This window comes from Eupeodes corollae, chromosome 3 (assembly GCF_945859685.1).
Source record: "Eupeodes corollae chromosome 3, idEupCoro1.1, whole genome shotgun sequence".
In the NCBI taxonomy this organism is placed as follows: domain Eukaryota; kingdom Metazoa; phylum Arthropoda; class Insecta; order Diptera; family Syrphidae; genus Eupeodes; species Eupeodes corollae.
The window spans coordinates 130,894,980-130,951,762 of record NC_079149.1 but is presented as its reverse complement, the minus strand read 5'-3'; the positions used below and the strand labels follow the sequence as shown (position 1 = coordinate 130,951,762).

Here is a 56,783-nt window from a genome sequence, read left to right as displayed (position 1 = left end):
ACTGAGACTGGAATAAAACATTCAACATTCGTGTAGTGCGGTTTAGAAAGAAATCTCTATGCTTAACAGTACGTCCACAATTAAGCAGAAGGTCAAAAGCGGTGAGCGTTCCTGGACCTACGGGTATTACGGTTGAATTGTTAGAGGTAAGGATTGCAACTGGTTATCTCACTAGAGCATTGTTTTAAAACATAGATACAACATTCTGTGTTCAAAAGCTAAAAACGTTTCAGTTTGACTAAGGTAACGTTTCATTTTCATATTACTCTTCTGAATTCTGTCCAAGACAATTAATGAGTTATTGGCAAACCTGGGCAAATATAAGAATTGTGGTACTTCAATTGAATGGGGCGTTCTCTGTGTCAAGTGGAACCGAGCTACAACTATTTCAAAAACTAATACTGAAAGAGAATCATATTGAAGTTTTTCAGCAGAACTTATCCTTGGAACTAGCTCAAGTGCACCTGGAACGCGAAGAACCCGTTCGATTAGATTTCCTTGATGACATGATTACCAAAAGTGCGCCAAAAAATATTCAAAGACGGCATTACTTACTTACTTAAGGTGGCGCTACAGTCCGGGGCGGACTTGGGCCTCAACCAACATGCGTCTCCAGCCAGCTCAGTCCATAGCTAGCTATCTCCAGTTTCGCACGCCAAGTTGGTTGGGGTTCTTCTTTCACCTGGGTGCGACACCCGAGTCTCGGTTTTCCTCTTCTGCGCCGTCCCTCAAGATTGGATTTGAAGACCTTCTGGTCTGAAGCGTTGATGTCCATTCGCTCTACATGACCTAGCCATCTAAGCCGTTGGACCTTAATTCTGTTAACTAGGTCACTTTCGTCTTACAGCCCGTACAGTTCGTCGTTATATCTTCTCCTCCATTCTCCATTCTAAGACGCTTTCATCTTTCTTTGACAGGGTCGAGGCCTGATGAGTGTCCTGTAGATGGTGGATCTTAGAGGACTTTACTTCTTAATTGCCTTCTAAGTCTAAAGAAGCAGCGATTTGCAAGAGTTATTCTTCGTTTGATTTCAGCGCTGGTGTCGTTGTCTGCATTAAAAGCGGTGCTGTTCATGGCGACGTTTTGTCCAAAACGTCGTTGTTCAGTGTCCTTTTTTGATGACAGTATATACTTGGTCTTGCCCTCATTGACCACTAAACCCATCTTCTTCGCTTCCGTCGCAATGCTCAAAAACGCTCCACTGACATCACGCTTTGATCTTCTAATTATATCAATATCATCTGCCTATCCGAGTAATTGGATGGTCCTTTGGAAGATTGTGCCTCTAGTGTTGACGGTTGAGTTTTGCACAATTCTTTCCAGAACGATGTTGAAGAATTCGCATGATAGTGCATCGCCTTGTATAAAACCTTTTATGACATCAACTGTAAGTTGATGTTTGACAGGGATGCCAAAACTAGACATTGCTCGGTAGAGCTCTTCCCTATAGATGCTGTCATACGCGGCTTTAAATCGATAAAGAGATGGTGGGTATCGATTTGAAGCTCCTGGGTTTTTTCCAAGTAGTGTGAATATTTGGTCGATAGTGGACTTTCCTGGTCTGAAGTCACACTGATAAGGACCAATCAGGCTGTTGACGAATGGCTTCAGACGTTCACATAATACTGCAGAGAGGATCTTATACGCAATGTTAAGGAGACTGATGCCTCTGTTGTTGGCACGTTTAGAGGGTCTTCTTTTTTATGTATCGGGCACACTATGCTGAGACTCCACTCATCGGGCATGGTTTTTTCCGACCATATTTTGCAGATGAGTTGGTGCATACTCCGTGCTGTCAGCTCCAGCAGCTTAGTTTGACTTAAGTTTAGATATAGCTATCTTCACTTCATCAAGGTCGGGTAGGCGGAATTGTTGATCTGCGTCGCCGAGGTTGAGTGGTTCTATATTCCTTACAGCAGAATTCGGTTCATCATCACCGTTATATAATTTGGAGAAGTGATCTTTCCATATTCTCAGCATCGACTGCGGTTTTACTACGATGTTCCCCTGATCGTCTTTACAGGCTTCGGTTCGTGGCTGGTACCCTTGGGAGGTTTTTTTTACCTTTTGGTAAAATTTACGAACCTCATTCCTGTTGTGACATCCCTCTATCTCCTCGATCGCGCGCTTCTCATGCTCTCCTTTGTTCCATCAAAGAAGACGGTGTTCCTCTCTCCTCTTCTGCTCGTAGAGCCCGCGAGCAGCTCTAGTCCTTTTGTGCAGCGCCGTTTTGTATGCGTGCGCTTGCCGGCATTCGTCGTCAAACCAGGCGTTTCGCTGTGGTGGCCGTGTGAAACCTAGCACTTCAGAGGCGGCATCTCTGATGGCTGAAAGGCAATGTTGCCAATGGACTGGATAGGACTCCTTAAGAGGTTATTAGAGACTCGATCGGAAAAGGACATGGCAGTCTCTTGCGATTGTAGCCGTTTAACGTAATTGAAAAAGGAGGAAAAGAAATGCAAAGTTAATTCGATTGCAGAACTCCCGCTCTGTCAATCCACGTGAGAAAAATCTTAAAAATATAAACTGGCCAATTATAAATATTAGGTCTGCTCCATTTGACGTTTAAAATGTCATTTAAGTTTCGAAAATAAGACTTAGTCCACATTTCATTCATTTTTGAAGTATCATCATTTCCTTTCACTAATGAGTTTTATTTTTTCAAATATGAAATCGTTTGTAATAGTTTTTGATTTTACAATTTGGAACAAGTGTGGAAACCACTGAATGAGTTTAATATGGAAATAAATGAAAGCTATAATAGTTAAATGTGATTTTTCAATTAACAGTATCTGTTAATTGAGAATAACATATTTATAATACGTTGTTCACATTGAAATCTTTAGGAAGCTTCCCATTTTGACAGTTGGTCGTTTTATTTTATTTTAACTGATATTTAAAAAGAAAAATTAATTCCAGCTTTATTTACATGTCGAATGTAAACTAGATGTATGCCTCTTGTTTCGCTGTGGTGGCCGTGTGAAACCTAGCACTTCAGAGGCGGCATCTCTGGTGGCTGCAAGGCAATGTTGCCACTGGTTTTCAATGCTTAATGCAGGCAGCATATAACTCCTTAAGAGGTTATCAAAGACTCGATCGGAAAAGGACATGGCAGTCTCTTGCGATTGTAGCCGTCGAACGTCGAATCTTCTCACATTACTTCCTTGTTTTGGCTTGGATCGGAATATCCGTAGCCGTACCTTGGCTACAACTAGGTAGTGGTCCGAGTCAATGTTGGCCTCTCGAAATGTTCGGATATCTTGTATACTGGAGAAGTGTCGTGCGTCGATCGCAATGTGGTCAATCTGGTTGACGGTTGATTGATCAGGAGATTTACATGTCCCCTTGTGGATATTGGGATGTGTAACTGCGTACTAGCTACCAGCCTGAATCCGTTGTCGGAGGTGGTGTCGTGCAGGCTGTATCTCCCGATCATGCCACCAAAGATATCTTCTCTTCCCAGCTTGGCATTAAAATCTCCTATGACAATTTTAATGTCATAGCCAGGGCACTGCTCATATGTCTTGTCCAAGAGCTCGAAGAATATGTCTTTTAGTTTGCGTTTGCCCGGTCCATCCCATCGCACTTCTTAAATGGTGGTAATATCTGCTTGCAGCAGTTTAGGGCTTACGCTAATTGTTTGGCTGTACGTGGTCTGTTAAGGGACCTAACATTCCACGTACATATCCGAAGTTCGTTGTCCTTATTTCGTTTGCGTGGGTCGTCAACAGTGAATCCGTCCGCATCCAAGGCTTGTTGGTGCTTCGCAACTAAAAGTATTCCAGGTTCTATACAACAGATCCAACATAAACAGAATAGATAATTTCTTGCTGAAGCTTGGTAGGGGTCACACCATTTTCTTCCAGATTGTTTAAGACCATAGATGGATTACTTCAACTTACAGACCTTGTTTGAATCTTTGTCATCTTTGAAAACTTCTGGTTGTTTCATATAAACCTCTTCATCCAAAACACCATGAACATCCACGTGGTGAAGCAAAAGCTTATACTCAACAGCGAGTGCAAGGATCAAACGAATGCTAAAATGTCTTAAAACAGGTGAATAAGTTTCAAAATAATCTACTTGGTATTTCTCTGAACAACCTTTAGCCACTAGTCTACATTTATACCTTTCGATTGAACCGTCTGATTTCTTCTTAATATTAAAGATCTATCTATTGCCTATGGCCTTACAGTTCTTAGGAAGGTCAACCAAATCCCAGGTACCATTTAAAACTAACGCATCATATTCTTTCTTCATTGCAGATTTCGATTCATCCACGTTTTGACTCTTGAATGCTTCTGTAACGTTGGTACGAATTTCTTCTTGGATTGAGTTTAAATTTCGATCACTTTGTACTTTTTCCTTGGTCGCCCGGGTCTTCCAGTTCTGATTAGTTTTGGTCGGCCTCGACCAATTCTAGGGTTTGATTCGGGGTTTCTTGATTCTTAAGGGACGTCTAGTAGGTTCGGCAGCGAAGGATTCCTCTTCAAAATTGAAAATAATGAAGTCATCTTCGCTTCAACTGAAACGTTAGTGTCTTCTTAAAAACAAATATTACGATCCTTGACCACCTTTGGATCAAACAATCTATAAGCTTTAGGCTCTTCAGCATAATCTACCATGATCATTTCTACGCCCTTTGCTTGAAATTTAGATTTACCTGATATTTTGTTTAAAACAACAGCTTTAGAACCAAAGACTCTCAAATACGAAACGTTGGGTTTTCTTCGGTACCAGCTCTCAAATGGTGTAACATCTTGTAGACTTTTTGAAATGGACCTGTTCCTAAGGTATGCAGCTGTGTTAATTGCTTCTCCCCAAAGATACTCTGGAAGCTTTGAGTTAAGAATTAAACATCTGCGACTCCATTTTGCTGTGGCGAGTATTGAACTGTCAATTGTCGCTGGATACTATTGTCGATGAAAGTGACGAAGTATCTAGCTCCTCCAGATGAAGTAACTGGAGGCACTAATTTTGTCAATTCCTATAACCATTTTATGGCAATACATCTACAATATTTCAAGAGGAGTGAATTAAGGCAAAGTAGTTTTATATAATATTTAATTTAACATGAACTCGTACCTCTTAACTTCATTCCACATAGGAAGGATTTATCAATATTATTCTCAAGTAAGAGAAGATGTATTTCAATTCATGGGTAAATGTCCAATTCTTAAAGACATCAGGAGAAATGTTCTTGGAGCGAGTTTTTTGAACGAAAATAAAATTGTATCATTGTTGAACGAAGTCGACATTAAAAACTCAAAAACTCTTTATGTACTGAAAACAGGCTCTAAATTATAGTGAGAGAATTGTTAATAAGAGTTTCTAACTATTAGAAAAAATACTTTTTAAATCATGTACCAAATTCGTTTATTTCTAAATTATATTTCATAAAAAATAAGTTTACAATTTATGTTTTGTAAACTAGGCAGACGGCAGAATGCCATCTTTTTTTATTTTTGTAAACAATGTAAATTATTTAAGACGAGCAAAAAAATCTATCTAATCTAATCTACTTGAATTAAGGCATTTTGCCCCTACAATTTTTTATTATTTAGGAAGTGTGTAAGATGGCTCTACTGATATGTAAATTTTGTGTTGGCAGCTCTACCAGTTAGATTAGTGGACAAGTGGTGACTATCTCTTCAACTTTATCTACACTTTGATATACAAAAGCTTAAGATTATTGTTATATTTATAAAGTGAATTGAGGATAGATTTTCAGTGAATAAAAGTTAAAAGCTTATTTATATTGAAGACATGAAATCTTGTTTGTATTATTTATTAATTAACATCCTAGTTAAAGTTAGGTATTTGAAAACAAAATAAAATATAGGCCAGGGCCTAACAGTTCAGTTGGACATGACATAAACAATTGTTTTAATATCTTTAAAAAAATCACAAAAAGATTTTCATCACATTTCTTAAAATACTTTTCTAGCAACCAGCAAAATTAACAACAAACTATGCACAAGTCCATATTTTTGTATATTCTTTATGCAATTTCCGGTTTGGTATACCAAAATACTGCATCGATTTCTTGAAAACCTAAGCTTCTGAACATTGCTCGCGATGCACTATTTTCTTCAACAACCGGTGCAATTGTTTCCATTCCTTTTTCAGCTTGCATTTTGGCCATAGCTTTGACCATAAGGCTTCCAAATCCCTTTCGCTTGTATTCATCTCGAACTTGTAATAATCCCAAGGCTCCAATGGGCAGTAGTAAGCACCAAGCAATCAATTTCCCACTCTCATCGAATGCACCAATATTTTGACTCAAATTCACTAATCGACCAACAAATAGCTCCGATCCAGGATGACGATGAGGCCAATGACTGTTGATAGTATCAATATCTTCTTTTCGAAGAGCTGATAGAATTATGCCTTGAGGTGGACTAAAATCAAATATATTTATAAATAGAATACTTAAAAATTGGCGAAATGAGCACAACTTACTCAATATTATATTCCAAAGCTTGTTTAAGTTCGATATGATGCCAAATAGTTTTTGAAAATTGAATGGATTCTTTTGGAACTCCTAAGTCGGCTAAATATTTTTCTACGCTTTTTGTAATTCTTAAGGGACAGCCAGATAATACTAGAGGGTCTTTTTTATCGAGACAGTGTAAAGCTGCAAGAAGACGTTCTTGAGATTCTTCAAGAGTGTTCATCATAACGTACAATTTATGATCCTAGAAATAAAGATTACGGTCTTAAATAAGGTGCACCAAAGTCCAGAGATAAATTTTAGTTTAAAATTATATTTTTAAAAAAAAACGAATAAGTTTATTTTACTTTAATCTAAATTATATCTGATAAGTCTTAAACTGCATAGCTACAAGTTTGAATGATATTCCAACAAAAACATTATTTGAGGGCAATACACCCTCTCAAAAACACACACGTGAACTAAACTTACTTGAAGTATGAAAGTTCCATCACTCCAATCGCCGTTTAGTGAGTAAATTTTCATTGATTTCTCAAGAGATGGATCTTTGTTTAGCCAATTGATGATATTTCGGAGCATACTAAAAGAATTCGATTCCAAATTTCGATTGACATAGAGATCACGAAGTTTTGGCCAATCTTCGAAAGGAATTTCTACAAGAGTATTCTTTTCCATTTTTTAAACAATAATAAAATTAAATATGACAATACAACTGCCACTGAGCACGAGCAAAGCTAATCTTGAACTAAAAAAAGAAAATCTAAACTCTTTGTTTCTCTGAGCAAACCTTATAATATACTTAGCTAATCATAAAAGTTTTTGTTGTCTTGTGGCTCTTGTCTTGATGTCGTCATTTACTTAGTCAGAGAAAGTGTTGCCACAGGTTTTTTTAAACAATTTGGAACACAATGGAGTTGCAATCACCTTTTGAACTGTCAAACAAACTTATGAACAGAGCTGCAGCGCCACAGTGAACAAGCAGAAAACCTGGACAAACTTCAACTATTTCACTAAAAGCCACAGCTTCCATTTGACTTCCTGTGGGTTTGTTTAGCACGTACGTATATGAAAATAAGCTTTTGGGTTCGTTTAATATGCGTTTTAAAATTTTGTATGTACTTTAAGAGTTCATAAAGTTAATCATAAATGCTGCAATATTAAAAATTATTATTATGAGAATTCAAGGATTTTTTAAATGTAAGAAGGGTTAGTGTTCAAAAAAGTTTAATTTACAACTTATAACGTGAAATATTTGTTTATAATTTCAATTTGTGGCAACGCCGGTAGTATTAAGTGAGAGAAACGAGAAATAAACATTGATCAAAAATCGTGGGCACGAATGCATAGCACTTGGAAACGGCTCTCATCGTCTTCGTCATCAGTTCAATCTTAAGGTTTAAATTCACACATCATTCATAAACGATTATGTATATGACGTATAAAAGCGTGACTGCAAGAGCATGAAAGCTTTAAGCTTTTTTGAATTGGATTAAATCAAGAGTTGCCAAGTTATAAATCACTGACAATTTAAAATTAAAAGTTTGCCATCTTTACCTAAACGAATTTATCCCAGTTTCATTTTGAAAAGTCAACTATTCCGATATCTGTTACTTTTACATCTGTCATATTTTGACACTTGACAAGAGGGAACTAAGTCATTACACAAAATGGAACAATACAAAATGCTGTTGTTACAAAATGCTCGTCATGCATTGTAATTTTGCAAGAAATTTGTATGAGTAAGATTTTACGATTTAAGCTCTGAGGAATTATTTCTTAGAAGTCTCGTGAAGCACAAGACCTAAGAGATGAGAATTGTGAACTTATAGAGGATTTACAGGCACACATTTGCAAATTGGTCATGGCAAATTTCACAAAAAAGATTATTAATGTTACCGGAGTCGTGGTGGCAATTGTGCTAATATCGTTGTGCATTGTTAATAGTAAACTTTTCTATTTGCAATTAAAAAAGAGGCTGGGATGCGACCCACACTGATAACTTCCCATCCCTTCTAGCGATTTGTCTTGCTTAAAAGTTTGTCTATATGCACTTGTAATTTGCGTAGAACGGACTGTTGGATTTTTATATAAAAATTACTGAATATCGAAAACAATATTTTCTGTGAAATAAAATAAGTTTTAGTATTGTTTTTTTTTTAAAGTTTTATTTTTTGTAAAAAAAACAATTCGATTTTTTCAAAATTTTACTGAACGTTGACAACAATATTTTTTGAAAGATAAAAGTAGTTTGAAGGCAATATCTACAATTTTTGAAGAGATATTTGAGTCGAAAATCAATTTTTACCAACTTTTATACATTTTTTTAGTTTTTTATTTTTTGTAAAAAAACTGTCAATTCGATTTTTCTCAACATTTTTCAGAATATTGAAAACAATATTTCTTATACGATAAAATAAGTTTGAAGCCTAACTTTCAACTTTTTGAAAAGATATTTGAATCAATATTCAATTTTTACCAACTTTAAGTAATGTTTTTTTAGATTTTTATTTTTTATAAAAAAAACTGTCAATTCGATTTTTCTCAAAATTTTATCTGATTTGAAAAACATTGTTCTTCGTTGCACAAAATTTGCTTTGGAGATGAAAACATGTTTTAGTTGTAAAATGTTGGAAGTGGCAATTTTTTTTTTCAGTTTTTTTGATTTATAAAAAAAAACATTAGATGGATTTTGGTGCAAAAAATATACTTCTTTGATATTACGTTACAATATATCATATAAAATTTAATTCAAGTCTCTAGCATTTTTGGTTCGTAAGATATTTAGGGTTAACCAAAATTTTCACCTTTTTTTTTTTTAAATGCCATGGTAAAAAAAATACCCACGCAATTTTCTTGAGAGTCCTTTCTGCATCTTTCTGCCTTATTATTTGTATGACAAAATTATTTGAAGTCGATATCTCTTCGGGTTCTTGAGCTATAAACGACAAAAAACGTCGCGAACGTACGTGAACACGCACGCACAGACATATTTCTAAAAAAATTTATTTCGACTCTAGGGACCTTGAAACGTCGAGAAATGTCAAAATGACAGCGCATCGATTTGTCAAAGTCCTCTAGTGGTTTCGAAAGTTTCTGTCGAGTCTCTTTCAATTTTGACGCAGCAACGAGCATTTTCCAGGGTCATCCTGATAAGTCATAGGTTTGGTAGGGATACCAAAACTCGACATGGCACGGTATAGTTCGTTCCTGTCTAAACTGTCATAAGCTGTTTTAAAATCGATAAAAAGATGGTGCATTTCGATGTTATGTTCTTGGGTCTTTTTCAGGATTTGGCCAATTAGTTCGTCAGTTAATGGCTTCAGGCGTTCACATAATACTCCGGACAAGATCTTGTATCGGATGTTTAAAAGGCTCTGTAGTTGGCGCAGAGAGGGCGATTACCTTTTTTATGGATCGGGCACATGGTGCTTAAGTTCCACTCGTCGGGCATGGTTTCTTTCGACCAAATTTTAATAACTAGCTGGTGAATGCTCCTTACCAGATCCGCCTCAGCTTACTTAAAAAGCTCCGCCTGCAGACCGTCATCACCGGCTGCTTTGTTCGACTTAAGCCTGGTCGAGTGGGTGGAACTCTAGATCTTCAACCAAATGGATTTGACGTGGCTGCTCATTGCTGGTTGAAATGATCTCTCCAGATTTTTAGAATTGACTGCGTCTCGACTACGGTATTCTCATCCTTATCTTTGAGGGCTTCAGGGCGGCTAGTGAATCCCGTTGTTTTCTTTTTGACTTTTCTATAAAAGCTCCGCACCTGTTTCCTCGACTTCACGCTGCTCATGGGCTTTTATCTTTCTTCTGAGCAAGCGGTTCTCATCCCTTCTCTTGTTGACGTAGAGCTGGCGGGAAGATCGTTTCCTCCTCTGATGCCACAATCTGTATGGCTCCGTTTTGGCTTTGTTTGCCTTAACATATTCAGAGTCAAACCAGGGGTTCCATGGTAGTGGCTGTAAAAAACCTAGAACCTCTTCTACAGTATTCCTGATGGATTGTTTGCAAAGCTGCCAGTGGATCTCTGGGCACATCTCGTCCGTTGCTGGGTTTCTCGCAAGCTCTAAGGATACTCGGTCGGCAAAGGCATTTGCGGTATCCTCCTGCTGCAGTCTTCCAACGTTGAATCTTCTCCTCGGGGTTGTTGTTGGCCTCAGAGATTCCATGGATATTCGTACGTGCAGTTTAGCATCAACTAGGTAGTGGTCGGAATCTATGTTGGCTGATCTGTACGTACGAACGCCAATTATGCTAGAGGAGTGTCTTCCGTCAATAGCAACATGATCGATTTGGTTGCATGTGCCGAAATATATTGACCTTAAAAAGTAGATATTGTTTCTTATTTTGTTTAACTAAATATTTGTTTATAAATAGAATAAATAATTGTGTATAATGATAGGTTTGCAATGTGGTTTTATTGCACTGCAGATAAATAATTACAATATGTTACCAATAAAACAAAATGTGTGATTAATGACGTTTACTCATCCTGTTTGGGACAACCTTAGAAGTCGGAAGCAGTTAGAAGTAAATGTCATAAGCCCATGAAAAGAATCTTTTTGACGAGTTAAACCGAGAAATGGCACATAATTTACTCTTCCTTTTTTTTTGTTTTAGACTACACCAATTTTGAATTAAATTATATTACTTGATTAAAATCAAGAAATCTACCTCATTAAGTCATTTTCGTTTGATAATAAACGTAAATTATCGTACATCCATCGATCCATTGAATTGTGTTAAGGGTTTTATTAGGCTTTTCACTTCAAGCCCAAAACCCGGTTTTCACGAAATTATCGGTTTTCACGAATACATCGAAAACTCAAGTTTTTCCATACAGTTTTGATAAAACACAAGTTTTCGTAAACTACAAGTTTTATATAAAACCATTCGAAAACTAGTAGCAACTCAAAGTTGAACTAAACAAACAAACCTTTCGAAACATGCAGCGCTCAAATTAATGTAAACAAAACAGCTGATGTCTGCTGTCAAAACAAATATTTCATTTTGAAATAAATTTGTTCGTGGTAAGTAAAATTATTTATACAATTTCGTTACAAAATAAGAATTATTTCTTTTTGTTTTTATTTACAAAATATGGAAGAGAAAAAAAAACAAAAAAGGAAACTTTGGGGGAGCTGCGCTGCGTCTCAACACAAAAAATTTCGGGAAAATTTGCAAACGTCGAGAATAAAAGCCCCGCTGACTATTTGCAGCACTGGCGGTTCTTTTATAATCCTTCAAAGTTTCAAACGCTCTTTGTTAAGCGAGGAACCGGAATTCACAATGCCTACTGGTGAGACGACCTCAAGGACGAGGAAGGCTTGCTCATAGTTCGTAATTACGTTACCAAAGGATGCGTCTTCGAACTGGTCGTCACAAATATGTTCGACGCTTTCGCTTACTACCTAGAGAAAGACTTTCCGGTAACTCCGTTCAATCACAAGGATTTGGGAGATATGAGAAAGGCGATAAGTTCATTTGTGGAGGAGAATAAGTATGAAAGAAAATTTCTGGTTGAAGCAAAGTCACAGCGGGCTAGGAAAATTTGCGCCAAAACATTCGACAATGTGGGAATCGTTGTTCCAGTGAATAAAGTTGCTATCGCAACTTTTTGAACATCAAGAAGATCCTCAGTGCTTTGGACAAGCCAGGCGAGTCCTCAAAGGAAGAAGCTAAAAAGATAGTCATGGAGAAATTACAGCCTATCATAACAGCTTCTGTGATCGCTTTGGATGAGTGTCATTTTGGTACGAATGTGGAATTAGGAATTGATCTTTTTTACTCCGGCCCTAAGGACCTACACGAAATCGTTCAGAATCTTCTCAATCCCGCCTATAAGTTACTCGAACTGCCACAATATATGGCGATTCTGAAGGCACATTTGGCCAACAGAAGCAATAGTCATAAGCTCAGTATTTTAGATTGAATTTGTTGTGAAAGAAGAACAATTTTTTAACTTCCCATAGGAAGTTATTGTAATGGGTCCGATTTGTCAAATTGAAAATTTTGACATTTCTCGACGTTTCAAGGTCCCTAGAGTCGAAATAAAAGATTTTTAGAAAGATGTCTGTGCGTGCGTGTGTACGTACGTTCGTACGTCCGTACGTCCGTATGTCCGTATGTCCGTACGTCCGTACGTCCGTACGTCCGTACGTTCGCGACGTTTTTTTCGTCGTCCATAGCTCAAGAACCAAAAGAGATATCAACTTCAAATAAATTTTGTTATACAGATAATAAGACAGAAAGATGCAGAAAGGGCTCTCAAGAAAAATGCGTGAGTGGTTTTTTTACCATAGCAGTTTGAAAAAAAGGTGAAAATTTTGGTTAACCCTAAATATCTTACGAACCAAAAACGCTAGAGACTTGAATTAAATTTTATATAATATATTGTAACGTGATACCAAACATTTATATTTTTTGAAAAAAATCAATATAACGGTTTTTTTTATAAATCAATAAAACTGAAAAAAAAAATTGTCACCTCCAAAATTTTACGACTGAAATATGATTTCATCTCTAAAACAATTTTGTGCAACGAAGAATAATGTTTTTGACATCTGGTAAAATTTTGAGAAAAATCAAATTGAAAGTTTTTTTATAAAAAATAAAAATCTAAAAAAAACATTAATCAAAGTTCGTAAAAATTGAATATCGATTCAAATATCTATTCAAAAACTTAAAATTTAGGCTTCAAACTAATTTTATCTTATAAGAAATATTGTTTTCAACATTTTTAAAAATTTTCAGAAAAACCGAATTGACAGTTTAAAAAAAAAAAAATAAAAACCCAAAAAATAAATGTATAAAAGTTGGTAAAAATTGATTTTCGACTCAAATATCTTTTCAAAACTTTCATATATTGGCTTTAATTTACTTTTATCTTTCAAAAAATCTTGTTGTTAACATTTAGTTAAACTTTGAAAAAAATCGAATTGACAGTTTGTTTACAAAAAATTAAAAACCAAAAAAAAAACTAACAGAAGTTGGTAAAAAATGATTTTTGACTCAAATATCTTTTAAAAACTTTGAGGTAATAGCTTCTTGCTAATTTTTTCTTATAAGAAATATTGTTTTTAACATTAGAACAAATTTTGAGAAAAATCGAATTGACAGTTTTTTTTACAAAAAATAAAAACCTAAAAAAAAATTAATAAAAGTTGGTAAAAATTGGTTTTCGACTCAAATATCTTTTCAAAAATATGAAATATTGGCTTCAATTTAATTTTATCTTATAAGAAATATTGTTCGGTAAAATTTGGAAAAAAATCGAATTGACAGTTTTTTTTACAAAAAATAAAACTCTAAAAAAACAATACTAAAACTTGGTAAAAATTTACTTTCGACTCAAATAGCTTTTCAAAAATTAAAAATATTGGCTTCAAACTCATTTTATTTCACAGAAAATATTGTTTTGGATATTTAGTAATTTTTATATAAAAATCCAACAGTCCGTTTGTTCATAAAAAATAGAATCTACAAAAAATAGACAAATCGACAGACGATATGGGAAGTTATCAGTGTGGGTCGCATCCCAGCCTCTTTTTTTTTAAATGTATTTGAACAGTTTTGTTTGTTGTTGATTCCATGAAATATTTTTTACACAATTGAAGTGAACTAAGCGAAAAGCTGCAACCAAGCGAGCTTTTAGTTCTTGCTGGTTCATGTCGTGTGCCCATTCCACCCGTCCCCAGAACTTCAGTTGAAACTCTTTTTCTAGACGAACTAGTATTACTTTAAAATCAAATTGAATTGGTTACAATTAATTTTATTTTCACAAATAATTTGAGAAGAACAAAACTTTTTACTCACAAACTTTTTCATCAATACAAAATTTGACAGCCGGTGTTAAACAAATTTAAATGTCAAATGAAAACGTGTAAATATTCGTTGTGTATGATTTTAGGGTTTTCGAAAACCAAAAATCAAGAAACCAACCTCATTAAGTCCTTTTCGTGCGATAATAAACGTAAATTAACGTACATTCAGCTATCCATTGAATTGTGTGCTAAATGTTTTAATCGTTCCGATATGCTAAGGAGAGGTTCTCTTTTTACAAATAACTTCGAAATCTGAACTGGTCTAATTTTTGACGTGTAGCGAATTGTTTATTTGGTTTCACTTGCATAGCATCAACATAATGGATGAATGAATGACGTTGCCAGAATAGCATTATTGTATATGATAACTTTGTTTTCTATTGTGCAACTGCCACAATATTTTACGTTCCTATAATCTTTCTCGTAATTTTACCAGAACCTAAATATTGTGCCAATATGAATTGCTTACTAATATAATTTTCTTTACAACTTTCAAAACTACTATCTTTAACATAAATGTCAAAATTTCGTACAAACACTCGTATTGGTAATAAAGGTGATTGAAAAAAAAACCTATCTACCTTAACTTTGGATAAGTTAATGTTTAAAAATAACCCTATTTATGTTGAGTTTTTGACTACTGCGTAGTTTTTTCTAATATTAAAATAATGAAAAGCGAATTAAGAAAAAAGTAAGTATTTTAAGTGCAGAGCATAAGAATCGAAAGAAGTAAATTACTAAAATGCATTTAATGTTTTCATGTTATTTTTGGTTTTAATGTCAAAATATGGACTTCTAGAGGTTATAAATAGCAAAAGTTTGCTTATATTTAAAGTACTTTTTTAAAGTCCTAAGTACTCAGTGATCGGAAAAATATTGATCAAAAACCAATTGTTAAGTTGTGTTTTAAGCAAATAAAATTTATCGATTTCATGATTCATGCACAAAAATTATATAAACTTATAGTTATAATGTTTAATAAGGCATTGCATGTGTCTTAATCAAGCTCGCAATTGCGTAAACACTTTCCTGCAGCCTTTCGATGGTATATTTTTTAAATTATTTCCGGTTTATTGAACCAAATATTTATTCTATCGATTTCTACGAAACCTAAACTTTTGAACATTGCTCGAGATGCATTATTTTCTTCTACCACAGCAGCCATTGTTTCAATTCCTTTTTCGGCATTAATTTTGGCCATAGCTCTGACCAAAAGGCTTCCTAATCCTTTCCTTTTGTAGTCATCCCGAACTTGTAATAATCCTAAGGCTCCTGTTGGCTGCAGCAAACACCAAGCTATTAATTCCCCACACTCATTATATGCACCAATACTGTGATTTAATTTTACCAAGCGGCTAATAAATAACTCCGAACCAAAATGACGATGCGGCCAATGATCATTTATTGTTTCAATATCTTCTAGACGAACTGCTGAAAGAGTTACTCCTTTTGGTGGACTAAAATGAAAACAAATTATTAGTGAAATATTTAGTTAGGGGAATTGTTAAACTTACTCGATATTAAATTCTAAGGCTTTCTTAAGTTCAATATGATGCCAAATAGTTGGCCAAAATTGAAAGTCTTCCTTTTTCATTCCCAAGTCTAACAAATAAGTTTCTATTGCTTTTTTAATTCTTATCGGAAACCCAGATATTATCAGAGGTTGTTTCTTATCGAGACAATGAAGAGCCGCTAAAAGTCGCTTTTGAGACTCTTCAAGTGTATTCATCGTGATGTAGAGCTTGTGATCCTAAAGGAAACAATTTTTTATTTAGTTAAAAAATCCAAGAATCTTGACGATTTAAGTTTCAATAAATGAATGTGTAATGCATTTGAGGTTACTTGAAGTATAAAAGTTCCATCACTCCAATCACCATTTAATGAGTACAGTTTCACTGATTTCTCAAGAGATGGATCTTTATTCAACCAATTTATGATATTTTGAAACAAGTAAAAAGAGTTCGATTCCAAATTTCGTTTAACATAGAGGTCACGAAGTTTTGGCCAATCTTCAAAAGGAATTTCCACAAGATTATTTTTCCTCATTTTATTTAAAAGAACAACGAATTTTAAGGAAAAGATGACACACTTGAAGTGTCAAGAAGCACAGCTAGTCAAGAACTAAAGAAGGACTAAATATTCTTGAAACTTTTTGTTTGTCTTTAACGAAACTAAAATTATAATTTAAAGCGATTTTTTAGACTCGTGTGTATAAAATTTGTATAATAATCAACTTAACTTGATCTAAAGTCTTAAATTTAAAACCATACACCTTAAACTTAAACTTGTTCGAAATGTTAAAAATTCAGTATGATCATAAATTTATAAACCAGTTGAGATTTTGTTTTGATGTAATAATTTACCTAAAGAAATATCAAAAAATATCTAGAAATAACGCAAACGCATTTAAGAACGATAAAAATATAAATCTAGGGCACAATTTATTATAACTTTTATGACAACCGCCACAATAAAGCCAAATATTTGGGACGATGCGCCATTGCTGTGCCGGCCGGCAACTGTCAAAAATACAGCAAAGTTTAAAAAGTCAACCGTGAGAATATTATGAGTCATGGCATAATATGCATTGTCGGCATTGGTTTTATGATGTCATTGAACTTAACAATAAACTTGTGCAAATTTGAAACTGTATATCAAGTTTAAATGCAAACGAGCCCAAACGGCTTTAATCAAACAAAAAATTGTTTACATTTTTGTTATCTTAAAAAAAAAGTATTAAATTTTGACTCATTTCACTTTCGTAATGCCAGGTTTGAAGTATGTGACTTCATTGCACTTTCTTTAAATATGATATCATACAAAGGCAACTAAGAAGATTGCACACAATTAAAAAAAAATAAGGAAATAAGTCCATGGACATTATGACCATGAAAGAGACAACTCATAAAATTGGATACTATGTCTTTTTAAATAAAGAAATAAATAATCAATTGGATTTATTATTTGTAAGTAAAGTACATTTTTATTATTAAGTTTGTGTATAAATCCTCAAGAGAAGTTACTTAGGTTTTGATCTATCCATGATGTTATTACTTTATGGAAGGTCAAATAATTTAATGGACATTTTGTCCCACAAAACATATAGTTCGTTGAGATTTTCCTTAGGTCTGTTTGAGGCTGGGATTTAATTTCCGTTTATTACTTCCCATCACCGACTTTAAAATTGATTCAGTTGTCATTTAAGGAACTTTAAAATATGTTCAATGAAAAATGCTGAACCTTAAGTTGTTTTTCAAGATATTCCAATTTGATTTTTTTTCTTAACAAAATAATTACTGTCAATTGGAATTTCCTAAAAATATTTAACAAAGTTTTTTTTAATAAATATGATTTAAAATCATGAAAAATGAATTTTAAATAAACCAGCATGGTGTTCAAATATGCGTTTCGTCCCGATGCAATGCTTGGATTCATCAGAAGATGACCATTGAATAAATCGAGAATCCATATAATATGAGCTACATAGAGCTACTGGGAATTATATGGTTTTTTTTTATAAATTATACATTTTTTTTATATGTTTAAAAAATGGTATATGTTTTATTTTTTCCCAAGATATTTGAGTTAAAATTCAATTCTTACCAATTTTTATGGCATTTTTGTTGACAATTGGATTTAGGAATTTAAATCATTGTTACAAGAGCAGTAAATGGAATAGTTCAGCCTTCTGTTGGAAATTCCAAGTAATAGGTTTGTTTGCTTTGTTTATTTTCACGAAATAAACACGCGAACTGTTAAACAACAGCGGCGAATAGGCGACGAGCAAACAAATTGCAACAAGCAGCAATTAAGTTCTGCCACTACGAACTTTTTTTTTTTAACTAACAACTCACTTTTGTAAATTATTCTCAATTTTTTTTTGTCTTTGTTTAAAAATCACCACTTTCCGTCTAGTCACTTTCAAAATCTTTTAAGAATTGACGGCCAGATCCCAAGATCTGTCATATCTCTTCTTTTTCATCTCCCACCATTTTAGCTTTCAGCCAATATGGAGTAGCGGATTTCAATCAATTCACTAACAGCCAATCGGAGTTCAGCTTGTTGATCTCAAATTGTGATGAAACTCTCGCCGTCCTGCTTAATCGCCTTTTCCTCACACATCTAAATGCAAGTCACTTTGGAATTCGCCGCCCGCTGGATTCACTTCAAGGTCACGATGATTCCAGGAGCTGCATTCAGCCACCCCCACTTCCTACTTCGATATCGAACAAATACCAAGAAATTTAAAATTGAGAAGAGCCTTTAACTTTACTTTAACTAAACTTTAACTTTAACTTAATAACCGCTCGAAAGGAAAGAAATCAAAATAGTTGGGGTCTGTACTTTACGTTTCGTTACCTTAATATCGAACTAAGTTGTCCGAAACTTAACCGCCCATACGTTCATGCAATCTGATTAAAGTATTACAATCTTTTCAAAATTCATCCAAACAACGTTAAATAAAAGCTAACAATGTAAACAAAGAAGTAAAATTATGTACAATATGAATTTACAATTATTTAAGGATTCTCCATTTGTAGTAACTTCACAGTTCACCTTCTCCAGACAGTCCATCTGGTTTGATTTCACTTACATGGAAACTCTCCATCTATTGAAACCTGAAACCAAACTTAGTATTTTTTTCCTCACGAAAATGACAGAGAGAACCATTGTCAGAAGGACTATGGCCGTCCCGCTCTCTCATTCTCGTGTAGAAGGGTGTGACATTTGTCAAATCGAATAAAGTAAATAGAACATCAGTGACAAATGAATGCAAAAAGCATAGTTTCTTAAAAGTTAAAATTTATTGTGAAAAGAACTTGTTGCGTTCATTTATAACGCAACAATTAACACTTAATTCAAATTATGTTTTTATTACTGACTTACTTAAGGTGGCGCAACAGTCTTGTATGAACTTCTCCATCTAATTCAGTCCCTAGCTAGATGTCTCCAGTTTCGGGCTCCAAGTTGGGTGATCCGCGGTCTTCCTCTACTGCGTTGTCCTGTGTTCGTGGATTCGAAGCCTTTCCAAGCCAGAGCATTGGTTTCCATGCGCTCTACGTGACCCAGCCATTTTAGTCGTTGGACTTTTGCATTTCTGGCTAAGTCTACGTCGCTGAACAGCCCGTACAGCTCTTCATTTCATCTCCTCCTCCACTCCCCTTCGATGCGTACGGGACCGTAGATCACACGAAGAACTTTTCTCTCGAACCGACCCAAGGTGCTTTCATCCGCTTTTGTCATAGTCCACTTTGGCCCCTTGAGAGAAGACTTTACCACTCAACTGCTAAGCAAGATTTATTCTGCGTTTGATCTCAGCACTGGTGTTGTTTTCTGCGTGTACAGCGGAGCATAGGTAGACGAAGTCCTTGACTACCTCAAAGTTACGTCTGTCGATGGTGACGTTTTGACCAAGACGTCATCGGTGTTGTATGTCCTTTCTTGACGACAGCATGTACTTTGTTTTGCCTTCATTAAATGCTAAACCCATTTTTGCCGCCTCTAACTCAATACTCACAAAAGTCCCATTGACATCGCGCTGAGTTCTTCCGATTATGTCAATGTTATCAGCATATGCTAGTAATTCGAAAGACTTTTTAAAGATAGTGCCTCTAGTGTTGACGTGTGAGCTCTGCACTATTCTTTCAAGCACGATGTTAAAAAAATCACATGACAGCGCATCGCCTTGTCTAAAACCTTTTTTGACATCGAACGGTTCTGTTAAGTTGTTTCCAACCTTTATGGAGCAGCGTGAATTCTCCATGGTATGACCAAACGGACGAGTTTGGCATGGATCCCAAAACTAGACATGGGTCTATACAGCTCGTCCCTGTATATGCTGTCATATGCGGCCTCGAAATCGATGAAAAGATGGTGGGTGTCGATTTGGTGTTCTTGGGTTTTTTCCAGGATCTGCCGTAATGTGAATATTTGATCAACTGTGGACTTTCCTGGTCTAAAACCACACTGATAAGGACCTATCAGGTTGTTGTCGATGGGCTTTAGACGTTCACATATTACGGCAGATATATGTTGGTGCAGTTTAGAGGGTCTCCTTTTTCCAGTATCGGTTCCATTAATCGGGCATGCTTTCTTCTCACCATATCTTACAGATAATTTGATGCACGTTCCTAACCAACTTATTTAAAGCTGCTTTAAAGAGCTCGGCATTCAAGCCATCCGTTCCAGCGCCTTCAGCTTAGATATGGCAATCTTTACTTCGTCTAAGTTGTTGGCTTTCGTCGCCTATGTTGAATGGATCATCCTGCCTGACAGCGGAATTCAGTTCGTCGTCGCCGTTATACAGTCTGCAGAAGTTGACCTTCCATATCCTCTGCATTGACTGCGGTTCCACTATGATGTTTCCACTTTCGTCTTTGCAGCCTTCGGTTCACCTGTTCATAAAACTTTCGAACTTTATTCCTGCTTTTAAACCTCTCAACATCTTCGACCGCACGCTTCTCATGTCCTATCGTTATCCTTCTGAGAAGTCAACGTTCCTCTCGTTTCTTGTGCTCATAGAGCTCATGAGTAGCCTTAGTCCTATTATACAGCGCCGCTTTGCGTGCCTGTTGTTTGGCTGCATTTTCCTGCCGACATTCCTTATCAAATCAGGCTTTCTTTATTGGTGGCTTTGAAACCCAGCACATCAGAGGTGGCTTCTCTGTTTTGCCTTGGGTCTGGGAATCTGAAAGGCTACCTTGGCTACTACGAGGTAGTGGTCCGAGTCGATGTAAGCTCCTCGGAAAGTTCGTACATCCATAATGCTGGAAGCGTGTCTATCGTCGATCGCAATATGGTCAGTCTGGTTGACGGTAGATTGATCGGGAGAACTCCAAGTTCCTTTGTGGATGTTGAGGTTGTGGAAAACGCGTACTGGCTACCATGACGTTTCACCCTGCAGCAAAATCTATGAGCCTGAATCCATTGTCGGAAGTATTATCGTGCAGGCCGTCCATCCCGATTATACCACCAAAGATGTCTTCCCTTCCTAGCTTGGCAATAAAATCGCCCAGGACTATTTTAATATCGTAGCTAGGACACTGCTCATATGTTTTGTTTAAGAGTTCGAAAAACATATCTTTGGTGTTGTCATCTTTTTCTTCTGTGGAGCGCTCATTGATGCACCTATAGCTCAAGACTTCTTGCCTAAGTCTGGTTCCAATGACAAAACCACATCCAAATAAGCGCTGTTGGTTTTCTTGGTAGCAGTCACCATTGTAAATATCGCAGTTTTTCATCCTCTTTTTGCCCGATCTATCCCATCGTATTTCCTGGATGACGGTGATGCCTGCTTTATAGCAATCTAGGGCCTTCGCTAATTCTTCGGCCGCACGGGGTCTGTTAAGGGACCTAAGATTCCACGTACAGATCCAAAGTTCGTTGTCCTTATTTCGTTTGCTTGGGTTGTCAACAGTGAATCCGTTCGTATCCGAGGCTTGTTGGTGCTTCGCAACAAAAGGTATTGTTTACGTGGCCAGGAAGTCACCCCGAGGGCACAACCCCCAACCTGCAGGGCCAGATCCTTAGTATAACTTCAAGGACGGAGAGCCGGATAAAACCGCTTCTTATAGGCCTGGGCTTCAAATAAGTCTAAGAAGCCCTATAGGGTGTTAACTAAGTACTTCAACCTTACTGGAGCTGTAGACGCCACTATTGATTCCATCTCGGGAATTCCTCCTCTGTCTGTATAAGGAGAGGTTCCTTAGTGGAAACACCTCTCCCTACCTCCCTCGTTTGCTGCCCCCAACAACTTTCCACTGGGGTTGGAACCCAATCTCCAGTTTAGGTACTAGACACCCGATGTTCACCACGGGGAGATGAAAGTAGGAGTTGATAGACAGAGGTGGGTTTTGAGAAAAAACCTGTGACGCTTGCGTCCTCCTGAATGCATATGTCTACCATTTGAACATCAATGTTTCTATTAGCTTCTTCTAAGAAAGAAGAATACATTTTTTGAATACTTCAATTTTTACCGCAGTTAAATTATTTGATTCACTCGAAGTAAGTTTAATATCTTTATAACATATAAAAAGATTATCTGTTCATTCAGTTTTTAAAGTTCGAAGTGTATCAGTTTGATCTAACAATGTTTGATTTGTTTCCAAAATATGTCTTCTATTTTTTCCTAATGACCAAAAGTATTGCGTCAATAGATGATCATTCAGTTTTGACATTTCAAAATAATTTCGAAGAAATTTCGAAATCGAAATGTAGAACATATTGCAGAATAATTTTACGTGAAATAAAAAAGTCATTCGAATTCTTTTCAATCGAACTTCACAACATGTCAGTAAGTATACAATTTTAAACACTTCGTTGATATTATATTACTACTATCTCTTTCTTTTTAAACTTTAACTAGAACTGTCATTTTGTGTACCATTTTCAATTTTATGTTGCATCTATATGTACATAAAATATTAAAGGTAATTGAATTTATTTCATTGACATTTTCCCGTCTTAAATTTACGTTCACATAAGTACAACGAAGATCTATAAGCACATATACTCGTAGAGTAATCTTCTTGTTCCTTCGTTACAGTTAGTTATATAGTTCAATGGAAATTCTATTAAAAAAATATGAAATGAAATGAAATAAAAAAAAAACTGAAAGAAAGGAAACGAAATGAAAGGAAAGGAAATTTCAAAGACATCTGTTATGGGAAATTGGCAACCAACTGGCAACTTGCTTCTCCCCCTACAACAATCATACATTTATAGATTTGACGATGCACCATCATCATAACCAACCATCAAACCATGTATTCAAGGATTATTGCAAAAAAGTTCCGTTCCATAGGAACCTACCTACCTAACCTATCCTGTGCGCTTTACTATGTAAAATCTCCCTCATTGCTATGACTACTTTTTGTGAATACTTCCCCGCAGTGAATGGCATATAATTCAGACTTTCCATCTAACCTAAACCTCTATTCGACTTCGAAGAACTCAGATTCCCAATGACACATAAAAAAAGGGTCCACAAAAACCCTTTCAACGTAGTTTCCAATATAAAATACAACACTCGAGACGGATATTTTCCCAACAGAAACCGACCCCCCACTCAGACTCAGTCAGAGCTTATAGCAGAGCAGGGCAGGGCAGAGCACAGAAACAGCATCAGCACACTTATCTCAACAAGGACACGATGGCAATGATTATGATGACTTCAACCGCCACTTCTTGCGTGCCTCTTCGTCGTTCGTCTATACGCCTGAGTAATGTACTTTAAATACATCGCGTGGATTCGATTCTGTCAAAGGACATCATCATGCCTGACCTACTATACACGCCCCACCTTCATCATCATCATTGAACATTGAAAGTTCCTTAGATATTAAGGATTAAAAGAGGCTGGAAAAAAAATCAACTCCCTCTCTCTTCTATTGAGTTAAAGATTTCCCATTCCGTTCTAGTGCCAGGTTATAAGATGATGGATGTTGCTAAAGGAAGCATTTACCATTCGGTTCGGTCTTTGACAATTGCAAAATGGAAGTGCAAGAATCAGCGCCAACCTCCACCATCGTACTCGACGTTGCCTACCCCACGGAATCGAAGCGGACATCACACAAAAGCTTGCATCAAGCAATATTACATCTTTCCAGCCTTCTGCATTGGGTTGCATTTAAAAGTGAAAATTCATTTTTCTCACCCAATTGGAGATTGCAATCCCACTTCAACTCTTATGTCTTATAAAGGGTGCTTGTTTTAGAGGTATAGAACTTTTGGTTGGCGATACTATTTTAACTGGCAGCCATTTTGTTAGCTGTCATTTATATGCGAGACTCGAGCAAACGTCAAAATTCTAACTACAGTTGGTTCCTACTTCAACTTTTATCTACAGTAAAGAGTTTATAAATGTAAATTGTAAAATGTAAAATCATTCTTCAATGCGGATATTTTGGGCGAAAAACACACGAAGGGAATACTCTTACCCTTGATTAAACACAGTGTGAGCAATAATTAGGAAGGGAGGATGGGATTCGAAAAAAGATACCAATTCACATTGATTTTGAATGTCTGCACATTGTAATGAGTGGGAAACATTGAGTCTTTTAAGCATTCCACATTCGTGTAGTGCGACTTTAGAAAGAATTCCTGTACTTACCAGTACGTCCGAAATTGGCTTCAAGAATAAACTGATAAGAATTTCTAGAAGCAGGGCCGGATTTAGAGGTCCAGAGGCCTCAGGGCAATATAGTAGCGGTGGCGCCCTCGCCCCAAATTATTTTAAAAATAAAGCAAACCTTTTTATCCACTCGAGTTTTTCAATAAATATAAAATATCTAAACTGAACCTTTCGAGCTTTTTTCTCCGAAAAATCGTTGATAATTCCGTTGAAATCCAGTTCTCGGAGTAAATCGCTTTCAATGATCAGGAGAGAGAGCTTCGATCGATAGTTTTGTCCCATCATGGTTCGAAGCCTTTTTTTGTAATTTTCATTTAGGAAAATGTGCGGTCTCCAGTGAAATTTGTTACCATCAAAACCAAACACATTCTTAATGCAATTTCGTAGTTTGGGAATTTTGATTTTCGAGAATTTGGTAGTAAAAATAAAAGCGTGACAATTTTCAGCATCCATGTTCTCGATGTGATTGAAGAATCCAAATCTCGAACGTACAGCTTCATAGGGATGCAATTTTTCAGAAAGAAAACGGATAGCTGGTTAATCGCTGGGGTGACAGTGAGTGGGTGGCAGACAGCCCCGTCGGGAGGGGCCCGCGATTTTCTAGGGGCCCCTAAAATTGAAGGCAATAAGGAGAGTGTTTATTTATTTCAATATACTCTATATTCACCATCAACATTATATTTCCACTTATTTTTAGGGCCCGTAAATTTTTGGTAATATCCAATTAAAAATTGGGCAACTCCAAACTGAAAGTTGTAATAAATTGTGCCGCTTTTCTTATTTAATTTAACGTAAATGTCAAATTTATTTCATTTTGAAAATTTGTAATGTCAAAATAAGGGACCCGGAAACTTAAAACAAAACACAAATATTTATTTCGGTTTCTGTTTTTATAGTTTCTTTTCTTCTAATTTTGTTCGTTCTGGGATCGAAATTTTTTATTCGGTTTCGGGGGACCGGAAAATCCCACGCAAACGTTTTTGAATTATGGTTTCCGTAATATTAATTAATTTATATTTTGAATCAGTTGTTTACTAAAGTTTTCAAGGATATCAAATCAGTTCAAAGTGTGTATATTAAACCAGACATATGCAAAATTCAGCGGAATCACATTTTTTGGTGTTGTTCAAAAGTGTTTCAACTTGTTTAGCAGCAGTGCCCAACGTTGGGAAATTCTTAAGAAAAATTTGCCCGGATACCTTCACAAACTTTCCGATACAAGATGGACAGCTAGAATTGAGGCAGTGAAACCATTTGCAAATCATCTAAAAAACTTTGGAACATCATAAGAAGTCTTAAGTGATATTTATTTAAATGCCCGAGTTTAAATGCCTCCAGATGTCTTTGATTTGGTGCAGGGTTCTTAGCGCTATAAATGAAAGAAGTATTATCCGTCAAGCCAAAAACATGACTTTTGACGTTAAAATTGGAAATTCGAAATCTCGACAACTTGATCTCCGATTTGAGCATTATTCAAAACGGATGGCATCACATTTTTTTTGAATGCAAAGCAGTTCCTACTGGATTGGGGGATGTTCCAGAATCGTTCCCATCGAACCGAAAAAGGAAATTAAAGGGACAGTTTGGAAAAAATCTAGGACCCGGACAGCAAATTAAAACAGACGAAGAAATACATTTCTAGAGAAACACCTTTCACGTCATAGATTTTTCTGTTATATCTAGAATTTCTCGTCGGTTTGATACGATGAAAAATTTTAATGGTACATTTTCACTTTTATGACAGTTTTCAACTATGAACGAAATTATAATTAAAAACTCCCCTACAAGGTTACCAAAAGTATAACTCGCATGTGTCTCAAGAGTTGAAAGAAGAAATAACTCATCTGAAACACATTTATGGAGATAATTTTGAAGCAGAACTTCCGCCATTGAGTTTGCTCAATGATATTTATTCCCAGAACTGGGTCACGATTTTCCCCAACATTTTTGTTGTACTCCGCGTGTTTTCCACCATACCTGTAACCGAAGCTAGTGTCAAATTCATTTAGCGTCCTTACCAGAAAAAAAGAATTTTGATCGTTCGTGCTCATCAGAAGATCGCGTTTCCGGACTTGCTACACTATGCATCGAAGCACCTTTGGCAAGGAAATTGAATTTCAATGCAATTATAAGTTGTTCAGCTGCTCAGAAAGCTGGGATAGCTCGTTTCATGATATTTGTAATTGAAATTAGAACGTACCATATCAGTTAGCATGAACTTTGAAAAAAATGCTAAATATGAGGGGGCCCGAGATTTGTTCGTTCCGGGCCCGGAATTTCTCTCGACGGCCCCGGTGGCAGATTTGCGCCTTGAGGTTTCCCGTAATCAAGCGGATTCAACCTCACATTTCTCTTTCTGGTTTTTTTGGCTGCTTCCTCGTATTTATCAAAATCATTTCGTTTGGATTCCACGAATGATTTCAATTATTCTGGTTTTTTTGGCTGCTTCCTCGTATTTATCAAAATCATTTCGTTTGGATTCCACGAATGATTTCAATTATTCAAGCATTGCCGATTCAAGAATCATTGTCGGGTCTTTGAACATTTTGTTCATAGCGTTGAATCGCTCCAAGATATCGTTCCAAAAGCGATTTCGAGACCACTCATCTCCTGTAAAAGGAGCATTGCTTTATTCCTCACGATGTTTTGTTTTTGCTCTTTATTGGAAGATATGCTGGTTAGAGCTTCTTCGTTTTCCAAATAGCCATTGATTTAGTAGCTTCAGCTTGACAAGACCAACGAGTGTCGCTGAGCTTTTTCAAGACTAAAAACTGGCAGCTTTTCTTCTCCAATAATTTCTCAATCAGAATTCGGTGCCGCTCTGCACGAAATCAAAGAATTGAACAGCCGATGGAAAGGAGTTAGCAGCTAATTTCCCCACTAAATTCAGAGAATGGCCACAACAAGGCTGTAGGTAAAGCTAAAAGAGCGGGAAAAATACATATCAAAGGAAAAGATATTTACTAGTGTTTACTAGTTGGAATTTGAAATAAAAATGTTCCTAAGTCTCTATTGTGGGCCCTCCCCCAGTTTGTGGAGGCCCCGAGGCTTCCGTCCCGGTTGCCCTCTCCTCATTCCGGACCTGCCTAGAAGAACGGCCATTATGGCTGAAACACAAACACACTTCAGCTTCGGCTTCGCCTGACGTTTACGAGTTCAGCCATAGGAATTCAATGCATGCTATCACAATGGAGCTTCGACCTCACGTTTTGTTTGACAATCGTAAGGAAAAGAACGTAATGTAACGTAATGTGACTCCAAACGGAAGCTCTAGTTCAATTTTCTGAACATTTGCTTTGTCTGACAGCTCATCAGCTGTAAAAAAATTTCAACAAACAAAATATTTGCTCTTTGGAGGGATGAAATAATAGAAATGTCATTCAAAGCAACCTCGAAGCAGGCCTAACGTAACGCAAACGAAGCCGAAGCTGAAGCGTTAATGTGTTTCAGCCATAAGGTGGTTGATATTTTCGAGGGGAAAAATGCAAGTGGCTATCACTAGAGCATTGCTTATGAAAGTAACGATAAAATAATGCTCAAGAGATACATAAGCTTCAGTTAGACAACGGTCACATTTAATTTTTGGGTGATTACGCTAATATGATTAAGATCGTCTAGAAGAAGCCTCCTAGGTAATTATTGTGTTTTTGAGCAGAGAAGGTGAAGAATTGTTTCCTCTTCTTGCTAATCCATACAGTTTCTGCAAAAGCATTTGAGAATACGACTAGCCCCGTGGCGTGCTTTCCTTTTAGACAGTGTTCGGTTATGGCACCTATCATCGAGCGATTTGCTCAGAGATAGCTAGCACCTTGATCGCTTTAAATCTAGTGCTGGCCAGATATTTGTTATGACCTGACCCGTGGTGATGTTGTTCCGCCTGGTGTTTGCCTCCTTCATAGCGATTTTTATGCCAGCATTTGCCAAACGTGGTAGGATGGGCTGTACTGTGCCGTTCCTGGCGAGTTCATCTGCCTTAAATTAACCTGCAATGTCTCTATGGCCCGGCAGCACCCAACAAAGGTGAATATCAAACTGTTGTGCCATCTCCATTAGAGATAATCGACAGTTATGGACTGTTATAGAGTTTGTAGAGGCAGAGCCCAGAGATTTTATAGCAGCCTGACTATCTGAAAAAATACGAATATCAGATGTTGATATCACGTTTTCTTTAAGCCAGGACTTCTTTTATCGCCAAAAGTTCCGCCTGGAAAAATCTTCAATAATTGGGAAGGCGGTATGAGAGACTTAATTTCAGTCGTTCAGAGTACACACCTCCACCAACCACTTCTTTTGTTTCTGAACCATCTGTATAGAAATTGATTGACTCGCCTTCCAGGAATGCCCTAGAATTGCGATAGTAGACAGCGTTGACTTTTCGAAGCATTCAATTCTACACGATTTTTTTCCATTGGACAAGGCTGTCAAGATCAGAAATTAATGAGCTTATCAATTGTTACCGTTGGTTGGTAGTCTACATCCGAAGAACAAGGATGATAATCTTAGAACGAATATGAAAAGCTGAGCGTTGCAGACAAAAGATCATTTATAAAAATAAGAAACAGTATCGGAGACAGAACGGAGCCTTGGGGCACATCAGCGTTTATTTTGTGGATATCAGATATGAATCCGTCAAATACTACTTGAATGCAACGGTTCAAAAGCTAATTTCTAAAACAAACGAATAAGAGATTTATCAATGCCAAAAGCACGCATTTTCGATAAAAAAAAACTTGATGCAAACTTTATAAAGTGCCTTTAAAATATTAAGTGAAATAATCTTACTTTTTCCAAAACGATATAAAGTTTTGTTTCACTATTCGGTGAGATAAACCATGAGATTACCAGTGGACCTATTGCTGCCGGTCATTAAGAAGATTTCGTTCTACCAGATATTTCTTAAACGAAAAATTGATCAGCGTTTCTATAACCTTGGAAAAAATAGGACATAAGTGCAATTAGACGAAAGTTAGAAGGTGACTAAGACGCCTGAAATTTTTGTGCAAATTTATTTTGAATATCATGATATTTTTTCGAGTAAAATAAATTTCATGTTTTATTCCATTTAAAAATCTTATACTTTAAAAAAAACACCCTTCATAAAAAATATACTGCTGCAGAAGTGGATGAGGTGGAAATAGTGCTGTTGCTGCTTTAGCTTCTGCTCCTGATGATGCCTTTATATGCGTTTTTCTCGCCATAATCGCAATGAATTTCCACCAACAAAAGGAAAAGGAATCATGTTAAAAAGGACTTTCTTGGTTCTTAAATTCAAAAAAGCACCACATCACATTTATACCCATGTGATTAAGGTAAATCTGTTAAGAGCTTTGTATGCAAGTTAAGCCTTTTGTAGCTGCTGCAACTCGTGCTGGGAAATCGAAAATTATGAGAGAAAAATTTATTGAAGGATATGGAAAAAAAAACAAAATTGTATTCTTTTTGTTTTAAATTATTTCACTGACTCATCAAAATATTTTATTATACATACTTACACTATTTGGTAAAGGGTAAAAGTCCATGACTATTGAATTTTTGAGTGGAATTCTTTTTGCTGCAATTGAAAAAATATGTCGGTTTTCTTTGAAGGCACACACGATAATACTTTCGTACGTTCGTTTGTTTTTGAAGCATTTTCAATGCATCACTTGAGTATGCTTACCTTTAGAAGAATTTGCGGCATTCATAAAAGTCGAGTTAATGGTAATGAAATTATTGTAAATGTGATGAGGGAATTGTGGATGGAATATATTGCTTGGGAAATGGTGGATTCCATTAGACTTTTGGGCCAGAATTACGGTGCTATTGATTTCTCTGACAAGGGTAGACTTTTGTTGGTTTAATATTTTACACCTTTAAGGCATAGGGTTTGAAGGTGGTCGAAAAACAGCCTGAATGACATACAAGTTATTAAATATTATCTACTCTCTTTTGGCGTTCTTTCAGCCGTCAAAGCAAGTTAAAGAAAAAAGGATAGAAGAAGTGTAATAACTCAAAGCATGAGGTGATTTGCTGAAGATCAAATTTTGGTGTGATGGTAAGTGCGTTGGACTGTAGGTAATCACCCTCGTATACAGACAGTCGAGAACGACAGTGATCAGTGCGGGCTGGCCGCTGTAATGCCAATTCCGAAAGAACGCATGGAGTTGGAGTGGTACGTAGCAACGCACTCTTACAATTACAGTAACATGCGTTGGCCTCGTTTCACCAATGCCCTAGCGAGAGAACTTCGTTCGAGTGACATAGCTCCACTAAACAACAGAAACCTGACAAATACAGAAATAAAACGAACGATGGAACGGACAATCCCAAAGTACAAAGAACACACTACGTAAGCACAAGAGTGGCTTACTGACAAGGCTCAAAAACTTGTACAGACGACTTACAGACCTTCACGACTTGAAAGCTAGGACACTGAAGTCGCCAATAAAAAATAGCAATCTGGAGAACTACAGGTTATCAATTAACAAGTACTGGGAAAGCAAGATCCGGTCAGTTAATTCCAGTGACACAAGTATTTTCAGTGAAATCAACAAGATATTCAGGAAAAAAAAACGATAATGACCTTCCGTGTCTAAAACTCCAAAGAACTGAAGAGAACAGGGACGTACTCAAGACAGCGCAAATAGATCCAGAAGAAGAATTCCTTGGCAAATGCCATAATTGCCGAGCAAACGGGACTAAGTCCATTATTAGTGAAGAAGGCCGAGCTTCAGCTCATCTTCAACTCAATAAAAAACTTAAAGTCAGCAGTTGTCGATGGTATATCGAACGTTGTACTAAGACATTTACCGATGGAAGCAATTGACATTAACACCACGCTCTTCAATAATGAACCAAATTATCCAGTGCATTGGAAGACCGCTGTATTTCGTCCTCTCCCGAAAAAGGGAAAGGACAACTCCAATCCATCAAATCTTCGGTCGATAAGTCTTCCTCCGAGCATCAGCAAAGTTTTCGAAAAGATCATCAATAGGGCTCTAACTAAGTGCGCTGCGGACAACAAAATAGTTCCGGTTACAGTTCGGGTTCAAGGCGGGTCATGACACAATTCATGCTGCGTCTAAACTCGTTTCTGATATAAAATGGAATCAATCAAAACAGCAATGCACAGGTGCTGTACTGGTTGATTTGGAAAAGGCCTTTTGTTGTATGTACTTTATGATATGCTTAACGGTTGAAAGTTTGTTGTCAAAAGTGGTAATGTAACTTCCACCACAACATTCTTAATTAAAAATGGTATTCAACAGGGAGTTGTCAATTCGCCGATTCTCTTCAGCATTTACACCAGCGATCTGATAGGTAGTCTTACAAAGGCAATTTCGTACGCCTACGATCTTATTGCGTACGGAATGGCCCGAAAGGTTGAGGTTATTAGAATTCTCTTGCAGCGTCCAGAAGTCAGAGACAATTCTGTTCCGGATCCTTTGGCTAGGGCCACGAGGAATCGTTGATCTTCAGGGGCAACTATTAGTGAGCAAAAGTGTAGTGAAGTACCTCGGTATCTGGTTAGATCAGTATTTATATTTCGACAGACATATAAATGCTGCTCTGACAAGGGCTAGATGAACTTTCGCTCTGACGAAACGGCTGTTTTTTAGGAGTCGGCTTGACCAGAAAGTAAAGGTAATTTGCTACATGGCCCTCATATGGCCGATGATCATTTATAGTTGTCCTGTGTGGTTCAGCGTTTCCTCTTCCCAGATGGAGAAGTTTCGGGTGTTCGAGCGGCAGTGTTTACGACGCTGTACCGGCTTATATCGAACAGCCGAATCTTCTTATGTGCATTACTATTCCAACGAGGTCCTATACAACGGGGCTCGAAACAACAGAATACACAATTTCGTGATAAAACTCATTCGAGGTCACATTGCAAGAGCTATGTCTTCGACCAACAATTAAATTTTCGTGGCGTTCTATCCTAACGACGAGTATTTTGAAAATGCACGATTGAGCGGCTTCATTCTACCAGAAGCATTCCTCTTTTTAGACAGATGCGGTCTGATACAGGATAATTGCCAGTTCCGCTAATCTACCACGTCAGACGACGAACCGTGGATAGGCGATACCTGTACAATCGGGACGTCATGGCACAAGGCGGAGCAAAGCTCCTTCGGTTCAGTAGGGCTATAGCAGTTTTTTTTTCAAATTTTCTAATAAATACAAAAATAAATAAAATTTAATTGAAGTAAAATAGATCGTAGGGCCTAAAGGCAGTAGTATTAAGGGACCAGTAAGTAAGTTGTAAGTTATGGTTAATTAGGCTAGTTTTATGAATTTTTCGCACGAGTTTTGTCTTTTGCGAGGTACATATTGAGAAATCTTCTAAGAGCCTTGAAAAGTGTTGTCTCAAATTAGCCCTTTAGATTCGGCATAAAAACTATAGGTCCACTCCATCCATGAGTTGACTAACACAAGGAACGGTTGATAGTAATTGTAAGTCGCTAGGCCAGCGTTCTCTACGGACTCCTGAAAACGGAAAGCTAGCGTCTGGGTTAGATAGAGAGGCTCAACGCTTATTCCCAAAGACCTGCGACTTCCGAAACCCTTTAAAGAAACAGTTAATATTAGATCCAAGTAATATCAATAAAATTTAATACAAGCCATTGACGTTGATGGCGTGGCTAATGGCGTATACAATGAAATATGGACCGATACAATAATGCCACGGCTTCAATTTCAAAATTCACACTAAAGGATGACTTTCTTAGGTCGACACAGTCTTAAAACCATACACTAAATATTCACGTTTTTGATCTTATGTGGATTGGTGTCGTCCTAAATTTAAGAATTTTGTCAGAAGTTTCCTTATCGCTAAGGGCGATCACGTGGGCCGGGATCGTGGTCATTTACCTTTATCTCTTTGGTCAGAATACTTTTATACCATTGACGGCCAATTTCACGGTAACAACAAATTCTTGGAAAATACGTCATATTGCGGTTCGTCGACGTACAAATATCTGCTGAAGATTAACAAAGCCTTATTCATATTGAATAACCTTCTCTGAGGGACGGTTATTGCTACTGTAAAAAAGAGAATCATTTGGAACGTTGCCCGAATAGTACAACATTTTCTTTACTTCATTTGTCAGTGTTGATTAAACAAAACAGTCAAAGTAAATGACAGCCAATTTGACAGATAAAGATTCAATAACAGAGCCAATATTAAGGGTCATTCTACTGGAAGATATTAATGGCTGAATCACAAACACGCTTCAGCTTCGGCATCGCCTGCGTTACGGTGGCAGTGCTTCGAGGTTGCTTTGAATGACACTTCTTTTATTTCATGTCTCCAAAGAGCAAATATATTGTTTGTTGACATTTTGTTACAGCTGTTAAACGGTCACACAAAGCAAATATTCAGATAATTGAACCAGAGCTTCCGTTTAGAGTCACATTACGTTACATTACGTTCTTTTCCTTACGATTGTCAAACGAAACCTGAGGTCGAAACTCCATTGTGATAGCATCCATTGAATTCCTATGACTGAACTGGTAAACGTCACGTGAAGCCCAATCTAAAGCGTGTATGTGATTCAGCCATAAAGTACAGCCTGTGACGCTTTCAGCATTCCAAGTCACCATAGTTAATATGAAACCTGGTTAAATGTTGTTCCATACTTAAATTCTGATTCATAATATAAGGAATTTTAAAGTAAAAATCAATAATATCGTTTTGCCACTAAAATAAAAAAAAAAAAACAATTAATAGTTGGGTTTTGCATTTTTGTGCTGGCATCAAATGTCGGTAAAAGTAGATATAGATTTAGGTACAGCTTGGATTGTCATTCGCTTTCACCATTAAAGGAAACATGTTAAAAAAAAATCATTTAATATCCTACCTTATGCTCATTCATTGAAAAAAAAATCAGGGAAAGGGAAAAGCAGACTTTGACGATTGACTCTGCTAGCATCAAAATGACCAGCAATAAAAAGAACTGGTCACCCAAACCGGAAACACCATACATAAAAATAAATAAAATGCCCAATGTATAGAATCGACGATGATGATGACCAGAAGCATCCAGCATACAGCATCCAAAATGAACCAAACCACTCGCACAAGAGGATTACACTATATTCCCAGAGCACAGAGAGAGAGCATTATGTCAATTACAGTACCATATGTGTGTCCTGAAAATAAACCGACATCGTTTAACATTTGCTGGCCGTCTGCTTTGCTGCTATATTGATGCCGTTGTGCTCTTGATGTTGTTTCTATATATTATGGGCTACTACTGTTGAAATGGCCAACACAAAGACTAGGATTGCCAGATTGGGCTATTATTTTTCAAAATTATAAATTGGGCTATAAGTAGCCCAAAATGACAGAACTAAAGACTACTTTTTAACAGCTTATAACGATAACTGTGTATATTTTATTTTTCATTCCAAATTCTATTTGAAGCTACCGTATTTTTTGTTTTTAAATTGAGCTACTATTTGGGCTACTTTTTATTTTGAGCTACTTTTTCGAATTTGGGCTACACACAGTTTTAAATAAAGCTTTCCAGCTATTTCTGGTCATGGCAACCCTGAGATGGACACATTTCGAACACGATTCAGAATAACTAGGTATATGGAAAAAAATAAAAATAAGTCCACGACACATAACAGTTGCTGTCTGTAATTACAGCGGTGAACAAAAATAAAACAAAATAAGGAATAAAAAAGTAAAAAGTAAAAAGGACTCGTCTGACAGCCACAAAACAAGAAAAACGTTCCAATACCTAGGTATACGGCATACACTATCCCTTTGTACCTCTTTTCACTGTCATCTACTATGGTATTCAATATAAGTACATCGCATCGGACTGAGAAAGACAAAAGCATCAGGAACCGGAAACAAAACAAAACAACAAAACCAGCACGATGACGACCGACACGACGACGCCAACGAGACAAAAAGGAACAGTACAAAAACTGTATGTACGTGGAAAAAAAAGAAAGAAAATTTGCACAACAATTGCCTGTCAATGTAATGAGTGCAATTGAATTCTTTATTTTTTTTTATTCTTTAATTTGTCACCGTCATTGGCCTGTCTTGCAGAGTATTTGGCCGTAATTGCAAGCAATTAACATTGCTTTTCAAAAATTTCACTTAATTTCCTGTTGATGCAAAGTGTTGCAACTCATGAAAAAAAGAATAAAGAAAATTAAAACGATTCGGCATAAAACGTGCTTAATTACTTGAACATTAAATCTAATTAGTTTATACGTGTGACAGTTTGTAGTAGTTATTTAATAAAAGATTTAAGCACGTGCAAAAAAAAAAACAAAAAAAAGAATTCACGCGTTTTATTTATGGTTACCCCTTTCAACAGTGAATTTGAATGGAATGTCGGTATAGTAGTATAGCTGTAGTATTTTACAAGTTGTCACCTTTGTACATGACAGCTATAGAATGATTGTGGAAGAATTTTTGTACCTTCCAAAGATGAAGGATGAACGGCTACAATTTTATGGAAAAATTAAACCTAAAAGCATCAGTTCAAAAATGGAACGCGGCGGTCAAAATAAAGTTTTAGATTTTTAAATAGAACCTTGACGGTCAAACGCTAAAAACAGAAAGAAAATAGGAGAAGAAGGCCTCATCTTCTCTATGGCTGCTGCTGTTCATTTTGTTGAAGAAGAAGATAGATAGATAGGTATAGATATAGAATAGAAGTCCATAAAACTCCAAAAGCTGACTATGTTTTGTTTGACACATCAGAACGAGGAGGACAGCGGTGCTGTTTCTGTTTGACCTTAGTACAATAACAATTTGAATACTTACTTACTTACTAAAGGTGGTGCTACAGTCCTGTGTGAACTAGGGCCTCACCCAACAAACTTCTCCATCTAGCTCGGTCTCTAGCTAGATGTCACCAGTTTCGCGCTCCAAGTTGGGCGGGGTCACCTTCCACTTGTGCGCGCCACCTGATCCGCGGTCTTCCTCTACCTGCGCTGTCCTGTGGGTGTGGATTCGAAGACTTTCCGGGCCGGAGCATTGGTTTCCATGCGCTCTACGTGAATTAGCCATCTTAGTCGTTGGACTTTTACCCTTCTGGCTAAGTCTACTTCGCTGTACAGCCCGTACAGCTCGTCGTTCCATCTTCTTCTCCACTCCACTTGATCTCAGCGCTGGTGTTGTTTTCTATGTTTAAAGCGGAGCCTAGATAGACGAAGTCCTTGACTACCTCAAAGTTACGTCTGTCGATGGTGATGTTTTGCCCCAGTCGTCGGTGTTGTTATCCTTTCTTGACGACAGCATGTACTTTGTTTTGCCCTCATTAACCGTTAAACCCATTTTTGTTGGTGCATGCTCCTAACCAACGTATCTCCAGCTACTAAGGCTCGGCATTCAAGCCATCTGCTCCAGCGGCCTTATTAGACTTCAGCTTAGGTGTGGCAATCTTTACTTCGTCTAAGTCGGGAGGACGGGATTGTTGGCTTTCGTCGTCTATGTTGAATAGATCATCCTGCCTGACAGCGGAATTAGGTTCGTCATCGCCGTTATACAGTCTGCAGAAGTATGGTCTTTCCATATCCACAGCATTGACTGTGGTTCAACTATGAGGTTTCCACTTTCGTTTTTGCAGCCTTTGGTTCTAGGTTTATGTAGTTGAATTTTGTTTCACCTGTTCATAAAACTTTCGAACTTCATTCCTGCTTTTAAACCTCTCAACATCTTCGACCGCACGCTTCTCATGCCCTCTCTTGTTCCTTCTGAGAAGTCGGCGTTCCTCTCGCCTCTTCTGCTCATAGAGCTCATGAGCAGCTCTATACCTTTTATGCAGCGCCACTTTGCGTGCCTGTTGTTTGGCTGCATTTTGCTGCCGACATTCCTCATCAAATTAGGGGTTCCTTGTTAGTGGCTGTTTGAAACCCAGCACATCAGAGGCGGCTTCTTTGATTGCATTTTCGATACATTGTGTTGGTGGCAGAGAACTTCGAGGGAGGTAACTTGTAACTCGGTCGGAAAAGGCTTTGGCGATTTCTTGCGATTGTAGTCGTTCGACATTGTACCTTCTCCCAGCACCTCCCCGCTTTGCTTTGAGTCTGGAAACCCGGAGTCCTACCTTGGCTACAGTGAGGTAGTGGCCCGAGTCAATGTTAACTCCTCGGAAAGTTCGAACATTCATGATGCTGGCAGGTTGTCTGGCGTCGATCGCAATATGGTCAATCTGGTTGACGGTAGATTGATCTGGAGAACTCCAAGTTCCTTTGTGGATGTTGAGGTTTGGAAAACGCGTACTGGCTACCATGAAGTTTCGCCTGCAGCAAAATCTATGAGCCTGAATCCGTTTTCGGAAGTGTTGCCTTGCAGGCTGTTCTTCCCGATTATTCCACCAAAGATGTCTTCCCTTCCTAGCTTGGCATTAAAATCGCCATGGTGTTGCCATCTTTCTCTTCTGTGGGGGCGTGAGCGCATATCAGGCTAATGTTGCCGAATTCAGCCTTGATGCGTATGGTCATTAGGCTTTACACACCTATTCCTCAATACTTTTTGCTCCAGTGACAAAGCCGCATCCAAATAAGCGCTGTTGGTTTTCGTGATAACAGTCATCATAGTAAATCTCGCACTTTTTCATCCTCTTTTTGCCCGACCTATCCCATCGTATTTCCTGGATGGCGGTGATATCTGTTTCTACTAATTCTTCGGCTGCACGTGGTCTGTTAAGGGACCTAACATTCTACGTGCATATTCGAAGTTCAATGTCCTTAATTCGTTTGCGTAGGTTGTCAACAGTGAATCCGTCCGTATCCGAGGCTTGTTGGTGCTTCGCAACTATGAAAGCTTTTACGTGACCAGGAAGTCACCCCGACGGTACAACCCCCAACCTGGAGGGCCAGAGCCTTAGTATAACTCCAAGGACGGGGAGCCGGATAAAACCGGTCCTTATAGGCCTGGGCTCCGAATAAGTCGTAGAAGCTCTATAAGGTGTTCACTAAGTACTTCAACCTTACTGGAACTGTAGACGCCACCGTTGATTCCATCTCGGGAATTCCTCCGCTGCCGTCTGCATAAGGAGAGGTCCCTTACTGGAAACACCTCTCTACCCCTCTTTCGTTTGCTGGAACCCAACCTACAGTTGAGGTACTTAGCACCCGATGTTCACCACGGGGAGGTGAGAGTAGGAGTTGATAGACATAGGTGGGTTTTGAGAAAAACCTGTGGACCTGTGTGCTCTTGAATGCACATATCTATCACTGTAAGTTTTAAAAGAATTTTGTATATACGAAAACGTCGGTTACATAAACAAAATGGCTGCCATTAAAAGTTAATGACATTTATTGACAGTAGAATGTGAAAAAGTAGAATAGAGGAAAGTGTTCCCCTAAACTTTTATGCAAGTAAAAAACTATTAAAGTTCAGTGGATTTAAAAAATATAGATTGAACTTCTTCCCTCCACTAGAATGCCGTAAGTTCACTTTTTATTACGAACTAAATGGTATTTTATTCTCTTTTATTTACATAAAACTTTAAATAATGAAAAATTCTTTAAATCATAATTTCATTCATATTCTAATTTATTCTATTGAAAAAAGTAGAGTTGAAGTTGGCCATTTATATGATGAGTTAACCCATAGTAGCAGGTGTACCTCTGATGGAAACCTACCGCATTAATTCTTTCCTAAAACAGTCAGTTGAAGTAATTAAAATTTACAAGAGTTCTATATGCGCTGCTTTCTACAGCAACTTGCCCTTCTACCACCATATTTCTATAACACTCGTGTATTTTATACTTGACCACATTCCTTTTCAAATTCTTCTTCCTCTCAATTTCAAGACCATTATAAACCATCGCCCGCACTATTTCAGTGTCTATATAAATAGTTATTCATATACATATCTAAACTATATAAAGTCATTCTCTGACTTGAACATAAATCTATTAAATTTAAGCTTCTTCTCTTTTAGCAAAAATTCTTGTTTACCATTTCAATACTGACTAGCTCTGGCCCATTACCAGAAAATGAAGAGAGTGAATAAGAACCCTTCATTCAATATTTTTCCATCTAAAGATAAACCTTGTTGCAGCTTTTAGCGCTCAAGCTCCTCTGTAGTGTTTCCTCTAGGGAATACGAGTAGGATATAAACTTTGTTCTGTTAACCACCGAGAAAGTCACCTTCATTCCCTTAAGAGATCCGGATCCGGATCATCCTTCTGGGCCAAAGTCTGTATTTAAACTTCTTTTACCTAACCTCACAAATTTCTTTTGTTTTTTTATTTTGGTTTTTCCTTTCTCAGCTGGAATTGAGATTTATATCCTGTGTTTTGGATTCATTGCCAACAACCATAAATAGAAAGAAGATAAACAGTTATAAAGGTGCAAACAGAATTCAATACGAAAAAAAAGAATAAATATTTACCGAAAAAACTATAGTTTCAGAATTTTTCCAAACAACTGCCTGATGATGGGAAACCACAAATTTCGGTAAAGCTTATTGAAAATTGTGGTTTTGGGAAAAGAGGATACTTTTTTCCACTCCATCCTTCACAGATCACAACTTAAAACAACTCGCTGATAGAAAAAGCTTCTCTTTGTTTTTTTTTTAAATAAATTTTATTAATTTTAAAAACACACAAAAACAAATCGTCAATAACCGCAATGCTTTCATTTCATTTCAATTCATATCCAGAATCGAATATTCGAAATGATAAATAACCACATGCCAAAACCAGGTGTAAAGGTTAAGCCTTCTGGGTTGTATGGCGTCCGTGATGGATTTGCATCAAAGCCTATCAATATTTGGTATATATGTATGGGAATAGGTATAATCCCAAAAAGCATGCGACGGTCACAATTAATCAAGGTATCTGACACGAAATAGTGATGTTCCGGTGTCAATTGCACTCTCCGGTATCTACACCGGTCGATAGCCTTTATCTATACACATGGTCCTAAGTACATTTCAGCCCAATCTGACCGCTACTGCAGCCGCCGCCGCTGGTGCTGCCACCAATGATATCAACCAAACTAAGGGATTTCCGCAAAAGCACTCGTGTAGTACTAGTTTCCTAGAATCCTATAGCCACAGATTCAGATGCAGCTAGTGGTAATGTTTGATATCATAAGCTGAAACAGGAACATATAAGTGCACCGAACGAAAATCAATGTCAAAATTAATAGAACTGTCAATAGTCGCTGTCAAATTTTCAATGTTTCTTAAATTGTATGCACCGCAACTAACTTCATTCAATTTTTGTGATCGCTTGATGGATGACATTGGACAGGCTCAGACATTCATTTGATGTCAACTGCGTTCTTTGAATGCACATTTTGAACAAGTGTCATAAACTTCAAACTCTGAACTTTACTTTACTAACTTCTATATTCAATAGATCGTGCAAAAACTGCTAAAAACAACATTGTCCACGAAACAATCCTTAGGCAAGCTACATTTACATCTTGACTTGTATTTTGTGTTTTTTTTTAAATGTTGCTTATTCGTTTTCCATGGAACGCTTTTACTTAACACGTCAATAAGAATTGTGCAGAAAATAAAAAAATTACAGATCAATAAAGTTCAGCTTCCAGTTGAATGAAAAATTATGATTAGCTGTCATTTTGACATAAGTGGAATTGACTTGATAGTTGAGGCGATTTTTCATGACTAACTTCCTGCAATCCACTTTCCATTAAAGTTTCCTTAATTGGAAGGTAATTTTTTGACAGCTCAACAATCACATGCCATAAACTTGCCTTTCTTTAAAGTGACCTGTTTGTGGCCTCAAATTAATTAAGATACGTGCAGACGATGATAAGACGTCAGATCGTTCAGTTTTGGGGCAAGTTGACACTACATAGAGTTTTTAGTATCTGATTGACAAGCTGTCAAAACACTGCATTCCAATTGATGCACCTCTATTGGAAAGTTGAAAATAAGTTATTAATAAACCTATTTTGATATTAAGACAAGTCTGCATATGCCAAAGTTAATGACATCTGAAACATGTTGACATGGCTTAAATTTTTTCATTTGTCAATGAAATGTACTACAGTCGTGTGAACTTACAATTTTGTGTGACATTATTTTGACGTTTAAAATTATGAGATTTTGTTGTTTCCCCATTTTAATAGTTTTTCAGAACATAGCGGGTTATATATTAATAAAGAGTACCAGATAAAAGATCAGACACTCGCTTGTACTTAGTATAATCGTAGCCTAAGCTTTTACCACAAATTATTCTTTTTTATTTTACTTTACCTGTCAAAATATTCTTTTTCAAAGGGTTGCCAACTCTTCTCTCTATATCAAACTAGAATTATGTGTAAATGTCAAGAAACGCTTTATGACATTTTTATTTTCGAATGTCACTTAAATAAAACTGACTGATTCGGTTATAAATGAAATAAACCTTTTTGACAAGTGCATAGTACGGATATGTGCATTACTAAAGCACGAAACTAATTTCGTATTTGCTAGTTGTTAATATGGTGTCTCTATTATTAGTAGGTTACCGTTATACGTAACGGTATTTAAGTATAGGTTGCTATATCACTTGGTGAATGAATGTGATGCTGTCTCGTGCGGTGATTGAAGGTTCATAGACCTTCCTTTCTGGTTATATCGTCGTCGTCGTCGTTATCGTTGTGGTCCTGGATTTGGGTTGTCGCATTTCTATATATCCTTTTCTATATACATATTTATGTAGGGAAGATTCGAAATTTCGGTTCTGTATATTCTGGCGTATATACAAATAGTCTGTCTGCATTCGGATAGTGTGTTGGGTATGGCAGTAAAAAGGTATACGTGGGTAATTATTTTATAATTACAGAAACGAGAACTTCTGGTGCTGCTATTCACTATTTGATTCCAATGATTTCTGAATAGAAAACCTCTGTGTCTATGTTTGGTTGGTTGTATGTTGTATGAATTTCACATGAGTTTTGAAAATAAGACGAAAAAACGTTGTTCTAGGAGCATTCATGCATATTCAAACTGAGAATGAAAAGCTTTGAATTTGTGATCAGAATAAATTCAGGATGCGTTCAACATAATATGAACAATAGGGCAATGTGTAAAATGTATGGGGCTGTAGGTATCTTACAATATATTCAAAGTCTGCTTACATAAAAGATTTAACATAAAGTGATTTATATTTGAATTCGATTTTCATGGAAATATTTAATTACATGCAGCCAGGGTTTTAAATAGCCGATGCCTTCCTCTCTTACCCGTCATGATGCCCATGTGTTTTTAGAAGCTGCAAAAATTGATATTAGTTCCAAGCTTTGCTGATGTTTGGTTCCTGCTTTGTATGGTGGAAGGAAAGAGAGGGACAAAGAGAATAATATATTTTGAAATTCTATATCTCATTTCATTTGCGTGAAATTTGAAATATTGGTTTTTATTAAACAACGGTTCTGCAAGCAAGCTGCGTACCCAAATCATATATTAACCTGAATTTTGCAAGCTCCCCACCCATTTCCAGGCATTTGAATCTAAATGATCTGCATTGCTAAATTGTTCTTTATGATTCTTTTATTATTGATGTTACGAAAAAATAGGTATATAAGTCTTCAAAATGAAATCAAATTTTTGAAAAAATCTACTTGGCAACACTGGAAGCGGGGCATTTAAGAGAACAAAAAAAAGACTAAAGAAAAGAAGACAAAAAACAGAGCACGGTGCAGAAGCATGGACTATGACAAAAGCGCATGAAAGCATCTTAGGTCGGAAGATGAAACGACGACCTGTACGGGCTGTACAATGAAGTAGACTTGGCCAGAAGGGTAAAAGTCCAACGACTAGATGGCTGGGTTACGTAGAGCGCATGGAAACCAATGCTCTGGCCCGGAAAGTCTTCCACTTCCACAGGACAGTGCAGTAGAGGAAGACCGTGGATCAGGTGGCGCGCACAAGTGGAAAGTGACCTCACCCAACTTGGAGCACAAAACTGGAGACATCTAGCTAGAGACCGAGCTAGATGGAGAAGTTTGTTGGGTGAGGCATTAGTTTACACAGGACTGTAGCACCACCTTAAGTAAGTAAGTAAATTCATAAACATATGAGTAAATAAAAATGACAGTTCCGCACTCAAAAATATGTTTCATAAGTAGTTGTGCTTTTAAAGTTAGCAGTCATCTAAGCTATCAGAAAAGATCTTTGTTTTTTTTTACTCAGGCTTATCAGAGCGCTCGGGATGTGCTTCTTTCTGCATCAAAGTGAGCTCCGAATAAAATAAACACTCTAATTGAAAAAGAAGCTAAACGGGGCTAGCTTCACATTGGTTTTATGCAGACAGAGACAGATGTCAAATTCTTAAGACTTTTGACAGTTCAGTTCTTAAATGTAATCTATAAATAAATCCCTGAGATTTAATAAAACACTGCTGAGAGCCTACACTACACGACGCACGTCTCCTTGCTCTGCTATGCCAACAATTATTATATCTGGATATTGTGCTCGGAGCTTTACTCTGATCGTCAAATAACTGATCCGATTTCCATTAATTTTTGTTTATTGTGTGTAAACAGTTTGTTGCCTTAATCACTTTAAGCATTTAACTATAAAATTCCACTGAAGTCAAATCGAGATTTTATAAACTGTGGCTCTACAAAATATTTGCAATTTTATATTTTCGGGTAACATTGGAAACAAAATTCTATGGTTTGTTGTTTATCTGTCAATCCATTTACTGTCAAGCTTCTACTTGACGTCAAAAACGAGTACATTAATGGCAGCGTTTAATCTCGTGTTGGATAGGGCATCTTGGATAGGTACTTGTTGACCGATTTGGAAAGCGGTAATGAGATAGCTGTCAAAAAAGCTGTTCACAAAAGGCATTTAAGCTTCGAAGTCAAAATTGTTGTAAGATAAAACATTTCATGGATAATTCAACTGATTCATCGGATGATGATGAATTGATAGGTGCGTAACAATTTAATAAATAAGAGATAACCTTAATTTGTAACCTATGTTAAATTTCCTCTTGGCTCAGTTGGAATTCTATACGATTAATAATTTACTTGCGAAACCTTCTAAAATCCGGAGGCAAATAGCTTCTTCATATTATGTACAGAACATCCTCAAATACAACTTCAACTAACATTTTGTATCTTTTTGTTTACCAACAAATACAAAAATACAATTTTCAAGCTGCTTGCAATTCAACCATGTGATGAATCAGCTGTTCTGTCAGATATCTACATACCCCAGAAATGTTTGGATTCCTTTTTTGACATCTCAGTTGTTATTTTAGACGTAAAACACTAATAAAAAGGTATCCGGATACCCTATCTGTCTGAGGCTGAACGCAGCCAATTAGAACGAGATAAAATGTCAAAATGCTCCAAAAGTGTTTAATGTGAACAACGTGTTAAACCTTAAGGGTGTGATTTCAAATAAAATATTGTCAAATCATAAAAATATGAATGGAAATTGAAAAATGATTACGATAGCGATGGTTAAAAACTGTTATTGGAAACAAAACATGATTCCCTTTTTTTCGATAGGGACACAAACTTGTTATCAATAAAAAGAAAATATCATTATTCAATAAGAAAAAAAAACTAAATAATATGCTGAGAAATGAATGCTATCAAAGTTTCATTTGAAGTTTCGAATGTCACTAATTTCTTTTATAAACTTCAAAACTTGACAGCTTTTTTCAAAGCCCTTTCTTGGCATCACTCTTATAAAATTATAATCAACAAATGTTTTGAACATTAAATCCAAAACTAAGAAAGACTCTTCATTGCAATCCAAATCATTTATAATTGCTCTAAATTACTTTTCGTATAAAGTTTTTGACAGTAACACTACACTTACTCCTTAAGTGCACACTTCATGATGTTCTTTTTAAATGCTTGATAACATTCAAAATTTTAAACAAAACAAAAATCCTTTCCTTATTCAATTGCTGAAACTTATAACATTCTTTAATATTCATGTGATTTGATGCAAAAAGATTCCCAAATTCTCCTTGAAACTTAAGTTCTTTTCGCTTTATTCTTTAAACATTCAACTTCAAAAAAGGATAACAACAAAAAAGGACATTTCAAATTGTTCGTTTTCCTTTTGAATACAAATTGAATTGCATTCATTTACTTTCCTTCCAGTATAGTTCTCCATCACATCATGCCCCAAAAAAAAAGAAGCTAAAAACGGTCCCTTTTAAAGATAAGGAATTCGTTGCAATTATATACCCAGTTACAGAACACCTCCTTTATCCCTAAAATTGCCTTAAGTCCAATTCATCTATGCTGTGTATATCCCCATAGAACTATAGGATGAGAATAGGTATATGATGGTATACATTGTCAAGAACGATTGTAAAATCCAATATCACAGCCAAGTAGTGGAAAACTACATATCTAGTACGTACCTCAGATATAGAAGACTTTGAAAAGTCTTCACAGCATCATCACAAAAAAGGACGAACTCTTTAGCTAATTGCGAGAAAATTCCTTTCGAGTGCAAAACGAGATAATCCCATCACATTGACATATAAATTAAACATCAGACCAGTCCACTTAAGTCCCATAGTGTTCTACTTTAGGTTTCTTTCTATCTCTATCACTCACTCAAACCCTTCCTCTTTTGAGACTTATAAAGGGATTCGAATTAGCTTAATGATGGTTTGTTGTTTTTGTAATGCATAATCCTTTTTCATACGACTACAAGCATAAAAGTGAATATCTTGAATCTTAATAGTGCAAATTATGAGCACATCTTAATCATCTGCCCTCAGGACATTAGACCATGCAATCCAGCAAAAATGGCAACGGACGGCAAATGGCAGACGGTGTAACAAAATGTCCGTTATTCGTGAACCATATTGTGACAGTTATGGCTATCAAAATTTTGTGTTTTGCATTTTAAGTGTCATCGTCTCATCGTCATCATTGGAAATAAACTCTCTTAAGAATGTCATTGCACACTCTTGGTCTTGGTCTTGGTTCTGCCTCTGGCCGCTGCCGCTGCCGCTTTCACTGCCATACCATCAAGGATCGCATAAACAAATTACCCAACATTAACGAACACAAACTGTTCGCTAAGTGCATCATAGAGCCTGAGTATACACGAGCTAGAATCCTGCATCCTGTGCATCCTGTATATCTTGAGCATCCCCTGTTTTGAGTTTGGAGTGAGAGCATTGGTGATGGAGGGCGGCAGCGGCGAGCGGCGACAACTTGTGAACGTAAATCCTTTATACAAAGTGACTATTTAAATTACCCTCACGTTACACAGGCATTATGATTAAGTTCACAATAGGGGGTTTCCTTTTTCCGTTTCCTCTTTACTTGGTTTGACTTGAGTTGCCTTGCGTTGGCTTGGCTTGTTCTTTGGGTTATTCCTTCCTTCCTTCCTTTCTTTTTCTATACTTTCCTTATTCTTCTTTAAACTTTTATTTCTACTTTTTTTGATGAACGTATAAAAGTTGTTTCAAGTCCGCTTAGAGTGAAGACTGAAAGACTGAGCGTAGGAAGATGAAAAATTCACACCATAAGGTGTAAAGCGAATAATTTGTGTCCATGATGTGTTTTAGTGTTTAGATATGGAGAACGAAGTAAAAAGGACTTTCGGGCTTCAACTATTTCTATTCATATCCATATGTATAAACATTTCATGCAATTTTAAGGTTAGAATAGAATAGTGTGGTTTGTTGTCCAGGAGAGTATTTGGTATCACTTTTCTGGAAAATGTGCTAAAAATTCATCAAATTTAATTAAAAGAAATGTTTATTTGAAAACTTTATTAGAAAATTGTGATAGAAAAGTTGGATTAGAGAAGCAGAATGTAGAAACGGAATTCTTCCCACGATCGAAAACTTCCACCGTGAATTAATGTCAAATGCCAACAAATTAAGGTTATAGATACTTTGACAGGGAGACGGACATAATAACGAAAACCTACTTTCCCGAAAACCCAGAATCCCGAATACCCACAATCCCGAAAACCCAAAATCCAGACAACCCAAAATCTCGAAAACCCAAAATCCCGAAAACCCAAAATCCCGAAAACCCAAAATCCAAATACGTAATTTTCGGCAAGCCATTTCATAACTGGTTTAGAAGTTTCCAAGCATTCCGACCGAAGTCTATCAAAATAGCTAGAAATTTCTTCGGGTGGAACGAAGGCAAGGCTTTTAAGCATCCTTTGCAAACTGAAATCTAAAATGTGTACATACATTTTTTAATGTTTTTCAGAAGATAAAAAAAACATAGCTTTATCATTTCCCGCACCTCCGGTGGTACAATGACGGAAGTGCAAAAAAGTCGTTGCTTCGGAAAACACGATTTAACATTTTGAAAACGGTTTTAATTTTTATAAAATAAACTATTTATTCAAGGGTAATTAAACACAGTTTTTGGAAGTTCAGTAATTTTTGTCTACTTCTAACGGTGTTAATAATAATTTTAGTACAAATAAACAGAATGGTGATTAGTAATAAATAAACATAAAAAATGCTAGTAAAAAAAGGCTCATAGTAACTTGGAATGAAGTTACTTTTTAGTAAACTCAATAAATCTGCTTTTTTTTTTGGTGCCAATGGTATTTTTGATGTGTAGGCGGGCTTTAATTGTATACCTTGAAACTCCTTTGCGGCAAAAGATCGACGCACGGTTTGTCGACTTAAACAGAACTTGTTCCCAAGTTATTTCACTATAATTTGTTTTGTAAAAGTATACATTACTGCCTTTCAAAGCGTAAAAGCTTAATTTCTGATTTTTTAATGGGATCGCCATTAATGTTTTTGGAAATATTAAAACACATTTCCTCAGAAAGCAACTTTAAATCGTAAAAGTCCTTATAGTGCAATTCCTTTACTATGAAAGCACTTCCTTTTTTTGCTGTTCTTATGATCGACACATATTGGTCGGGTACGTATATTGGTCCCGATTTTTTGGCTTTCTTCAGTGACCTTTCAATAACACTATGAACGGCATCGCCTTCATTCTGTGTGTGACCTCGAATAAGAAATTTATGCGTTATGGACTTTATTGAGACATTTTCTACTGCATACAAATACATAATTGGATTATGAACCTGAAATCAAAATCTCGTCAAAATTTTACTATTCTTAGGAAGTTTAAGTATGTAATTGTATCACCTATTCTTCTGCTGACCACCACAGTTGTCGGTGTAAAACACAACGTCTGAACCTGGACGAGTGACCGACATTTTAGCATCATTGAAATGTTAAGAGTTAAATTATGCAGGTATTACTTATTTTACTTACAGCTATAACAGTTAAGTCTTGATTTATAAAAAAAGCAGTTCCAACAGAACTGGAAGAACAGCTTGTAAGTCGTACGTGGCTACTACTAAGTTGGATGTGTTTTCTTTGTCTTTGGTCTTTTCATCCCGACTTAATTTTTTTCCTCCTGGTGTAGCTTGTAAGAGCTTTCTAGCTGCACCTTTTCCTCTCCTTTTGAATTTTTAAAGGCTTCGCATATGTCGCACTGATCCTTTTTTGGTGCAAAGAATCCACTATTAAACTCATTATTGACTATTCTTGCGTATGCATCAAAACTGGCAACTTTTTTTTGGAGAGAAGTTCGATCCGTTTTATAATGCCTATACATTACAGCAATAGACAGCCCACCGTCTATAAACTCCCTTGAAGTCTGAGCCCTCAAATAGTGACTTTCGATTCGTAGAATGGAGTTTATGTCCCTTATTGAATCAAGTATTTCGCTGTTAGTTTTCGGATGATTGGAATGCTTTCCGCGTTGATCTTCTTTGACCATTTCACCTGATGCCTTGTTCTCAATAACTGTTCGAACAACTCTTTCTGACACTGAAAATGTGCTGGTCAAAAATTGTTTGCACACTCGAACTTTGTTTTCATTATTCATTAAGAAAAAGGCACAGTTTTGATTCCTTGGCGTTTTTTTAGATACAGATATGCGATGGTATTTACACTGCAGTCGTTCAATGCAAGAGTTTAAAAAATCACGTTGATGTTGAAAAGAACCGAGACTCCAATATTTATTGAAAAGTTCCGTTCTTAAGTTTTCGCAAATTTTGTTGAGCATGCCAACTTACAACGATTAGGGCAAGGTGGCCCCATAACTTGTTCCTTAAAAAACTTACCCCTTTTCGAAACATAGCTTTGTCCAGAGTTGCGTAATTTTTGTGAAACATTCTACTTCCAACTGTTAGGGTTCAAAGATTTTTTTTTTCCTTCTTTAAAGGTAAATTGGCCACCGAGACTTCTGGTTGTAATTCAGTCTTATCATTACTGGATATATTTGATGAATCACTGTCACCCTCTGAACCTTAACCTTCTGCAGGAGAGAAAACACTTTCATCAGCTGAAAAGTCTTCGTTTTCCGAACTGGTACTTTCAATGAATGTTTTCTGAGAAACTTTTCTTAACTTCATTTTTGTTCCACTAGTTCTTGTCGCAGTAAAATAGTTTTGCTCCTTTTCGTTTTCATCATTATAGGCAGTTCCAGAAGTACAACAACGGAACTATGTGGCCATCAACGTGTCCCTGGGGTTTTCACTTTGTGAATTTCTTCATCATTTAAAGTTGTGGTCATTCGCGACATACACGATATTTCTTTCCGTTCTCCACACTCCCAATAAAAATAATCTTTATATTTTTAATTCAAATGGTAATTAAAACCATCAATACATAATTTTTCTTTGCCTTTATTTGTGTTTACTGTTGTTACGTTCATTTTTGCTTAGAACAAAAAATTAACACAATTTATTTAACAATTTAGATACAAAATTATTATTAATGAAATATTTGTAGGTACTCACGATTTTATTAATTTAAGTTCCATGAAAAAAGTGGTACCCGTGGCATGATGGTTAGTGCGTTGGACTGTCATGCTAAAGGTCTTGGGTTCGATCCCTGCCTATGCCATCTAAAGCCTTTTCACGGGTACTGCCTCTTGCGAGGAATTGACAAATTCTCCAAGAGTAACTCTTGTCATGAAAAAGTGCTTTCTCAAAATTAGCCGTTCGGAGTCGGCATATAAACTGTAGGTCCCCTCCATTCCTGACAACATTACTCGCACAGGAATGGTTGAGAGTTGTAAGTCACTAGGACTTGGTTCTCAACGGACTGTCGCGCCACCCAATTTATTTATTTATTTTAAGTTCCATGAAATATTTATTTGCACTTTATAAATCACAACACATCACATCACTGAGAACTTTGACAAAGAACAGATTATGTTCAAAGAAAAACTAACGGAACCGAACAGTTAGTTATCATATGATCATAATTACAGTGCTTTGCAAAAATATAATCGCACAATTCAAAACATTATACGAGCATAAGAAAATTGAGAGAAAACATATGTTCCGTTACTTTCTCTTCTAATGTTTAGAATAAAACCAGTTTTTTCTGCATTTCAAAAGTATAATCGCACAATTTAAAAAAAAATTATAACATAAACATTCTTCTAAGAAGAAGAGAAGAAGAGAATCTAACGGAATTTTTTTTAAGGTTTTTTGTATTGGTGACCTTCAAAAAAAAAAATGTGTAGGTTGTCCTTGCAATTCCCGATCTTATATAAAAAACACTTTGATTTGATGCTATTATGCTTTTGCAACCCATTTCGAAATCGAAATCCCGAAAAATTATATAAAATAAAAGATTTGCTCACATTTTTCATTTCATATAATTTTACGGGATTTCGATTTAGGGTTTTCGGGATTTTGCGTTTTCGGGATTGTGGCTTTTCGGGATTTTGAGTTTTCGGGATTTTTGGTTTTCGGGATTTCGACCCCAACCCACTTTGACATTGAACGTTACAAGTATGTCAAAATTGGTTTGTAAATGTAAGTCCAACGTTTTTTTTTGTTCATCTGGTAACCGAGGCTTTTTGTGTAGTTTAAGGCTTAATTGCATTTACTGAAGTTGATAACGTTTTCTAAAGATAATTTGTACTTTTAGTTTCAACAGCTCAAAATAAAAACACGTAACTGATTCAATCAAAAATACAGCAGAGACTTAACCGGACAGAGCTCGTGACTTTTTGTTCTTGGAGACGGAAAAAACGCACCTGTTTTTACCGGTAAGGCAGTTTTTCAAAAGGAAAAGTAATCACTTGAAAATGTGTGGAAAAGTGTGAAATACCTTTTGTTAAAGAATAATTTTCTTGAGCTTGGTATGGATCTCAAATCAGCAATATCTCCAATGCACCTTCTTTGAAGTTTTTTGGTCTTCTTTTACGCGGACGGTCGTAAATATTATGAAAGTCACTGTCTATAAACCAACGTTATCAATTAAGGTACCTTCTTTTACGTAGAACAGATTATCCTGCCAACTTGACGCCAAAACAAAATCACTAATGTATTATAACAATTTGCTAACCATGTGTCAAAGCTCGGTTAGTGACATTCTAAATACGTCAAAATCGACCAGCACTAACTCCTGGAGCCAGTTAAGTTCGAAATTGTTCTCGATTTGACTGGTGTATGTTTTATATGTATCACTGCAACTTGCAACACATGTGCACATTCTTTGGTGGAAAGATTTTGCTGAAAATACAAAGACTGAGATTTGGTCCTTCGAGCCGGATATTTCCAGTAGTGTTTTGGTTCAGACGAATCGTACTAAACACACTTCCTTATCCTAACCAGAAGTTAAAAAAATAAACATGTATATTCTGTAATTATAGAAAAAAGACCGGTTTATTCAATAAAAATATATTTGACATAGGTACATACATTTTTATCACATTAAAATTGAGTTATGTTTGCATTAGCTGTCAATAAATGGATGCGTTAAAATAAAAATCGCATTAAGTATCAAAATACAACAGATGGAGTTTTCAAATGCATATTGTTTAAGCCATGTTCAAATGACAACAAATTTTGTTTTGACGTATGTTCCAAGAAACAAGAAGAAAAATCTCAATAAATTGAATAAAGAAATTAAATCTTATGGGCCATAAAGAGTTCTTCACATAAAAACTTTTTTTAATTTTGACATAAAGTTTAATAAATGCGACCCTGTAGAAAACACTTGTTTTTCCTCACACAAACCTATTTTCAGTTAAGAGAAGGCTATGATCCATGACTGCCATAACTACGACCGACTAACTTATGAACAAACTGACGATGTAGTCAAGAGGTAATCCTTCTTTTCCATCGTACTCTCTCTTACAACCTTATGGTTCTCCACTCAAACCTTGGTTAGCATGACTTTATATACCTTTATTTTTTGAAATTTGAATTTCAAAAGTAAGACATTAACCCTTTTTCTTGAAAACAAGATCCAAAAAAAATATAACAAAAAGAATATAAAATAAAAACTTTCACACATTCTTCATTTATATTCTTTTTCTTTATTTCACCATGGAAAACATAAAATTCAAGAGAGGCTTCCCGCATTCTTTTTGTCGTCGGTCGTCTCGCTAAGTCTAAAAAAGATGCAAATACGTTTAACTACATATTATAATATAGTTTTGCAAAAGTAGTTGACATTCATTTTGCTTTATGCTCCCACAACTGCAGTTTTGCAGAAGTATACTTGGCGTCGTTTCGGTCGGTCTTATGCAGCAATGTGATGCCCATTTTGAAATTATTCCATAAATTTTATTCAAACCTAGAATTAGAATAAAAACTGTTAGGACTATATATAAGCACCATCAAGAGAACACCAAGGACGATATAGAACTAAGGACAAGTTTCAACTACTTGTCCATGTGAAAATAAATCTCTTTTACAAAGCAGTTGTATGCATCATGCAAACTGCATGACCGACACACAACGACGACGTACATAATCAACCGCAATGGAAAAAGGGAACAGGAACACTCTCATTTAGAATTCCATTATTTTCAATTAGATATTCACGTGGACAGGGACAGGTATTTGAATTATCCACTTGAATGCATATCTGAGGATGAGGATTCCTATTTAATGAGATGTTACCTAAAAATGTCATCCTTTTTGCATAAAACCACGAGTTATTGTGTTAGAATTCAAAAGGGGCTTCAAGTCATACAACAAAACCCTCAAAAATTTGAATACTTAATTAATACATTCTTATATTTTTCTATGAATTTACAAATCATTCATCAACCCATTCAAAATCCTTTATGGTGGGATATGTCCTCAACCAGTAGGCTTTATCAACTACCTTGAAGCCACATCTCTCGAACATCTTCCTCGAAGGTGTATTCTGTGTTCCAACACACGCTGTGACATCTTGATTCATTTGACCGATTTTCTTTGTTATTGCTCTCAGCACCAGACTTCCAAGTCCCATTCGCTGATGAGTGTCTTTTACTTGAAGAGCTCCCAGGAATCCTCCCTGAAGCCTGTGTACATAAGATTTCATAGGTGTAAGGAAAGTTAAGTATTATCCAAAAACCCACCTAAAACACCACGCAACCAACTGATTGTCGGCTTTTGTAAAAACGCCCATATTTGGATTCCATTTAATCAGACGCTTCAATAGGAACAACGAGCCCACGTGTTGATTTGGCCAGACGTTGTCTGCCACAACAGCATCATCCTCATCCATTTCCCGCACAACAAAACCTTCCGGGCAACTGTCAATAATTAAAAACCATTAGTTGAAATTTTCTACAGACCCCTTGACACCATTCGGTGAAGCCCCCTTCACTTATGTAAGTCTCATCGGGAAAACCCAACAAGCTAGCTCCAGCAAAAGGGAAACATATATTTTTAGATACGTACTCAATTTTCATTTGAATGGCTTCAGAACGCGGCATATGATAGACCAGCGTTAGGCTATCATATTCCTTATGCAGTTTGTATGATTCAACCACGGACACCACTGCAGGACGATGGCGTTCCAAAAATGAACTGACTTTATAGCCTCGGGACCAGTCCAACAATGAAAGTGCAATTCTCAGTCTTTCGTTAGAGGGATTTAACGTGCTTAAAAAAAGCTGATATCTGTCCTGAGGGCACATGAATTATTTGTAAAATGTATGAATGCCACACAGAGAGAGAATAATAAGTTTTTCCAAGCCAACGAACTTACTACAAGCACGAATGTTCCATCGACCCGCCAGTCATTGTCATCGTTGTCGCCGTTGCCATCGCCATTGCCATCGCTTCTGTCACCGACGACGACGACGCTGCTTTCGACGTTGTTACTTAAAGTGAGAATGGACAGAGCTTTAATTTGTGGATCTTTCTGCAACCATCGGATAAAATTGTCCAATGTGTAATAGCCAACACAATTTTTAGGCCAATCACGGAGATAAAGGTCACGAAGTTTTGTTAATTCATCATTTGGCACTGGGATAAGACGACTTTGAGCGTTTGAAGAATGCGTCATAATTCTTTTGTTCGATGTCTTTTTGGAATTAGGTTATCTCTCAAAATTTCAGCGGACAAAGCAATGAGACGTATAAATATAAACACCTTTCAACAACAAAAATGTATTTCTACTAATCTTAGCATTTAATGAGCATCAAGTTTGATTGAATATAAAAGGCGATTGGAAAGACGATGCGTAAGAGTTTCAGAAAATAGGGGAATTTGGGGCGTTATGGGGATGTTTTAAAGTAGCATAAGAAGCTGGTTGTTTTCTTTGGTTTGACAGTTGAGAATGTCAAGTTGTGTTGACATTTGTGTTCAGTGAGATTTGACAGTTACTCATAAATCGTAAGACGCTTCCAAATTGAGAAAATTTATGTTGAACAAAATAAATCTGTTCCCTTAGTGTGTTATTACCCTCAGACATTTTAAGAAAGATGCAAATAAGTGCGAAAGAGAAAGTAGATAACATAGAAATACTTTAAAAAGTCTCAACCCGCAGAGTTGTGGGTTTAGGATTGTCTTGGATGGATTTTGACGTTTCTTTTTCTTGCCTTTTTTTGTTTCTTGGCGTTGCTTTATTATTGTTTCTAGTGGTTTCGAGTAAACAAGAAATTTGCCGCCGGACAATTTCAAGTGAAGCAAAGACCTTATAACCGAATTAAATGAGGGAATGATTAAGAGAGTCTAGCCTGGTATTTTAAGCCTTGGAATGTTTCAACCGTTGAAACAAATTGATAGTCAACTTTGCTGTCTCTCAAAAAGCGGGTTAAAAGTGTCTTCTCTCATCCTTATATAATTTAAAAACGATAGATTATCATTTTTTAGTTCTTTTGTCAAGAGAATGAAGGATTCTCTCCAGATTTCAATCCAATTTCCGTTTTCTTTTGCTTGGGAATTTTCAAAGCATACTCATCTAACACATCAAACAACATTTCGGAATTATTATCCGTATCCGTCAATAATCATTGCTGTAGTAAAAAGTTCAGTTTTCTTTATGGCTGAATCACAAACACGCTTCAGCTTCGGCTTCGTCTGCGTTACGGTGGACCTGCTTCGATGTTGCTTTGAATGACATTTATATTATTTCATCCTTCCAAAGAGCAAATATTTTGCTTGTTGACATTTTTTTAGGAGCTGTTGAGCTGTCAGACAAAGCAAATGTTCAGATAATTGAACTATAGCTTCCGTTCGGAGTCACATTACGTTACATTACGTTCTTTTCCTTACGATTCTCAAACGAAACGTGAGGTCGAAGCTTCACTGTGATAGCATGCATTGAATTCCTATGGCTGAACTCGTAAACGTCAGGCGAAGACGAAGCTGAAGCGTGTTTGTGATTCAGCCCATAGACACACCATATAAAGACCGGAATCTTTCGTACGTTTTACCCTCCAACACCCATTTGTTTACATTGTTGTATTTGTAATTTTGACATTACGTCCATTTTGAAATGTGAAATTAAAAAAAGCTAATAGACAAAAGTGTTGGCTTTAAAAAATGTATAAAACTTAGTTGTAAGTATTACCATTATTTTTTTCCATTTAACTTACATATTTTTTTAAAATGTCCCTACCTCCTAAATGGGGGGAAACAGACCCGCTCCCATAGTAAAAAATGCTTGTTTTTAATTGTTCTATACAAATCCGTCATCAAACTTTGTCGCCTGAGTTATCGTACTCTTCCCAAAAAATGCAATAGGTATTGTCGTTGTAGCCACTAGGTGCCACCCCTCAAGAATTTCTTATCACTATTCCTTATTTTCGTGGTGAATTGACTTTAGAGGGTGGTGAATTGATGTTAGCAGTGGTGAATTGATGTTAGACCTAAGGGCGCGTGTAAGTAGACGTTTCAGCTTGTAGGCAAACCAGATTGACAGATTTGTTTCTGCTCTTTATATGGTGTGTCTATGATTCAGCCATTAATTATTTCCACACTTTGACTTTGTGGATGAGAACAAACAATGAAAGAGAAGTGTCAAAAACATACAACCGAAAAACATGGGTGTTTAAAAGAAAATATGCGAAGCACGCGGCATACAGAAAGTCTGAGTGTAATAACACACTTAGTTGACTTTTCTTCTTAAGTTTAAAGCTGTCAAACAAAACATTGCGTTTGGAGCTTTAAATTTGTGTTTCTTTTTTCGTTTTGAACGTGTTCAGAGGG

The 56,783-nt window shown here is 36.5% G+C and overlaps 2 protein-coding genes across 2 annotated transcripts; both read right to left on the bottom strand.

Moving 5' to 3' along the window:
* Positions 1–5,857: 5,857 nt before the first annotated feature.
* LOC129949901 (uncharacterized) lies at positions 5,858–7,193 on the bottom strand. The gene is made up of 3 exons (XM_056061622.1): positions 6,926–7,193; positions 6,463–6,698; positions 5,858–6,401 (listed from the first exon to the last, which is right to left on the bottom strand). Exons 1-3 carry the CDS (start codon positions 7,127–7,129, stop codon positions 6,002–6,004), a joined length of 840 nt encoding a protein of 279 aa, XP_055917597.1. The 5' UTR covers positions 7,130–7,193; the 3' UTR covers positions 5,858–6,001.
* An 8,139-nt stretch (positions 7,194–15,332) lies between these two features.
* LOC129950806 (uncharacterized) lies at positions 15,333–54,724 on the bottom strand. The gene is made up of 7 exons (XM_056062725.1): positions 54,337–54,724; positions 54,027–54,253; positions 53,702–53,878; positions 53,396–53,644; positions 16,125–16,374; positions 15,797–16,032; positions 15,333–15,739 (listed from the first exon to the last, which is right to left on the bottom strand). The coding sequence occupies exons 1-7, from the start codon at positions 54,634–54,636 to the stop codon at positions 15,337–15,339; spliced, it is 1,842 nt and encodes a 613-aa protein (XP_055918700.1). The 5' UTR covers positions 54,637–54,724; the 3' UTR covers positions 15,333–15,336.
* Positions 54,725–56,783: the final 2,059 nt, after the last annotated feature.

Excerpts from the sequence above, each read along its gene's own strand:
- LOC129949901 (XM_056061622.1), bottom strand. The coding sequence starts at position 7,129 with ATGGAAAAGAATACTCTTGTAGAAATTCCTTTCGAAGATTGGCCAAAA. Across the intron at positions 6,699-6,925 it reads ATGGAACTTTCATACTTCAA|GATCATAAATTGTACGTTAT; the intron begins GTAAGTTTAGTT and ends CTTTATTTCTAG. Across the intron at positions 6,402-6,462 it reads GCTTTGGAATATAATATTGA|TCCACCTCAAGGCATAATTC; the intron begins GTAAGTTGTGCT and ends ATTTGATTTTAG.
- LOC129950806 (XM_056062725.1), bottom strand. The coding sequence starts at position 54,636 with ATGACGCATTCTTCAAACGCTCAAAGTCGTCTTATCCCAGTGCCAAAT. Across the intron at positions 54,254-54,336 it reads ATGGAACATTCGTGCTTGTA|GACAGATATCAGCTTTTTTT; the intron begins GTAAGTTCGTTG and ends ATGTGCCCTCAG. Across the intron at positions 53,645-53,701 it reads TTGGTTGCGTGGTGTTTTAG|GCTTCAGGGAGGATTCCTGG; the intron begins GTGGGTTTTTGG and ends TTATGTACACAG.